General features: G+C 41.7%; 1 protein-coding gene across 1 annotated transcript; it reads right to left on the bottom strand.

Annotated features, from left to right (window-relative positions):
* Nucleotides 1–506: 506 nt before the first annotated feature.
* On the bottom strand, nucleotides 507–53,116 carry TENT4B (terminal nucleotidyltransferase 4B). Its single transcript, XM_060787863.2, has 12 exons — nucleotides 52,196–53,116; nucleotides 28,886–29,009; nucleotides 24,312–24,358; nucleotides 23,420–23,540; nucleotides 17,555–17,662; nucleotides 14,529–14,657; nucleotides 13,678–13,891; nucleotides 9,300–9,426; nucleotides 9,101–9,204; nucleotides 7,185–7,366; nucleotides 4,865–5,023; nucleotides 507–3,620 (listed from the first exon to the last, which is right to left on the bottom strand). Exons 1-12 carry the CDS (start codon nucleotides 52,693–52,695, stop codon nucleotides 3,441–3,443), a joined length of 1,995 nt encoding a protein of 664 aa, XP_060643846.2. The 5' UTR covers nucleotides 52,696–53,116; the 3' UTR covers nucleotides 507–3,440.
* Between the last annotated feature and the right edge of the window lie 1,931 nt (nucleotides 53,117–55,047).

The following is a 55,047-nucleotide window of genomic DNA, read 5'->3' as shown; positions in this document are numbered from 1 at the left end:
ATTGCTGAACAGCTCTTGGGAAGTTCTTCCTCATGTTCAGGTGGAATTTCCTATCTTGTAGTTTGAAGCCATGGTTCCACGTCCTAGTCACCAGGGCAGCAGAAAACAAGCTTGCTCCCTTCTCCCTATAACTTCCTCTCACATCTTGATACATGGCTATCGTGTCTCCTCTTAGCCTTCATGTCTCCTCTAAAGCCTCTCCATACTTCATCCTTCTCAGCCCTTGAAGAGTAGAATAACTCCTACTCAGCTACTGGCTCTCAGGACTGATTTATGTCAGAAATGGGCAACCTGTGGCCTCCAGATGTTTTGGACTTGAGCGACCAAACTGTATACCGAAGGCCAATAACCAGGGATTCTGTTGGGTCTAATCTGTGAAGGTCCAAATGTCAGCTTTGGTGTTTCTGTTATGAGATATGTCTGGAGTTTTTGTAAAATAACTAAAAGGTAGGGTGAGGAATCGCATATGTTCAAACTCAAACAGATTTCACAAAGGATAAACACGCTTGTGTTGAAACATTTATTTTTTTATATATATATTTCACAAAAATTTTCACAAAAAAGTATTGAAACTCAAAAAAAAAAATGACTTCGGTTGAATACAGAGATGAAATGTACAAGATAAATGAGCAGGCAAAACTTAAAAGGTTCTGAAAGTAATTTTTTTACTCTGGATTGAAAAAAAAAAAAAAGAACAGCTCAACTGTTCCGCTTAAATAAAGGTTTTTGCTAGATATACAGTGTTTCATGAATACAATGCTGGTTATTTGAGGTGAAGTAAATACCTCAGTTTGTCCTTCATGCTTTGTCCTCATCTTCTCCTGTTAGAAAGATACCGTTTACAAAATGAAACTCGAGCAGTCCAGGAAAAGCTATTTTTCCATTAAAATTTATGAAAACCATAAATTGAGGCAAACCTAAGATTCCCAATGGAATCAAGATTATCTTCCCGCTACCACCACATTAAAATAATCAGATACTTATTGGAACACCAATCTCTGCATCCTGACAGAACATTCGTTTCCAACAAAGAGGGTGATTTTTCCCCCGAAAATTAAAAAAAAAATCAAATTATTAAATAATAATAGTAACAATAATATAAAAAAAGCCTTCAGTGTGGATAAGTAATACAGATTGGTGTATTACACATTTGTAACAGCATTCAAGAACAGCAGCTAAGTAATACTGGATTAAGATAATTTAGAATTTGTTCCCAAAGCAGTGAAGGTAGTCCTACAGTTACAAAAAATGTATTTAAACTCAAAATAAATATTTCGATATTGCATAATATGACAGTTGAGTTAACGGAAAAACAAAACATGTATCGAAATTGAACACTATTGTCAAGTTAACATTCCTTTCCCCCCCCCTTACTTAAGTTTAGTGTCCTAAAGAATTTATGGTGGCAAAGATTGATTCTTTTTTCCTCCCTTTTTCTCTTTTCAAAAGAAATCAAAATGCTTTCATATATCGAGAGAGCGTTTTATTAAGTTTTCATTCATGACAGTTTTTGGTCGTGTTGCATTATTTTTTTAATTTTACTTTAAAAGCTTCCGCGCACGATCATCGCGCGTGAAAGGTCAAGTTGGTCTGCGATTAAAAAAAATGTCTAAAAGCGATCATCGCTCCTCGAAGAAATGATCGTCGGCGTCGTTCTCCCCCCTCCCCGAAACACACTCATTCGTACGTACGAAGACACGCAATCACGCACACTTTCCGCTTCAAAAGAAAAAGCTTACAGTAACGTCACTGTACATTCTATCCGTTAAAGTGCTCCAAATATATATTTATATATCTATATCTATATATATTTGCAAACAATGCAAGTGACTACAAACTTCTACACATTCCGTTTCGCATTTCGTAGCCGGAGACGTTTGCTTCGGTCGCACAAAGCGTTGGAAATGTTCGAACTCGTCGTTTTTTTCTTGGGATGAGGACTCCAGGAAGAAAGATGTGAATATGAAAAAAAAATTCACTTATATATAAATACAAATTTATGTCCGTTATTTGAAGAAGTCTTCTTTTTTTTTAGGGGTGGCCTTTTATTGGGGGGGGGGGGGGGAGATCCCAAAAAGGGAACGAAATCACACAAAAGTCATCAACCGCCTATTTCTCCTTTTTCAAAAAAGAAGGAAAAAGATAGAAAGTTGTAACAAGAGGAAAGAAAAAAAATAAGACATAAGGATGAAGGCACGCACAAGAAAAAAAGGCATAGGATTGAGAGCGCTTCCGCATTAGCACTAAGGATGATAGGATTTCCTATCCAAATGCATAATATGAATTTCAGAAAAGTCGGTTGAAAGAAAATCCCAAAAAATCCAAACATAACCCAACGTCAGTTGCTTCCCCCTTAAAACACAGCAAAGTGTGTTACAATTTCGGAGGAAACCTGGAATACCGCATGATGGCACTTTAGAAACAAGTGGAAGAATTCATTGTTTCGTTATTGTTTTTTTCCCTCCAAAGAGAAAGAGTTGACACAGGATGCATTTCGACATTTGAAAAACGAGACTTTACCCCTATCTTTCTTTTCCTATATATTTTTTTTCCTCCCTCATTCGAAAGGACAACTTGTGCAGACGCAGAGATGTGCTATTCAATCATTATTCCAAGGCTAAAAGGAGAAGGGGAAAAAACCCACCACAAATCCTAGCCTATTAGGTTTGTCTGATTTTTCACCTGACAAATTAAAAAAATATATGAATAAATAACAAATCTAGAGAGGAAAATAGGGAGGAGGAGTGGGAGGAAAAGGTGTCCTCTACCATTTCAACAGTCATGTTATGTAAAAAGTATTAACAAATCCACTATTACAAATGTTCGATTCTCCTAATATGTATGGTCGCCTATCGATACACGATAAAATGGTAAATATATGCAAAAATAATTTAAAAATTTATCATGCGCACATTTTTCGTCTTCTCTGCTTGGAGATTTGGGTTCCCTTCAAAACGCTACCCCCCACCCTGCTTTTCTTGCCCCCCTCTCCTTTATTTTTAGTTCATTACCAACCCCTTAAACACACTGAGTCCTATCCCTACGTTTTCAGCATAAAAGCTGATAGGAGATATTTATTTTACATTCAAGCTTTTTTTTTTTTTAAATATACCTTTAACAACCCTGTTGTAGTATATGACTTTATCGGATGAGCAGGCTCCTCCTCCCCACCCACCATTCCCCACCCATTTTTAAATTTTTAATTTCTTTTTTGTGTTTTTTTTTTTCCTTTTTTTGCAGTTGTCAGTCTTCATGATCTTTTCCGTGGCGAGCTGGAAAAAAATAAAATAAAAATAAACTAAAATGTGTTGCTAATCAACGTTTTCAACAGTCTTGAGACTCCGGATAAGGTCCGGGGGAGTCAGTGTCCAACTTATCCTTTGTAGCATTGAGATCATTGCACACAGAAGTACAGTCACGTATTTCTTCAGATAGGAAGACTATCTACAAAGGTCTGAAAGGGCAGCGTCCCTCTTGTGTTTCCTCTTTTTGTTGTGGTAAAACTGGTGGGATTTGCTGCCTTGGTGCGGTTTGTTCGTCACCGAAGTGCCATGGCTTGAATTCCCTGGACCTTGGAACCCTTTGTTGGAAGAAGTGCGGAATAACCTCGTTGATCCGTGCTGCAAGGCAGGAAGAGAGAAAGAAAGAAGAAATGGCATTAGCACTTGCAACAACTCCACTAAAAAAACATTATCTATCTATGCATCTCTCTATAATTTATTTATTTATTTAGAGTATTTATATTCCGCCCTTCTCACCCCGCAGGGGTCTCAGGGTGGATTACAATGTACATATATATGCAAACATTCAATGCCATAGACACACAACATATATAGACAGAAATTCAGAGGCTATTTAACATTCCAGCTTTTCATGAGGGTATTCTGGCCACCAGGGGAGCTGTTGCTTAACTGTCCATTTGTGACACTGATGAAGTACTTTCTCATTCTTTGCATGCTTGCTGGAGATGTTAAGGCCTCGTAAATTAGTCAAATTAGTATCCCTGCATAAGTGGTACTTGAATTTCCTACTTGACAGATGCAACTGTCTTTCGGGCTAAAAAGGTCGACAGCAAGCTACACAAATTGGTTGGAAGCTCACTCCGACCCGGGCTGGCTTCAAATTCATGACCTTTTGGTCAGTAGTGATCTTAATGCAGCTGACTCCCAGCCAGTTGTGCCACATTCCCGGTGCTACTGCTTTGCTTTCCTGAAGGAGACTCTTTGACATAGAAAGGGCTAAAGACCTTGTAAAACTACATGTTCCAGGACTCCACTGCACCACACCATGGCAGCTAATGTGGAGTCAAACTGCATTAGTTCTGCACTGTAAATGAAGTCCCATTCATCTGGTTAGTATTATTATAATACTACTAATAATAACATGATATTATAATTATACATTTTATATTACATGTAATATTACTAATAATATTACAATATAATGGTATAGTACAATATAGTAATATATAATAATTATATTGTACTATGCTAATAATATAATATATTGTATGTATATATATCTTGTAAGCTGCTCTGAGTCCCCTTCGGGGTGAGAAGGGCGGCATATAAATGTCGCAAATAAATAAATAAATGGGGAACCTATAAGACACCAAGTGGAAAAACTTAGCACAGACGGAGGGAACATCTACTGTGCACGTATGCCAAGCTATAATATGCTATACACAGGAGTATTTCTTTTTCTTACTGACTCTTTTGCTTTTTAGGGTCTCATAAATTATCTTCTTAATGCTACATAAAAAGAGGGAGTTCAGTAGCACTATTAAACACTTGGAAGGCAAAAAGGGGAAACTCATCTTCAGGCCCTGGAAGGAGGGAGGTGACTAAGCCTCGTGGCTACAAACCTGGGATTTGTTTCCAGTGCTAGACGTATTCATAGCTTGGCTGCTTGGTATTTTCCCACTCATCTGGGTGGATCCCAGTGATATGTCCTGAGTTCTGTTTGCTGTAGTTTGGCGGCAGCCCAGCTGTTTAGATGTTTTGCAGGGTGTTCCATCAGACTCCTGTCAGGGAAACAGGCATTATCAAAACTTATATGATGTATCAGAGCTTGAAAGAGTTATCTCTCTGGATTACAGCTCCCAGAACACTTCAGCAAGTGGACAAATGGTCTCACTGGATGAGGGATGTTGCAAATAATAATAATAATAATAATAATAATAATTATTATTATTATTATTATTATTATTATTATTCCCCACTTTATCTCTCCCAAAGGGATAGTAAAGTGGCTCAAAGAAGAACACCTTCCGAACTCTGGCCCATGCATCCTCCATTCTTTGCAAGATTCACACATATCACATTTCATTACATAATAGTCACCATGGCCGTAATAGTGACACCCTCATTTTTGGGGTTCAAAATTGGTATTGTTGTGTTCCTCGCATAATGGTCGCAGAGCCATGTCAGAAATATTAAAAATGCAATTAGTTATTTTAAATTAAAAAAATGTGAGTCAAGCACTGAAAAAGCTAAATGGATGCAATGACTCACCAAAAACTGCAGTTCAATATAAGTAGGTCTGTGTGTAGCTTAGAAGCCCTCAGTCTGTGAGAGGTCTCTGTGGGAAAAGGGCCTTAGTGTGTTAGATAGGCCTCAGTATGAAAGGCCTCAGTGTTAGTTCACCTTCGTGTGAGAGAGGTATCAGTCTGAGAGAGTCCTCAGTGGGAGAAATTCTTCAGTGTGAGGTAGACCTCAGTGTGAGTTGGCCTAGTGTGCGAGAAGCTTCGGTGAGAGAAGCCCCAGGTTGAAGGCCATATCTGTTTCGACAGGCCTTTGATCTTTGATACTGTTGTTTTTAAATTGTGTTAGATTTTAGCCTGTTCTTGTAAGCGGCTCCAAGCCCCAGGGGAGTGGCGGCATATAAGTTTGAATAATAAATAAATAAATAAAAATGTGTGAAGGCTGCTGTTTGTAAAAAGCTACAGTGTGAAACTCCTGTGTAACTTCGGTGGGAGAAGAGGCTCTGGGAGAGCAAAGCTTTTTATCTGAATGAGAAAGAAGCCCAGCATGGAAGCAAAGAAGAAAGTATAAAGAAATTTATTTGTGTTATGGATGACTTGTTCTTGTAAATAGTTCGACCGTATTATTTTGCTACAAAGAAAAGCCTTCTAAGCAAGAGATAACATTGGTCTGTGTGTTTTTGTTCTTTTTATCACTTTTGGCCACTGGTGCTGGGTTATGCTGTTGCAGCTAAGTTACTCTGTTGTACATTCATGGGGAGGGTCTTATTTTAATAAGCCCACTTGTCCAACAAGCAGTTTGCGGACAATTCTACCTTCCTTCCTTCAAGGCCTTAAGGCAGTTTAAAAACCCTGAAATGGAAGTCTCTGGAACTTCGATCTTCCTTCCTCCAAAGAGCTCCATTTTGTAAACTATCCTGCCTTAAGAGAAAGAAGGAAGGGAGGCACAGGGAATATTTCTTTCTCCTTCCCCCAAGGCAAGGCAGTTATAAGAAAAACAAACAAAAAGTAGCTTAGTTGTTTGAGGCTCCTCCTCCTGTCTCAGAGATAAGGCAATTTCTTACTTTTTAAACAGACACTAGAGAATCAAAGGCCGATTATTTTCATCGTGTAATAGTCGCACCTTCTTTTTTCAATCCAAAAAAGGGATTAAAAGTGTGGCTATTATGTGATAAAATATGGTATAGTTAGGGATTGTCTGTAATCACAATTTACACCCATAATATGCAAAATACCTTCACAAAAATATGCTTCATAAACCACTGAATCAGCTACGAATATCTTAATTATTTTGGAGGCATCACATGAAGTTTGATCCTCTACAAACTGGGGCATGTCAACCATTCAGGAGACATGGGATGGGAGGATCTATCACACTACTCCAGAGCAGCCATAGCATCATCTGGATGTTACAGTTTTGAAATAGGTTGCAAGTAACATCTCAGATGTTGACTATTTGGACCAAGTCCCTTCACAAGGAAAGGTATGAATCCTAAGGTAATAATTACTCCACAAAATTTCAGTTGTTAAAGACTGGGGCCAATATTTGAAGTAAGCCCAGAAATATAAAAAGATAATGCCAACATCAACCAGACTGTATTCTGGCTGCTGCATTTTGGATCCAAATAAGCTTATGGTCCTTGAGAGCTGCTCAAAGTGCAACACAGTAATTCAGTCTAAATACAGTAATCAAAGAACTTACTACATCACTAGAGCTGGAAAGTGTGGAAGACGATGACGATAAAGGACCTGATGAAGAATTCGATGAGTGCTTGCTTGGCGTCTCTGAAGTTTTACTCCTAGGCTTCCCTAGCGACTCACTCTCTTCAGAGAGATTATTGTTGCATTTGTCCAGCTGCTGGTTATCTATCGTCACACCATTGCCTAGAACAACAACAAACAAGAACATGAAGGAGGATAACTTTCACAACAAAGGCATTCATCAATGCTGTGGTTGCATTCAAAGACATGTTAGCTAGATAAAGATTTAAAAGACTTCTGACACTAAATGAGAAAAAGAAGTTTCTGGCAAAAGCTTCCATGGACTCTAGCACATCAGAAGTCCTACAGGATTTCTTTATATCCCCGTTTCTCAACCTGAGGGGATTGCCAGGGGGTTTCAGAGGGGTTGCCAAAGAGCATCAGAAAACATATATTTCTTATGGTCTTGGGAACCCCTTTGGCACAGAAGGATGAAGATCTTTCTGCCTGTCCTACTATTCCTTTTTGGGGAAAAAAGGTGAATCCTGCCACCAAAAGCCCTCCTCTGCTGTGATTGCCCAGCCTCTCAGCTGGCCTTTCAGCCAAGGGGAGGGCTGTTTCTGTGACTCCAAGTGAGAAGGGGAGAGCAGGCGTGCTCGGCGCATGGCAGCGTGGTGCACATGTGCAGGTAAGGGAGAGCATGCGAGCCTGGAGGGTTCTGTGTGGGAAGTTTGGCCCCATTCTAGCATTGGTGGGGTTCAGAATGCTCTTTGATTGTAGGCGAGCTATAAATCCCAGCAACTACAACTCCCAAATGTCAAGGTGTATTTCCCCCCAACTCCACCAGTGTTCACATTTGAGCATATTGAGTATTCATGCCAAGTTCTGTCCAGAACTATCATTTTTTGGGTCCACAGTGCTCTCTGGATGTAGGTAAACTACAACTCCAGAACTCAAGGTCAATGCCCACCAAACCCTTCCCGTCTTTTCTGTTGGTCATGGGAGTTCTGTGTGCCAAGTTTGGTTCAATTCCATCATTGGTGGATTTCAGAATGCTCTTTGATTGTAGGTGAAATATAAATCCCATCAACTACAACTCCCTAATGTCAAGGTCTATTTTCCCCCAAGTCCACCAGTGTTCGCATTTGGGCATATTGAGTATTCATGCCAAGTTTGGTCGAGATCTATCATTGTTTGAGTCCACAATGCTCTCTGGATGTAGGTGAACTACAACTCCCAAACTCAACGTCAATGCCCACCAAACCCTTCCAGTATTTTCTATTGGTCATGGGAGTACTGTGTGCCAAGATTGGTTGAATTCTCTTTGAACTGTAAATCCTAACAACTACAACTCCCAAATGACAAAATCAATCCCTCCCCAACCCCTACCAGTATTCAAATTTGGGCGTATCAGGTATTTGTGCCAAATTTGGTCCAGTTAATAAAAATACATCCTGCACATCAGACATTTACATTACAATTCATAACAGTAGCAAAATTACAGTTATGAAGTAGCAATGAAAATAATTTTATGGTTGGGGGTCACCACAACATGAGGAACTGTATTAAGGAGTCGTGGCATTAGGAAGGTTGAGAATCACTGCTTTATAATTTTGTTAACACAGAAACAGCTCTAATCCTAGGCCAGATTAATTTGTTTTTAAGTGATACATGATAGCAAATTAAGTGATACTCCTGGCAACATTCTGAGAAGAGACAGTAGCTTTAAGTCAAATAACTGCGCCATGTGTAGATCTCAATCAAATTGTGGAACAATTTCAAGAATCATGAATACACTCCAAAAGTTTAATAAAACAGACATTTCATAGGACTATACAGGTGAAGGCTTCTTTTTGGGGGGATCTTTGTATTTTAATAAGAGGCAGCCCTAACTTCATTATTTGCAGCATTACTTACCGTTGCATGAAGTTTCTGTGCTACTTTGACTTCCCCACTGCTTTGATATCCAGTCTCTGTATGTTGCCACTTCTTGCGTTACTCGGATTATTCTTCCCAATATACTGTAAGAGTTTTAAAACAGAGAAACGATCATTGGGATTTAAAAGGAGAAAAAGATGACGCCAGGAATGAGTCAATTGGGAGGATTTGTTTTTACCTTTCACTTTCGTTGTTGGGGTAATATTTCGCTATTGGTGATACTGCATGGCTCAGAACGACATATGCATAATCAAAGGCCTGTTTAACTTGCATGGCACCGTAAGAACTCCTCCCGACATCATTACCTGAAAGAGGGGGGGAAAGCCAAATTGGTCATAAAAGGAAAGCAATGTCTATGAATAAGCATTCCTGCTAAAAACCTCCATCTCTAGCTACAAAAAAATGCAAAGATAACACAATAATGCAAGGATAACACAATAATAATAATAATAATAATAATTATTATTATTATTATTATTTAAACCCCACCATCATCTCCCCAAAGGGGACTCGGGGCGGCTAACATGAGGCCAAGCCCAAAAAATACAGCAAAGTTAGACAAAACAACAGTAAAATTACATCACAGCAACAAAAAAGTAACAAAATAAACTAACACAAGCTTGGTGTATGTGTGTAAAAGTGTATGTGTAACACACACACATACACACAAGATTGGGTACCCAGCATTGCTAAGGTTATTTGAAAAAGTCAGTTTTTAATTGTACAAAATTATTGAAGTTTGTGGGTGAACTACAACTCACATCATGCCAGGTCAACCCATCAGTACTTAAAAGTTTGTGATGTTGGGCAAGTTTGCTCTAGATGCATCATCGGCGGGGTTCAGTGTGCTCTATGACTGTAGGGTAAACTACAACTCCCATTATGGTGAGTCAGTCCACTCAAACCCCTCCAGTAGGTTGAGTTAGTCATGGGGGTCCTGTGTGCCAAGTTTGGTCCAGGTCCATCACTGGTTGGGGTCACTGTTTCTCTGGTTGTAGGTAAACTACAACTCCCAGAAATGAAGGTCAGCCCCCCCCCCCCAAAAAAAACTTCTCCAGTACAGTAATCAAATTTTGGCATATCAGGTATGTGTGCCAAGTTTGGTCCAGATCCATTGTTGTTTGGGCTCACAGTGCTCTCTGGATATAAGTAAACTACAAGTCCCCCAAATCAAGGTGATTTTTTCCAAAGATCTCCAGTATTTTTTGCTGGCCATGGGGGCTCTGTGTGCCCGGTTTGGTCCAATTCCATCTTTGGTGGAGTTCAGAGAGCTCACTGATTTCAGGTGAACTATAAATCCCAGTACCTACAATTCCAAAATGTCCAGTCCAATTTCCCTCAAAACATACAAGTATTCAAATTTAGGCCTATCTGGTATGCATGCCAAGTTTGGACCAGATCCATCATTGTGCGCTCTGCATATAGGTGAACTACAACTCCTATAAATCCCTCCAAAGACCTCCAGTATTTTTTGCTAATCATGGGGGCTCTGTGTGCCAAGTTAGTTCCAGGTCCATTGTTGGTGGGGTTCAGAGTACTCTTAATATTGCAGGTAAACTATACATCCCAGTACCTACAACTTGTATAAATCATGATGTATTCCCCCAAAACCTCTCTGGTATGTTCAGTTGCTGAACAATTCCACTGTTTATTGTGTGCCATAGAAAAGAATAGGAAAGGGCTAAGGGAGAGGCAGTGGGCTCTTGTATATGTTCATGGAACTCATAAACACATGAGTTCATGAGTACCATGTATATGTTAAAGGTACTCATGAACATATACAAGAGGGGTATTGGTGTCTTCTGAGTAGTGGGAGCTATAGTTGTTTGTGGAGGCATAAAGGTGGCGGCTGGAGTGATTCAAGTGATTATTCAATTAATACCAGTATGTATTAATTAAACATTCAGGTAATGTCTGCAAAAAAGAATGAGCAGCCCACAAACCATTGGTTTTAGTGATCCGTAACGACAGAAAGAATGAAGCTATGGCACACTAAACTGTATTGGTAAACAGACACAAGATGCCTTAGTAACGTCACATCTGGGTTGCTGCAGTATGTTCTAGTTGGAGCCGAAGGGAGCTCCAATTAGTCTAAAATGCGGTGGCCAGATTGCTAATTGGAATCATGTTGCGCCCTTTGCTGAAACAGCTGCACCATTTTTTGGTCTTCAATTTGAAATCTGCCAACAATCTTCAAAGTTGAGGAGAAAGAATGAAATTCTTCAGAATGAAACTGACCACCTCAAGAAAGCTATGGACACGTAGGACCACGGAGTGGCCTTCTTAATGCTTATGAATAATACCGAAGTGCTGTGGGTTATATTCTAGAGCAATGTTTTTCAATCTGGGGGTCGGGACCCCCCCCGGGGGGGGGTCACAAGAGAGTTTCAGAGGGGTCGCCAAAGACCATTAGAAAACACATATTTCTGATGGTCTTATGAATCCCTTTGGCATAGTCATTTGGGTTCACAGTGCTCTCTAGATGTAGGTGAACTACATCTCCCCTAAATCACTGTCAGTTCATCCCTAATCCCTCCAGTATTTTCTGTCAGTTATGAGGATACTGTGTGGGAAGCTTGGCCCAATTCTATCATTGATGTGATTCAGAGCACTCTTTGATTGTAGGTGAACTATAAATCCCAGTAACTAGTCAAGGTCTATTTTCCCTAAACTCCACCAGTTTTCACATTTAGGCATACTGGGTATTCGTGCCAAGTTTGGTCCAGATCCATCATTGTTTGAGTCCACAGTGCTCTCTGGATTTAGGCGAACTACAACTCCAAAACTCAAGATCAATACCCACCAAACCCTTCCAGTATTTTCTGTTGGTCATGGGAGTTCTGTGTGCCAAGTTTGGTTCAATTCCATCGTTGGTGGAGTTCAGAATACTCTTTGATTGTAGGTGAACTATAAATCCCAGCAACTACATCCCCCCCCCCCCCAAACCCACCAGCATTCAAATATGGGCTTTCTGGGTATTTGTGCCAAATTTGGTCCAGTGAATGAAAATACATCCTGAATATCAGATATTTCCATCACAATTCATAACACTAGCAAAATTACAGTTATGAAGTAGCGACGAAAGTAATTTTATGTTTGGGGGTCACCACAATATGAGGAACTGTATTAAGAGGTCGCAGCATTAGGAAGGTTGAGAACCACTGTTCTAGAGCAGTGTTTCTCAACCTTCCTAATGCCTCGACCCCTCATGTTGTGTTGACCCCCAACCATAAAATTATTATTGTTGCTAGTTCATAACAGTAATTCATACTGTTATGAATCGTAATGTAAATATCCGACATGCAGGATGTATTTTCATTCACTGGACCAAATTTGGCACAAATACACAATAGGTCCAAATATGAATACTGGTGGGGTTGGGGGAGATTGATTTTGTAATTCTTTTTTGTCATTACTTTTTGTCACACAAAGCCCCCATGTCTTGAAAGGACTTGCTGGAGCAAGCCTCCCTCCAGCCTTGCACACTCTCTCTTGCCTGCACATGCGCACCACGCTGCCATGTGCCGAGCATGCCTGCTCCCCCTCCCCATTTCGGAGTCTCAGAAACAGCCCTCCCCCTTGGCTGAGAGACCAGCTGAAAGGCCAGCCAATCACAGTGGAGAAGGGCTTTTGGTGTGAGGATTCGCCGTCTTTTTCCAAAAAGGAAGAGAAAGACAGACGGAGAGATCTTCAGCCTTCTCTGCCAAAGGGGTTCCTAAGACCATCAGAAATACATGTTTTCTGATGGTCTTTGGCCATCCCTTTGAAACCCCCTCCCGATCCCCAGGTTGAGAAACGCTGGTCTAAAGGAAGACAATGGCAAAACCACCTCTGAAGATTCCTGACTTAAGAAAATCCTATGAAATTCATGGAGTTGCCCCAATATGACAGAAAACGAACAGATAAAAACCTCTTCCTTTTAATGAGAGATTTTGTAGGGAAACTTTGCTCATAATGGGTTGTTGTGTATTTTCCAGGCTGTATGGACATGTTCTAGAAGCATTCTCTCCTGACGTTTTGCCTGCATCTATGGCAGCCATCCTCAGAGGTTGTGAGCCTTCCTGTGGGGTTACTTTACAGGTGATACTTTATCTTCTGCACTATTGTATTCTAAAACAAAACCTTGAATTGTTCTGAGTATTTTGATATTTATGTTGTCGTCTTCTGCTCTGTTCCTTTTATTGTGGTCTGCAGACTAGAATTAAAAGCAGCCAGAGACACGTTTACAAAACAGAATATAACAGCGTAAGTGCCACCTACTCTTAGTCTAGTTTCTTTTTTTTACTTAACATTTCAATTTCTCTTTCTTGTGGTTGTCGCACTTGGAGAGGCAAAGATACACCTTCTTTAAGCTAAACAAGATGGAGATGAGACTGCCACTTTATGGCTGATATAACTATACACCACACACAAGGGGTATTCATTATTCATTAAAAAGGAACTGATTATACAGCATTTTCCAACTACTATTTCCTTAAATGTAACATAATATACAAAGGAAGATATTTAGGAATTTTGACTGCTATTGTGCGTAACATCTTATGACAGTGTAATACCTGGTTGCAATGGGTCTTCAATATACAGCATGGACGGCCTATAACCATCCAGCATGTTTTTCTGCACTTCATCTTTGGCCACATAGGAGCCCCCATCCTTTATTCGAATTCCTGTTTTCAAATAGTTGAAATGACGTCCGTACAACTCGAAAAATTCTATTAAAAGGACACCATAGTTGGCATTGGGGTTGCAAGCATCTTCTCTGGGATGTAGCTGGTGGAAGAAAAACCACAACAAACATTTTAAGAATACTTCTGATTTCTTTACAGTCCCTTTAAAAAGAATTGTGAAGTGGTGAAACGCAGGTGTGCCAGTTTGACAGCTACAAGGTAAAAGTATCAATTGACTCGTTCCCTGTTATCAAACTCTGGAAGATCTTAGAGTTAAAATCAAGCTCACAACAATAAAACGCTGGAGACAAGTAGTTTTTTCCTTCTTTCCACAATCCTAAAAAGACAGTTCTAAAGTTTTCCTGCACAAACCTCCTGTATATATTAGTCCCAATTCCCATCCGCCTCCTAGTGGCCAAACACTGTGGCCGCAGGAATGTTAACTGAAGTTTCAATTTCTCTCACAAAACAGATGTTTTATTCACACTATCTTCTCCAACTGTACCCAGTCTCCCTTTCCCCCGCCTCCCTTCTTTATGGCAGAGAACCGAAGCAGTCAATTTCAGGCTAATACAGAGATCCTGACACCAGTAATGCAGGCAATACAAAATTCTTCAAACCTTTAAACCAACTCTTTCCCAACCCTAGACAAAATTACAGATACAGCATGAGTTTTATCATTTATTGTGCTACTAAAATGAAGTTAAAAAGTCCACTCAGAGGACAATTTCAGAACATACCTGGAGGAAGCTGACAGCCATTAAAAAAAGACTATAAGATCCAATTCCACCTGTGAATACTTCATTGAGGTCCCTCTGTAATAAGAACTGTTTCAGTACTAAAACTAGATATGGCAATACAGGATATTTCTGCAAGAGAAAAAGATGCAAAAATCACAGTTTACAAATTCCACTTCTCACATGAAACATATAGGTGTGTAGTTTCCTATTATTATCGTAATGCTCATCTATTTTGGCTAAATTACCTCCCAAAATTAGGGTTCGCATTAGATTTGCATAACATGGTAATCTTAGTGCTGAGCCAAAGGTATGACTGTGTTTTAGAATTTTTAATTTTTTTAATTTTATCAATTGACATTGTCCATGGTTTGTACTCAAATTGTATATTGTTTTGATGATACAGTGTTCCCTCACTTTTCGCGGGTGTTATGTTCCAGGACAAGTGAAAATCTGCAAAGTAGGGACGCTGTGTATATACAAAACAATGACAATGAAACCAGACAACGTTTTTAACAAGGTGATACTATGAATTTATATTTTATTGATATGTTTAATTTTTATTATATGTTATGTTTTTAATTGTATTTATGATATTGTAAGCATTGAATTTTACCTTCTTAACCGCCTTGAGTTGCCTACGGCTGAGAAAGGCGGTATACAAATACAGTAAGTAAATATATAAATTATACACACACACACACAGTATATATATATATTTACAATTTCAAGCTTGACGTCTCTCCTGCCTTTCTTTCCCTGCACGCTGGTCCCCCCTCTTCCCTCCTGACCCCCGCGCGCTCTCTCCTTCACTCATGGCTTCCTCTTCCAGGCCAGGCTCCTTCAGAGGTGGGGCAGGGCGCAGGGGCAGTGGTAGCAGAGGGGTTGCCAAAACAGGGCCATGGCTGCCTTGCCCTACTCCTCGCTCAGGCCCAGCACCGCTATGGCAGTAACAGTAGAAGGAAAGCTTGCTCGACCCGGATGTGGAAGCCCAGGCCTGGAGTGATACGTGCGAGCCCAGCAGGAAGGCCTCCTTCTCCTCCTGCTCATCCTCCTCCTCTTCTCTGAGGCACCATAGGAAAATATGGGACAAGCAAGGCCTCATCAGGGAAGGAGGAGGAAGAAAAGGAGGAGGAGGAGGCAGCATCTATGCTGTAGGAACAACGGGTATACAGTATTCCCTCACTACTTGTATATTTAAAATTCTTTTTTTTAAAACCTGAAAAACAGTGAGTCCACGGAAAGCGAACCGCGAAGTAGCGAGAGAACACTGTATGTACAGTATATTCTGCCATATAAGACTACTTTTTAACCCAAGAAAATCTTCTCAAAAGTCAGAGGTTGTCTTATATGTGAGAGTCATCTTATGCGTGGGAGTATACGCTGGAGTAACCTTATGCTTGGGAGTTGTTTTATATGCGGGAGTAGTCTTATACGCCGGGAGTCATCTTATAGAGCGGGTGCTGAAACTTCCAATCGGATTGCAGAATCTGTGGTTGCTGCATATTGTGGGGGGAGCTCAAAAATGGCAGTGGCCACGTCCCTGCCATACGCAGCAACTGTATGAAAGCATTAAGGGTGATGCTGTACAAGTAGGGTAGAAGAAAATCCATTCATCAGGATTTGTGGACTTAATGTGTTCCCGATGGTGAGGTGAAGGGGCGCCTCACCGGGAAGGTATAAGTGAAGGGCGGAGCAAGCTGCAGGCGTCTGGGGTGCCCGGGGTATGGAAAAAAGAGATAGAGTGGCTCTGGGCCCAGAAAAATCCAATCTTTTACCTGTCTGGCCCACCCTTGTATCCTATTGCCATACCTCCTCCGCTGCCTCTCAAATCTCGCTCCTGAAGACTTCAGTGAAGGTGCGCATGTGCGAGATCTGAGAGGCAGAGAAGGAGGTACGGTAATAGGAAAATTACCATATTGAAATCAAATCTGATGCTTTTAAAAATTTTATTTGGTGTGTGTTGGAAGAGGGGTAGTCTTATACAACGAGTATATCCCAAACTCTAGATTTTAACTGGAAAAGTTGGGGGTCATCTTATACGCCCAGTCATCTTATATGCCGGAATATACGGTAATTCTCTTTTATGTGTGGCACCCTGTGTGCTTTGCTAGCCACCCCAAGTCCCTTTGGGGAGATGGTGGTGGGGTACAAATAAAGTTTTATTATTATTATATTATGGTCAAGTGGTCTCTGATCAAAGTGGTCCCTGGTCAATAAAAGGTTATGAACTACTGACCTAAACCCTACAAGGGATGCAGAGGGTGTTGCTCTCGTTCTGACTTATGATCTTGAGACAACAGAGGAGCATTATTGGTGGGTACTTCCTACTCTCAATCTGAGGTCCCAGTTTGGCAGCAGAGTCGAGCTGCAGGACATAGTGATTCCTAGAGAGGTATTCTTGAAGATAAAAAAGTAGTATTTTCCCTTATATGTGAGCATCTTGTATCCCTAACTCCCATAAAAGTGGAGAGCCTGCTGTACTGTGTTTCTTGCCTTCATGTATTTTGCAATTTTACCTGCCTGTTTATAACTCCCTTGAAATTTGTGGTACACTAATCGATTGCTAATGTGCAATTATGTGATACACTGAAGGGCAAAGACTGCTTGCATGAACTGGGCAAGGAGACGCCAACTCTGAAAAACGATCACTGTGGAAAACTGCTCAAAAAGCCTCATTTAACACTGCTGAGCGTATGCACAAATGCAGGCATGGCCTCTGGTGCCCTCTACTGGGACCAATTAAAAATAAAGACAATGGGGGAATGGTCCTCATTAGTCTCCGTGGTTTTCCTTACCTATCCAGAGCCCACCACTGACTTGATTATTCTATAATGCACTTCCCTGGCAATTGTCAACAGGTTCGCGTTCTTCTATTCCCAGAAGAGAGAGGTATCTGAGAAGACTTTCCCCACTTCATTTACTCTCAAAGGATCCTATTTCAAAACACTATCTCTCACCAAAGCACAAGCTGCTCTTGGTCTAAAACAAAATTTTCTGTGTTAGGATAAGAAAAGTTTATCACAAACCTTAATAAAATCTCTGATGAGATCAGCAGCTTTTACACCATTCTGTACATTGAAGCTGATATCAACTTTGACTTCAGTAAAGGAATCAGTGAGCTTAATTATAGGAACCTGTGGAAAGAGGGAAAGACACATTGTGTTGTCGAAAGCTTTCATGGCCAGAATCATTGGGTCCCTGTGAGTATTCTGCGTTTTATAGCCATGTTCCAGAAGCATTCTCTCCTGACGTTTCGCCCACATCTATGGCAGCATTCTCAGAGGTTGTGAAGTTTGTTGGAAACTATGCAATGGGATTTATATATCTGTGGAATGTCCAGGGTGGGAAAAAGAACTCTTGTCTGTTTGAGCCAAGTGTGAATGTTGCAATTGATCACCTTGATTAGCACTGGATAGCCTTGCAACTTTAAGGCTTGGCTGCTTCCTGCGTGGGGGAATCCTTTGTTGGGAGGTGATTAGCTGGCCCTGATTGTTTCTTGTCTGGAATTCCCTTGGCTTTTTTTTAGTGTTGTTCTTTACGTACTGTCCTGATTTTAGAGTTTTTAAATATTGGTAGCCAGATTTTGTTCATTTTCATGGTTTCCTCCTTTCTGTTGAAATTGTCTATATCAGTGTTTCTCAACCTGGGGGATCAGGCCCTCTAAGGGGGTCGTGAGGGGGTTGTCAGAGGGGTCGCCAAAGACCAGCAGAAAACATAGTATTTTATGTTGCTCATGGGGGTTCTTTGTGGAAAGTTTGACCCAATTCTATGATGAGTGGGATTCAGAATGCTCTTTAATTGTCGGTGGACTATATATCCAAGCGACTACAACTCCCAAATGTCAAGGTCTATTTTCCCCAAACTCCAGCAGGTTTCACATTTGGGCAAACTGGGTATTCATGCCAAGTTTAGTCCAGATTCATCATTGCTTGAGTCCACAGTGCTCTCTGGATTTAGGCGAACTACAATTCCAAAATTCAAGGTCAACGCCCACCAAACCCTTCCAGTATTTTCTGTTGGTCATGGGAGTTCTGTGTGCCAAGTTTGGTTCAATTCCATCGTTGGTGGAGTTCAGAATGCTCTTTGATTGTAGGTGAACTATAAATCCCAGCAACTACAACTCCCAAATGACAACATCAATCCTCCCAAACCCCACCAGTATTCAAATGTGTGTATATCAAATATTTGTGCCAAATTTGGTCCCGTGAATGAAAATACATCTTTCATATCGAATATTTACAATTCATAACAGTAGCAACGAAAATGTTACGGTTGGGGGTCACCACAACCTGAGGAACTGTATTAAGGGGTCACGGTATTGGGAAGGTTGAGAAACACTGGTCTACATGCTTCTTGTGGATTTCAATGGCTTCTCTGCATAGTCGAACATGGTGGTTGTTAGAGTTGTCCAGGTTTCTGTGTCCTCAAATAATATGCTGTGCCCAGGTTGGTTCCTCATGTGCTCTGCTATGGCTGACTTCTCTGGTTGAGTTAGTCTGAGTTGCCTTTCATGTTCCGTGATTCATGTTTGGGCGCTGATCTCTATGCAGATCGTCCACAGCTGCATGGTATATGGTAAACTCCTGCAAAGGTGAGAGGAATGCTCTTGTCGTTTGCTAAACGCAGCATTTGCTGCATATTCTTAGTGGGTCTGTAGATAGTTTGTAGGTTGTGTTTTTCATCAGCTTCCTGTCAGTCGTTCAAAAAACAGAGGAATTCCAGACAAGAAATAATCACCTCACAACAAAGGATTTCCCCCAAGCAGGAAGCAGCCAAATCTTGAAGATGCAAGGCTACTCAGTGCTAATCAAGGTGATCAACTGCAACATTCACACTTGCCTCAAACAGACAAGAGTTCTTTCTCGCACCCTGGACATCCCATAGATATTGAAACCCCACTTGCCTAGTTTCCAACAAACCTCACAACCTCTTAAGATGCCTGCCATAGATGTGGGTGAAATGTCAGGACAGAATGCTTTTGAACATGGCCAGACAGCCCAGAAAATTCACAGCAACTCAGAAAAACACAATGATTTCAAAGAAATTTGCTTTTTTGTTCTGTATATTCTTAGTCCATTACGGTCCTTACTTAAAATGAAACAAAACTATTTTCACAGAACTCAACCATTTGCTGTTAATAAGAAATTTTACATAGCACTTGATGGGTAATACATACCTAGCATTACAAGCATAAAGCAATTTGTTTTACTCCTGTACCGACAGTAGGGGGAGATAGACGGCCAAAGAATAAAAACTAGTTTTTGGAAAAGGACTTTAATTCTTAAAGAAAATTAGAGATGCACTTCACAAAACTGAAAATGTACTTAGAAATAAAATTCTGTTCTAAGGAACTGAAAAAGGACATGAATATTATAAATGCACAACAACTTGTTTGCAAATCATATTCAGATCTCCGCATTCCAATACATCAAAGATTCAAAACACATTTTTGAACCAAAATAACTTGTATACTACAACCAAGGCCCAAAGAACCCCATAAAACGATCACATATACTTGCATATAAGTGGATATTCTGTATACATTGAGGGCAGGTTAGGGGCCAAATGTATGGATTTCAATATGACTTGTGGATAAATCGAGGGTAATTCCACAAAGAGGGGAAAGCACCAGCTTTCACTGTCATGTTTCTACTCTGGCATTTTAAAAGCCCTTTTGTCACTTAACACAAGTTATGGTACAGAAGTAACTCTTGTGAAAAAGAAACCATTCTCCTCTCTGAGCCAAATGCTGAAAGGTGGGAGTTTAGTCCATCCTGGACGAACCTAAAAGAGCATCAACTTTATCTACTCTTCTCAGTTCTCCTTTGAAGGGAAGCAACAAAGAGCCTTTTCCCACCCAGGCATTCAAAAAAATCAGAGGTGATGCAAAGGTAGAGAGAGGAGAAAGGATTGGTGCTTTGAGACTAAGCGATCACCTTTCACTGCTCTCCTCAAAGAAGAGGATGGATCCTTTCTAGATAAGAGTTAAAGTACAGAACTTACACTAATCTATGGATATGTCAACACAGGTTTTCTGGATCAATTTGTTGACTAAAATTTCTAGATTTATACATAACTGTATATATAATAGATTGCTTTGACAAGACATGTAGAAGGTAGACTTTGAACAGAAACTTACCATCCCCAACCCTGTAACTCAAATTCTCTCTGCTGCGAAGTTATTTGCAAAACAAGGATGATCCCTACACTACGTACAACACCCAGAGCAAATTTGTAAAATATGAGACTAGACAGAAGATCTGAATAGGAAAGATAATAATATTGAGGATTGTTTTGATGGTGTGGTGAGTGAATTAGAACCAGACATCCAGAGGAATGAGGTTGAATGGGCCTTAAGAAGCATTGCTAATATCAAGGCAGCAAGAGACCATGTGATCCCAGCTGAACTGTATAAAATCTTGAAAGAGGATGATGTCAAGGTGATGCATGCCACATGTCAGCAAATATGGAAAACACAAGAATGGCCATCAGATTGAAAAAAAGCACTTATTTCACATGCCAGTAAGGTAATGCTCAAAATCCTGCAAGGTAGGACTCCAGCAATACATGGAGCAAGAGTTGCTAGATGAACAAGTTGGGTTTCAAAAAGGCAGAGACATGAGATGCCAAATTATCTGCTGGATAATAGAGGAAAGCAGAGAGTTTCAGAAAAAACTGTTTTAAAGCCTTTGACAGTGTGGATCATAATAAATGTTGGCAAGTTATTGGTGGTATGGGGATGTCAAGCCACCTTGTCTGTCTCCTGAGGAATCTGTATAAGGACCAAGTAGCAACAGTAAGAACGGACCATGGAACAACAGACTGGTTCAAGATTGGGAAAGAAATAGGACAGGGCTGTCTACTCTCACCCGACCTATTCAACTTGTATGCAGAACACATCATGCAACGTGCAGGGCTTGATGAATCCAAGGCTGAAGTTAAAATTGCTGGAAAAAAATTAACAACCTTAGATATGCAGATGATACCACTTGGATGGCTAAAAGCAAGGAGGGGCTGAAGAGCCTTCTAACCAAGGTGAAAGAAGAAAATGCAAAAGCTGAGTTGCAGCTAAGCATAAAAAAAAAACCCAAGATGACGGCAATCGGACTGACTGATAACTGGAAAATAGGGGGAGAAAACATGGAGGGAGTGACAGACTTCGTATTTCTAGGCACTAAGATGATAGCAGACACAGACTACAGCCAGGAAATCAGAAGACGTTTACTTCTTGGGAGGAGAGCAATTACTAATCTCGATAAAATAGTGAAGAGTTGAGACATCACGCTGGCAACGAAGGTCAGCATAGTCAAAGCAATGGTATTCCCCATAGTAATTTATGGATGCGAGAGCTGGACCATAAGGAAGACTGAGCAAAGGAAGATAGATGTTTTTGAACTGTGGTGTTGGAGGAAAATTCTGAGAGTGCCTTGGACCACAAGAAGATCAACCCAGTCCATACTCAAGGAAATAATGCCTGACTGCTCATTGGAGGGAAGGATATTAGAAGCAAAGATAAAGTACTGTGACCACATAATGAGAAGATAGAAAAACTTGGACAAGGCAATGATGCTGGGAAAAATTGAAGGAAAAAGGAAGAGAGGCTGACCAGGGGCAAGATGGATGGATGTTATCCTTAAATTGACTGGCTTGACCTTGAAGGAGCTGGGAGTGGCCACGGCAGACAGGGAGCTCTGCTGTAGGCTGGTCCATGAGGTCATGAAGAGTTGGAAGTGACTGAACGAATAAACAAAACAACAAGATAAGTCAAGGATGTGTAGTTTGCTGGCTACAAGAAGCACATTGTCTGATGCTCAACTGATTGCAGCGGAAATGGCTACATAAATTATGGAACTTCGCTCCGCAGGTGCAGTGGCATGTTGCCTGGCAGGAGAACACTTCAGTTCTCTGCTTTGTTCGCCCCAAACAAAGCCAAGGACAAACTGGATTGCTTCTTTGGTAACAAGGTATGTTAAATGATTTGCGACAATCGTGTATCTGGAAAGTGGCTCTAGTGGTCCCTCTGGGGAGAGGGGAGGTCTCAATCTTCTTTGTCTCTCCTTCATCAATGTTACTATTGCAAGGATTTGCTGGTGATGTCTTTCAGCAAGCTATTCAACACATTCCTTCTGCTTGGAAAATGGTTTGCTATCAGAGGAAGAATATATAAATCTTCCATGACCATAAATGAGTTGGAGACATGTGTCATTTCACTGTAAGGGCAGAAGGGATCACGAATATTCGCAGAAGCCCAACCCTACTCGGTGCCTCCATTGGAGGCTTCCAATTCATTCATATATCCGTTACTCCTTTCAACATGTATACAGGATCAGAGCAGGAGTGGCAGCCAAAAGATATTGACAGATTTGACAAATACAGGCAGTCCCCAAGTTACAAACATCTCCGACTTGACAAATACAGGCAATCTTCAAGTTACAAATACCTGACTTTCAGATGACTCCTAGTTAAGAACAGGTTGGAGACAACAGGAAGTGAAAGAAAGCAACCCCTTGGAAGGGAAATTCACTCTTGAAAGGGTCATCACGGGGCAAAGTGTCTCAACTGAAGCTTTAGCACCAATCCTGCACCTCTAAACCCTACAAATGTGAAGGTCTGGCTATATTTTTCAAATTCCAATTTCACAGGGACAGAAAGTGAGGTGAGATCTTGGGAACGGGGGGCACAGTCAGCAAAACAAACTCCACAGTGGTGTAACCCCTTCCCGGTGTTTAAAAATACACCTGTTCCAACTTGCATACAAATTCAACTTAATTTCTACAGATCCTATCTTGTTCATGACTTGGGGACAGTCTATAGTGCTTGGTAACAAATATACTTTTCAGGATGTCAAAATCTGGTTCAACAAAGAATAGGAAGAAGAAGAAATAACTTACAGTCGCTTTGTCTAGCACCTTTACCGAACCTTTATCTGCTACATTGTGCTTTCGGAGAGCTTCTTCCAGAGTCCACAGAGGCAACGTCTCCCATTTTCCAAACACAACTAAGTCAATATCACTGAAATTATAAAGCAGTCAATCAAAAAATTGTACTTTTTAAACATGTCACAACGATCATGTTAACATCCTGTTTATTAAAGAGGTGGAAACAAAATGTGTTAATGATAATTTATAGGTCTCTTTGCTTTCTGGATCTCAATCAAGACAACACAAACTTTGAAACTGCTCATTCATTTCACTATTATGCTATTTTTATAGCCAATCCTGATTTTGCAACCACCACTGCAGAAAATTGCAGGCAACACATGTAGACCAGAAAATGTACAGAAAACTAAAAAAATCAGAAAGTCATAAACATATGAAATATATGTACTTGTGCGTGTTAAATCGGATCAACGTATGAAAAATTAGTTCTGGGGGGAAGGAGTTTGCATTTTGCAAGCTCCTGCACCTCTAAACCCTACAAATGTGAAGGTCTGGCTATATTGCATTATTTCTTTGAATAAAATTATGAAAAATAGAAACTTTACTCCTAATCAGAAAGGGATCATAGAACAAGCAACTGAGATCCAAAGATTCTTCTGAGCACATTGGGCCTATTAAGCTTACATTCCTGTGTGAACAGAAGTGTTATTTAGCACTCAAGAATGCATTTTCCCAGTTATTTATTTGTAATACACAGTGGAATTATTTCTGTTCTTAGAATATAAATAAATGAAGTAAAAATTAATGCATAAAGTCAACTTCAACACCAGAAAGGTGGAATAAAATGTATTCAACCTTTAGGCCCAAGAGAAGATAGAAATGTAATAATTAAGTCACTACTCACCTAGTAGGTAAATATAAGCCAGTCTTAAAACTTCCAAATATTTGCACCTGGAAAAAATCCCAAACAGAAAGTGAGGTGAGATCAAACAAGCAGAAAGTTAAAAGCTTTCACCAAAAATACATGGAATAAACATGTAACTGATACTGTTACTGCCCTCAACTGGTAGCATTTGGAAAATATAACACTGTACTGCAATTTGATCATTATTTCACACAATCACCAATTTCAATTCCTAAAAGGTTAATCCTTCCAAAAAGAGTCTTTGACAAAGAGTATCCATCAATTATAATTTTAACCTTCTAAAATGTAAAAATGGTCAAAACTGGATCAGTTTCATCTATGCTGACAATCGTGCCATCACCGCTCAAGAAGGGAGCTTTTAAATGGTTAAACAGAAGCTCTCCAAAGCTTTAGGTATTCTTACTGCATATTACAGGGAAAACCAGCTGATTCCTAATCCTTCTAAAATGCAGACATGTGCTTTCCATCTTAAGAACAGACAACATTCTCGAGCTCTGAGGATTACCTGGGAAGGAATCCCACTGGAGCATTGTAGCACACCCAAATACCTGGGAGCCACTCTGGACCGTGCTTATAAGAAGCACTGCTTGAATATCAAGCAAAAAGTGGATGCTAGAAATAATATTGTATGAAAACTGACTGGCACAACTTGGGGATCACAACCAGACACTGTGAAGATATCTACCCTTGAGCTTTGCTACTCTGCTGCTGCATACGCATGCCCAGTGTGGAAAACATGTCACCGCGTTAAAACAGTGGATGTGTCTCTTAATGAGACATGCCACATTATCACAGGATGTCTACATCCCACACCACTGGAGAAATTAAAACTGTTTAGCACAGTTTTAGTATTGTAGCACCTAACAGCCAATAATGAAAGGACCAAGGCATTGACATCTTCGACCCATCCCCTGTTTGGATATCAACCAGCATACCAATATCTTAAATCAAGAAATAGCTTCTTAAGATTGGCAGAGACACTTGCAGGAACACCTCAGCAAGGGAGAATCCAAACGTGGCAGGCTAAAACCTGAAACCTCAATCTGTAGCTGAGGCCAGATAAATTATAAATTGGAGTCCACGGCATGCGAGTGCAAAGAAGAGAAACCACAGACCACCTACTGCAATGCAACCTGAGCCCTGCCACATGCACAATGGAGGACCTTCTCACAGCAACACCAGAGGCACTCCAAGTGGCCAGACTCTGGTCAAAGGACATTTAGCATAATGCCAAGTTTTAAACTTTATTTGTGTTTTAAATACATTTCAACTGTACCCTCAATGTGCTTCCGACACAATAAATAAATCAATACACCTAAAAGATAACCGAGAAATCAAAATTTCCCATTAAAAACGCATACAGTTTTAGAATTTTTAGGGGGAAAATACCTAAGTGAGAAGAAGAAAAGGTAAGTTACATCTCTTTAGAACTCAAAATTCACTCTTCCTCATGTTACAATGCAGAACTGCTTATGGGACAACAGCTATTTTTTGTGTCATATGTGATGTTATTTTGTGTGATGTGTTTAATAATGTTTAATGTTTTATCAAGGGAGGGTCAATTTTGATGTTTTATACTTTTTTATCCATGGCACTGAGTTGTTGCCAACACTGTGAACCCCTCTGAGTCCCCTTCAGGGTTGAGAAGGGTGGTATACAAATACTGCAAATAAATAAATAAGAAATAAGAAATTCAGATGTATGCTCTCAATTATAGTGGCTTTATCTATTCTTCAGAGCTCGGAAATATTACTTTTTTGGACTGCAACTCCCAGAATCAAATTGGGAGTTTCTGGGAATCATAGCAAAGAAAAATAACATACCCAAGCTCTGTTTTCCAGTTTCGACAAATAGCACAAAAGGATGTAATTCAGATGTAGACCATTTGCTTTGTATCCTGGGCTTATCCCTGACACTTTGTTTAAATGGATGTTAAATCAGGACGTGAGAAGAGAGTCAAAGGAAGCAGAAAAGTGCTTCCAAAGAACAGCCTTCAGCATTTGCAGAATTCCACCTTCAGCTCACATTTCTAGGCAGGCCTTAGATTCGTATTCAAGGAACTGGAAGGCATCTAATGCTCATGGTAACTAACTGTGGGCTCTTGGTTCTGCTCAAGACGATTTACTTTCTTTTACCAACTGAATTTAACACACTTTCATTCCTTCTCAGCCGTAATGTTCCAGCCCCAAGATAATTAAAGCCGCACACAGCCACTCTTATGGTGGAGTCCAGTTGGTGCCAAGAACAGTTCTCACTTACTAGGAATGTTTCCGTCTAAGCACATTCCCTGGAGCCATAGAGCCAATGACACAATTGCTGGCTTCTATAAATAAAATTGTAGTTTAAGAAATGCACTCTTAACACCATTTTTGCTCCATCCTTTCCCTAAATAGGCTGCTTTTGTTTTATTTATACACAAAACTGCAATGGGTTTTCCGAAAGATCCTTCTGCTTAAAAAAAAAATCCAAAATCTTTCTATACAGCATGCAGAATCCAAAAGCTTGTTTACAGAATATGAGGTGGCAGCAATGTTTGAATTGTCAAATTTAGTTGGGATGCTATGAAAAATCGGCATTGGCAACGAGGAAGCGGATTGCTCCGATTCTCCTCCTGTGAGCTAGTCAAAAGGTTTGCTATAATTTTTTAGACCAGCAAGCAATTAGCTGAGTTTTTCAAACAGTTTTTACAGTAGGCAGCAACTGAGCTCAGGCAAAAGCAACTGCTATTCAGTTGCCTAATTTTGCTTACTTAGTTTGTACATTGCCCTTTTTCAAATCCCTACAGTTACAGAACATGGTTCCAAAGCTCGCCGCAGCCAAAACCCACCCTCACGTTTGCTTTAATGTTATTCTGGGGAGTTTCCAAGTCTCTCCCCTCTCAGAGGGGCAGTCAAGAGGACTGTAAACTACAAGGAGTGAAGGAAAATTCAAGAACTGTTATGGAACAGGTGTAAAATAAAAGCCCACCGAGCTTTTATTTCTTCATCTCGTTATTTTGCATCTGTTTATTGCATTTTCTGTTATTTTATGTATTTTGTTTTGATGTTATTATTTGCTGTTTGTATTTTATTTTATTGTACTGTGTTGTAATTCTGGGCTTGGCCTCATGTTAGCCACCCCAAGTCCCCTTTGGGGAGATGGTAGCAGGGTATAAATAAAGTTTATTATTATTATTATAGACCTACATCCTCCTTTCATTCTTACAACATTTTAGTCTTGAGAAGTGATCGACATCCTTCCATTCATCAGTGGTTTTAGTTATTCTCAAGCAGTTACCACTATTCCCAATATTATTGGAAATTCCATAACCTATTGGAAATAACTGCACCATAACCTTATTGAAAAGATAAAAATGGATGTAACATCCGTTTGGCAAATGAACATGTGGAGACCACTTTTTGAATACCACTTGTCAAGAAAAGAATGATCTTGTTAGAAGTCAACTCTTTGAACAAGTGATATTCATAAACATTAATTTAATGGCACACAGGTAACTCAGCTGTTAGACTTAAGAACCATGTCTTTAAACTGCCAAGGACAAAGACATGCCACTACATAAATATATTTGGTTAGCAGAGGATGGTTGCTTCTTTGAAGTTGAAATTGCAGTTGCCCAAAAGATATACACTCCCTTGAAACCTCTTAGTTTAAAATATGCACTCAGAGATAAAAACAGTCTTCTTTGAAAAATAACACATCTTGTTTACTCACAAACCTCTTATATTAATTCACCATACAGACACATTTCTTGTTAAAGTTGTTAGACAGGATGTAGTTCTCTGTATTGAGTACACAGGGTACAATTCTTAATAGTCCATAGTCTTTAAGTATAGCTGTACTCACTGAAGTCCGTAATTCATACTTCTGTACTAAAGTCCAAACAGCAACATGCATCCACCTCCACTGAGGTCTAACCCTCGTATGTACAGGTGACACATTCCTGAACTTACTGTGGAAACAGCGCATAATAATGAACCCTACTGAACTGAACAACTTGCACAGGAAGTTACCATAGGGATATCCTGGAGGACCTAGAAATCCTACAAAGGTATCTCCTCTAGGAATTTTCGAGATCCTCGAGAGAACCTCTATGGTAGTTTCCAGTGAAATCTATCAGATTGCTAGAGAGGACATATTTTCTAGAGAGAACACAGGATGTGGAATAGATAATACTGTGGGTATTGGGTTGTACTGTATTTACTTTAAAGGGTAAATGTGCAAGCAGTGAAAATAAGTACTAAAATTATAAAATGTAATGCAAATAGAACATACATTTCAAGATTTCAATGTTTTACACACAGATCTGATTACTTTTAACTAATCATGCACATACCCTGTATACTCATGTATAAGTCTAGATATTTTAGGGAAAAAAATCTACCCCAAACCCCTGGGTTGACCTATCTAGGGATCAATGTGAGCACTGATCCATAATTCTGGCCCCATAGCTTGCCCTAACTCATACACACATATATGATACATCTGAAGCCATACAGTCCCATAACATCATTCACCCACCCTAACCCCAATTCCCAAAGTGTGTTTAATCTTACATCTGCATTAGGCCAGAGCTCCTTTATGACATTTTCTATCCTATTCACCACCTCCATTCGCATCCGCTCCTCTTCGGGTCTGGGAGACATGTACTTGTAGAAGTCATTGATCTCTTCATGGAGACTGAAAAAAAAGGAGAGTGATGAGTTAGACAAGCTGTGTAACAATATGAGAAAAAGGCTTTGAACACTGTGGTATTATGCAGAAAGACGTCCAACCGAACTTCACAGTATTCACACAAATCAGTCATGAAAACATCCATTTTCAATATATGATTTCCTAGCAGCAAGTCAAACATTGGCTGTGTTCCACATAATTATAACACTAATGGTGGAGATATAGAAATATTCCTTTATGGCACAAACAGTAGCTTGGAAAAGTACCAAGTTCAATAAAGTATTATGGCTGCTGCACAATTATTGGGACCTTCCCACTCTATGGGTATGAAAGAAGTGTTGAAGAAGGTATACCTTTGATTTTGTATTGTTTCCTTAACTTAAAAAATTACTAGCCTTAATAACACTTTAGTGTTATCTATTCCTCCAAATTAATAACACTTTAATGTAAATCTATTCCTCCAAACCAAGGTAAAGACTCCCTAAATCAGCAGTTCTCAAAGTGTGAGGCTTTGCAGTTCCCTTTTCCCTCTCCAAGCTTCCCCTCATCTTTCCTGTTCCTCCCTTTCCCCGACCTTCCTCGCCCCCAAAATACCTTTTACCTCAACTCTTACCTCAACCCTTCCCACCCCCCTTGCTGCCCAGATCCTTCTCATTTTGCTTGATTCCAAAACCCTTTTTCCCTCCTACCACTCAGAGGATACTTTCAGTGTGCTTTTGCTGCATGGCAAAAAAGGGTTGGACTGGATGGCCCCTGGGGTTTCTCCTTCTTCTATTATTATTATTATTATTATTATTACTACTACTACTACTACTACTAAACAGGCTGGGTGGTCATCTGTTGAGGGTGCTTTGATTGTACACTGATCGCCTAAGATCCCATTGTATGAATACACCTGATCTATATTGAACTATACTGAAATTGCATGTTGGTGAGTGCAAGAAATTCCAGAAAGGGAACTGAAAAACCTTCCACAAGAGTCCTCAGCACACAAACCAAAGTGATTTGCCAGCAAGAAAGATCTTTTTCCATATCTATATTTATTTATTTATTATTTACCGTATTTATATACTGCTTTTCTCATCCCTAGGGGGACTCAAAGTGGTTTACACATAGATAATGGCAAAAATTCAATGCCTTACAACTACAATAGTAAAATCACACTTTAAACATAAATCATATTAAAAACAGTACATCATCAAATATCAAAACAGTTATTAAAACCATAAAACAATCTCATCAGTTGAGTCGCCATTCCAGTCCTTGTCCCACTAAAAGCTGCATACCTCTATTGTTAGAAGGCCTGGTCCCAGAACCATGATTACAATATAAAATTATATAGAATTATATAAAATTATAAATTATAAAATTATTTTAAAATGCTCTGTTCGCTTTCAGTGACATCCTAACTCAAAAATCGCTGGACTAATTGCCACCAAATTTGGCCATGAGACACCTAATAACCCAAGGAGTAACCATCATTCAAAAAATGATTTTGTCATTTGGGAGTTGTAGTTGCTAGGATTTATAGTTCACCTACAATCAAAGAGCATTCTGAACTCCATCAACGAGGGAATTGAACCAAACTTGGCACACAGAACTCCCATGACCAACAGACAGCACTAGAAGGGTTTGGTGGGCATTGTCCTTGAGTTTGGGCGTTGTAGTTCACCTACATCCAGAGAGCACTGTGGACTCAAACAATGATGGATCTGGACCAAACTTGGCACAAGCACTCAATACGCCCAAATATGAACACAGATGGCGGTTGGGGGAAATAGACCTTGACATTTGGGAGTTGTAGTCACTGGGATTCACAGTTCATCTACAATCAAAGAGCATTCTGAGCCCCATGAACGACAGAATCTGGGCAAACTTCCCACACAGAACCCCCATGACCAACAGAAAATACTTAAGGCCATCCAATCCAACTCCCTTCACTGGGGCAAGAAAACGTAATCAAAGCCCTCCTGACAAAGAGCCAGCCAGCCATAGATATAGATAGATATGATTCACACACACAACACACACACAGATATAGTATCATAGATTTGAAAGGGACCCCTAAAGAAGGACAATTATATGTTTGCATGTTCCAGAGTAGGCAAACCAGACAATCTCCAAATCAACACTGACATAGAAACAACAAGGAATACTGTTTATCCACAAGCATAAAGGAATTACATATATTAGAAACCATTACTTTATTTTCCAGATCACCAGACTGGGCCACAGCAATGAGTGGCAGGGGACAGCTAGTGTGTGTGTGTGTGTGTGTGTGTGTGTGTGTGTATGCTCTGTTCATTTTCAGTGACATCATAACTCAAAAATCGCTGGACTAATTGCCACCAACACTAAAAGGGTTTGGTGGGAATTGACCTTGAGTTTGGGGGAAACAGACCTTGACATTTGGGAGTTGTAGTTAGTGGGATTTATAGTTCACCAGCAATCAAACTTCTCACTCAGTACCCCCATGATCAACAGAAAATACTGTGTTTTCTGGTGGTCTTTGGCAACCATTCTGACACCTCCTCACAACCCCCCCCCCCCCACAGGTCCTAACCACTAGTTTGCAAAATGCTGCCGAACCCAAGGTTGAGAAACACTGGTTTAACCCACTGCAACAACATGAAAAAGAATGTGTGGAGATGAGGAGCTAAATCCTCTTCTTCCACTCCTTTGCCATCTTCTGCAGTTTAGCATCCTCAAAACATGGATGGCCTCAGAAATGCAGGAAAGGCTCCATGAAAGCAGATAAACCAGCAAGAGAATGTAAGGAGCCATTGCTTCAAAATCCCAATTTCTGACAGCTACCATAGATAAACACTTGTGTATGTATATATTTGTTCTCAAAGGCTTTCATGGCCAGAATCACCAGGTTGCTGTGAGTTTTCCAGGCTGTCTGGCCATGTTCCAGAAGCATTCACTCTGACATTTCACCCACATCTATGGTAGGCATCCTCAACCTCTGAGGATGCCTGCCACATACGTGGGCAAAACGTCAAGAGAGAATGCTTCTGGAACATGGCCAGACAGTTCGGAAAACTCACAGCAACCCATTTATTTGTTTGTTTTTGCACCAACCTCAACCAATTTCCCTGGCTCATCCAATCCTGACTAAAGAAAAAAACACAATAGCAATTTTAGACTATGTACACAAGTAAGATTTTAGAAATTCAACAATTATTAAAAACCCCTCTTTTGATATAATTCCATAAAGTTTCTCACCCTGTCTTTAGTACAATGTGATCTCTTTTAGAGTGAATCAGTTTACTACATTTTACCACATCCATTAAAATACATGCTGGGGAGGGGAGGGGCGGAAGGAGCCTGCAAGAAAATGTCAATCCAATATGGCGCCTGAAGAATACTGAACAGGAATTACAGAGTATCTCAACGGTTCCTTACAAACTCCTTATAAAGCCATTATCTCTTATTCTATAGCCCCTTAATTAGGACCAAGCACTTTCCTTTCCTTACAAGCATCACTTTCCTGTGAATTAGGGGTTTAGTAGCCCATGAAAATGCTAATTATTTTTCACGCTGCTGATTTCAAAAGGCTTTCTGAAGGCCAAGGGGTCTGGTAATAAAAAAACAATGACCCCCCACCCTTTTAAGAAGACACAAGTGGGATTGTGAAAGGAAGGGTGTTCTTCTGGAAGCAGTTTCAAATACACGCAATGCAAATGTACCAATATCCTTCCAAGGCCAGGCTCTTGTGCTGCCATTGTGATTCAGAGATTTACTATGTAGTACAGACTGAAGGCTGACCTCTCCAGATGTTACATGGAAGATCTTGTCCCTCCTTTAACAACACTTAAATCAGCATTGTATTTTTTTTTAAAAAAAACAAGCCACCCCCTGCCACATGTTGTTGTGGCTCAGTTGTATATATGTGTTTTGCATGTGTATATATGTGTGTGGATATTTGTGTATATGTGCATATATGTGGTTTTGCGCATGCTTTGTTATGTATTTTGGGGGGCTTTTTAAGTCCCTTCCACTGTGTTTTTCAGTGTTTTTATGAGTGATGGTCACTCGTTGGCCTGAGAGGTGTCTTGTGTCCAAATTTGGTGTCAATTCGCCCAGTGGTTTTTGAGTTATGTTAATCCCACAAACACAGCCCCCGGTGGCGCAGTGGGTTAAACCCCTGTGCTGGCAGGACTGAAGATCGACAGTTTGCAGGTTCGAATCTGGGGAAAGGCGGATGAGCTCCCTCTTAACTCCAGCTCCTCATGCAGAGACATGGGAGAAGCCTCCCAGAAGGATGATAAAAACATCAAATCATCCGGGCGTCCCCTGGCCAATTCTCTCATACCAGAAGCGACTTGCAGTTTCTCAAGTTGCTCCTGATACGACAAAATAAAAAATCCCACAAATGATCATTACATTTTTATTTATATAGATGGATAGCTCACATAAAGCATATGGGGGAGTGATGCAGCCGGGGCAGAACTGAACATACTAATAGTATTCATGATTGGGAAGGAAGTCAGACTCGTGCTGTAGGTTGAGACTATAGGGTGAGCTCTTTTTTTTGATATTATGCCTTTCACTCTCAAGATCAATTTTCCATAGACTTTGAACTTCCAAGATCCCGAATGAATTAAATTGAGCTGGGATTGGATCCTACTTAAAGCAACCAGACTTAGGTTAGATACAAATAACTTCTTTTCAGTGGGGCATAGGGAAAATCAGGAAATAGTGAGTCAGTCTTTTAAATATTACCCAGAGATGTACTTTCACCCATACAGAAAGCAAAGAATTCTGCGTGTCATAGGAGGAAACATCCAAGACGACAATTTCAGCTTCTGTTCTTGAGTAAAGCCAGAAATAACTGTTGGGCAAGTGGGCTTATTAACAAAAGACCCTCCTCATAAACGTATAGCAGCGTAACTTATTAGCAGCAGCAGTGTGACCCAGCCTCAGTAGCCAAAAGTGATAAAAAGAACAAAAACAAACAGACCAATGTTATTTCTTCCTTAGGAGACTTTTCTTTATAGCAAAATAATTTGGTTGCACTATTTACAAGAACAAGGTTTCCATGACACAAATGAAGTTCTTTAGACTTCCTTCTTTGCTTCCATGCTGGGCTTCTTTCTCATACAAATAAAAAGCTTCGCTCTCACAGAGTCTCTTCTCACACTAAACTTACACAGGAGCTTCACATAGTAGCCTTTTACACATAGCAGCCTTCACATTGGAGCTTTACATACGAGGCCTTCAACCTGGGGCTTCTCTCACTGAAGCTTTCTCACACCAGGTCTCTCTCACACCAAGCCTCTAACACACTGAGGCCTACTAAATCTGAGGCCTATGGCACACTGAGGCCTATTAACACTGAGGCGTTCTCATACTGAGGCAAATTAACACTGAGGCCTCTCTCAGACTGAAGTCTTTTCATACTGAGGACAACTGAGGCGTACTAAGCTATAAGCACACCTATTTATATTGAACTACAGCATTTGCTGAGTCATAGCATCCATTTAACCCTTTCAGTGCTTAACTCACATTTTTGTAATTAAAAATACCTAGTTAAGCACATCTTTCACTACTCTACTCAAGAAAGGGGTTTGTTTACTTTTCAAATAGGATTTGAAGTATAGTTTGCAGGTGGACCTGCCCATGTTTGATATCACCTGGAGAGGCCCTGATCTTTCTCCCACCAAATATACCTACCTGTAAGGATGATAGAACAAAGATCAGGGCCTCTCCAGAAGATCTCAAACCATGGGCAGGTGGATAAGAAAATTTATGTTCCTTCAAATAACCTGGATAACATGCAAAACCATATAAAACTACATATAGGAGAATGGAAAATGTTTATCAATTACGTGAAAAAAACACATTAAAAAGATCAGATCAGAGTTGTATTTTTTGAGCTATTTGTCTATGCCATAGCCATATCACAACACCATTAAAGTGGACAAAAATCGCTGTCAAAATATATCGTATTTTCCAGCATAAAAGACGGCTGGGTGTATAAGACCACCCCCAACTTTTCAAGATAAAATACAGAGTTAGGGATATACTTGCCATTTAAGACTACCCCTCTTCCAACACTATTCTCATCTTGTAACAAGAAATCCCAAGTGCACACCTTTTCAATGCAAGGCAAGAGAGGGAGGAGGAGGAGGAGGGCGGAGAGAGGAAGGGCATGGGGAAGATGAGCGGCAGATCGCATTGCCACAGAGACTGGCTGGGGGTGATGGCCCGCTGGGCTTTCCCTGCAGCCCCCCGCTCTCCCCACTCTACTTTCAAGGCCCTCCCCCACCCCCAACACTTACCTTCTCCGAAAGCCACTGGGCTCGCCTAGGTCCAAGGGAGTGCCTCCAGACAACGAGTCCCTGCAGCCCTGGGCAGCGGTGAGCCTTGGATGTCCTCACTGAGGCATTCTGGGAGCCATAGGAGTCAGGGAACTACGACTCCCAGAATGCCTCAGCGAGCACATCCAAAGTACGCTGCCGCCCGGCGCTGCTGCGTGTCGTTGTCTGAAGGCGCTTCCGTGCACCTAGCTGAGCCCAGTGGCCTTTGGAGGAGGTGAGCGTCGGGGGGCGGAGGAGGGCCCTGAAAATAGATCAGGAAGAGTGGCGGGGGGGGGGGGGGGCAGGGAAAACCCAGCGGGCCATCACCCCTGGCCAGTCTCCGTGGCAATGTGGTGTGCTGCTCCTCCTCCCTGTGCCCTCCTCCGCCCTCCTCCTCAGGCCATGCCACTAAGGGAGTTAGATTTTATTCTTTTATTTTTATTATTATTATTTTAATTTTATACCCGGCGCATTATATCCCCGACTTTTCATAAAAATTTCCAGGGTTAAAAAGTTGTGTAATACACTAGAAAATATGGTAATCATTATTTGATATTTATTCTATAACCGTATATAGTGATACTGTGGTATAAGGCTTTCATTCTGCCTCACTGGAATATCCACTGTAAGGAACAAATGTCAACTTTAACAATAAACAAAAATTGAATGGCGATGTGTCAATGTGACTAGACAGAAACTGTGTGAGTATCTGAATTGGCAGATTCCTAATATGTGGCACACCTGCGCATTAGGAAAATTGCTAGCTATCAATTCACCATCTATAAAACGGAACTAGTATTCTCCTTTTATAGTGAAACTGCAAGGATTGTAAAGCACAATGGAAATTAGAAGGTTGTCCTTATAAAAGCAAATAAATTAGGGGGTGCTCCAAGACAGCAAGAAATCTGGGTCAGGCGCAGGCTTTTGTGCTTTGCTGTGTTTCCATAATTCATGGCAGCTGCTCTTTCACCTTCTCCAAGTTAGGGCTAGAGACTCAGAAAGTAAACCCTTTGTGTTGTGTAACTTTCAGAGCAGCACTTTGGAGAAAAGAGGCAAGAAGCTGACTATCTGTGTCCCTCTGGACTTAAGAGCTGTAACAGAGAGGCAGTGTATCTTAGTATTTGCCCAGCTGGACAAACAGACTTTGCTGTTAATAGAGAGAGAAAGGGTGAAAGGAGAGACAAGAACAACAACCGGTAGATAGCATTTTTATGTCAGGTGAACATCCGGAAGGAAGTGTAGTCCCAGGCTGAGGATTCCGGATATTAGGATAGTTGTCTTTGCACAGTTAGTTGTCATAAACATCAAGTCCACTGCTTTAATTTAGCTTACGAAAAAAACAAATCACAAACGTTTTAGTACCTATAAGTATGCAATATTATGTGTATTGTAGTAATTATAAAGATACTCTATGTAACTAAGATAGTGTACTCTGTAACTTTGGACTTGCCTGGGTGAGTCCGATGGCAGACAAAAAACAAATGATGGCAACATAATATTTTGAATGATGACATTCTACAACAGTGATATTAAGAAATAACCTCAGACTGATAAGGGAAGAAACAAAGAAAACACAAGAAGAAAAAGCCAAAGCACTTTTTTCCTAATATGTCAGCCTCTCAATGGAAGTACAGCAGAGTCTTGCTTATCTGACATTTGCTTATCTGACATTCCCTCTTATCCGACACCCTCCTTTTCAAGACAAGGAGGAGGGAGGAAAGGGAGAAAAGAGGCAGGACCGGAAATGGAAGCGTCCTCCCTCCTTCCTTCTATGATTTCCTTGCTCCTCTTCCACATTCAGGCACTTCCTGTTGGGCCGCTCTAGCCCCAAGGCATTGCCTTGCCTTAACCTTTTGAGTCCCTGTTGTTAGTATTCTAGGTGTCTAGCGCCGCGTCAGACGGGTAACAATATGAAACTCCCTATTATCCGACATTTTTGTTTATCCGGCGTTAGGTTTATGTCGGATAATTGAGACTCTACTGTATCCCAAAGCATTCCAGCTATAAGCAGGATATATTCTGGAGCTGACTCATTATCACTTATTATGATATTGGAATACACCGGCCAGCTTCCAAGTATCCCATCACTTTCCAAGGATCAGGATTCAAACAGGTAAGCCAAAGTTCTCCATTTTAAAAATGTTGGGCACCTGCTTCCAAAAGGTTGAATAGTTTCCTGCTACCAACTGGCCATAGACATGCCCTTCAGAAACAGATATGGCAAATTTCTTCATACCGAGAAGGTCAAGTAATGCGTAACTTAAGACCAGCAACTGGAGAACTCCCATTCAGTTCGGAGCAGGAAGCCCATAAAATCCAGAGCGGATTTACCTCCTCTGCTTGGATATGATATACAAGTATTGACTTGCATATTTAAAAACCCAAACATGGAAAAAAACTTGGAATACAAGGGCAGAGAAAGACTGCCCCTCAACACATCTGTAACTTCAGCTCCCAAAGCTCTCCCTTATTCTTGAGACAGACAAAAGCAGGTCAGTAGGTCTGATTTTAATTGGTTTTGTAAACGCTCGACTATAGTGAACAGGGAAGAGCAATAATGTACAGAACATGAAACAAAATTTCAAAGACCCAAAGAATGAAGAATTAGCAATAATTGTCATTCAACATGAATGGACACAGCATATTATTTGAGAACACAGAAATGCTGGACCACTCTAACAACTGCTATGTCAGGCTACACAGAGAAGCCACTGAAACCCACAAGCATGTGGACAATTTCAACAGAAAGGAGAAAATCATGAAAATGAACAAAATGTGGCTACCAATATTCAAAAAACTCTAAAATCAGGACAGTAAATAAAGATAACACTATGAAAACAGGGGAATTCCAGACAAAAAACATCAAGGCCAGCTAATACCTCCCAACAAAAGATTCCCCCAGGCAGCAACCAGACAGACTTTGAAGCTGCAAGGCCATTAAATGCTAGTCAAGGTGGTCAATTGCAACATTCACACTTGCCTCAAGCAGACAAGCGTGCTTTCTCCCACCCTGGACATTCCACATATATAAACCCCACTTGCCCAGTTTCCAACAGACCTCACAACCTCTGAGGATGCCTGCCATAGATGTGGGTGAAACATCAGGAGAGAATGCTTCTGCAACATGGCCATACAGCCCGGAAAACTCACAGCAACCCAGTGATTGCAGCCATGAAAGCCTTTGACAACAGATTGAACATAAATTCACTTGTTCAACTCAAATCCACTCTTCTAAAGTTGACATTGCATAATTAAAAAGAAGTGGTTCCTTTGCTATTATACTGAACATAACACAAACAGTATTTCACTCCTTTCATGTACATACATAAAGGAATCAAGGTTATGATAAATATTCCCTTATCAGCAAAGCAATAGAGTCAAATGAGGACTCACACAGCCTAGAATAACCAACTCTCTCAACCACATCTATTAGAGCATGATGCAATATTAATTTCATTCCTTCAGTGCTGTGATGATCTCCTGAATCGCAACGTTAAGGAATAATAACAATGCAATGGTACTCATCACTTCGGTCATACATGTATTTTAACACACCTCTACAAAGAATTCCTATTTTAGAGGGGCAAGGAAGGCAGTTCCATCTTGCCTCCAGTGTCATCAGTTGGGAGCCCCCCACCCACACCCCCGCCCCCGCCTTCAGCACCAACCGCTGCTCTGAGATCAGAGTGAAGAGGGGGCCAGGAAGGCAGTTCCATGTAGTCTCCTGCACCGTGAATATAATATAATATAATATAATATAATATAATATAATATAATATAATATAATGTATATACATATAACATTAATATTATAATGTAATACAATATAATACTACTACTAATATGATATTATATATTTTATATTACATATAATATTGCTAATAATATTACGGTATAATGTTATATAGTACAATATAGTAATATACGATATTAATATTGTGCTATGGTAATAATATAATATATTGTATTTACATTTTACTTGTAAGTTGCTCTGAGTCCTCTTCGGGGTGAGAAGGGCAGCATATAAATGTCGTAAATAAATAAATAAATACTTTGCAAGGAGCAATAGCACAGACAACTTTTATTATCACATTTGGGCATATTAAGTATTCGTGCCAAGTTTGGTCCAGATCCATCATTGTTTGAGTTCACAGTGCTCTCTGGATGTAGGTGAAATACAATTCCAAAACTCAAGGTCAATGACTACCAAACTCCCAAATGACAAAATCAACCCCACCCCAACCCACCAGTATTGAAATTTGGGAATATTGAGTATTTGTGCCAAATATGGTCCAGTGAATGAAAATACATTCTGTATTTCAGATATTTACATTACGATTCATAACAGTAGCAAAGTTAGTTATGAAGTAGCAACTAAAATAATGTTATGGCTGGAGGTTACAACAACATGAGGATCTGTATTCAGGGGTTGTGACATTAGGAAGATTGAGAAAAACTGGGCTAACTGAAAATGGCAGTCTACAAATCCTTTTGGGGCCCAACAGTAAGAATGGATTAGCTAGAAATCCAGGCACATATAAAAGGATTAGAAAATGACCAAATTAATGACAGGTCAGGTAATCTAGAATCCCCTTGACACTAAGGACATACATGACAAGCACACAGAAAACACATCATTCCTTCTAATGGTGAAATGGCTACCACATCTCCCAATACAGCAGCTAAACCCAGTTACCCAAAAGAAAAATATTGCTTTGGGTTAGGTGTATTAGAAGAAACACTGTACACATAAAAAAATAATTTGTATTTGTGTTCTATTCTTAACAATGCAATTGGGGGGGGGGGGGTACTATGTTATTAACTTCCGCTAAGCTCCGTTCTACCCTTTTGAAATGTTAAAAGATCATTTGAAGGAGGAATTAATACAGGAAGATTTTTTTTCTGTCATCCCAAACAAATAACTATTTAAGCTGCGAAGGAATCGGACCAGTAGTATCTTTAAGGGTCAGGAATTAGGATCCGAGACACTGCAATTGAAGGGTGGGGTACATGGTCTTCAGGCAGAATATCTCGGGTTTAATTGCAAAATAAGCAGAGAGGAAATAAGAAAGATCTCTGCCTAAATTCTTGGAGAACCACTGCCCACCAACACATAGAGTTGCAGTTAGATGTGCCAACAGTACAATCAATAATTTAATCTTGTATATGCCTGTTTTTATTTCCTAATGATAATTTCCCCCAGTGCTCCCAAGCTATACAATGAACAGGAATAAACAATCCACTTTTCACACATCCTGTTCTATAATGAAGAGCTCAGAGATAGTTGCCTGAGAGTCACACTGGAGGACCCAGAGAATCCTAGCAAGAACATATTAATCAAATCCACAAAAGTGAAGTCTGCAAATACGGAGGGCTAGCTAGCTGTATATGTGTAATTATATTTATTATGAAGGCAAAAGGGCTTCTTTCACAAGCCAAGGTTTCTCTAGATCCCTTATCTAGAGAAGTTATTAGTGTTGGAATTCGACCCCACACTGCCCAAGTCTCAAGTCCTCAATGAGGAGCAGTTCGCAATAGACTAAGAGTCTCCCTTAGTCTATTGCCATGTCTCCTGATGGACAGTTGGGAATGGATCTGTTTCTTCTCTCTTCTCTGTTTCTGCTCTCATTCTGATTGGTTGCTTAAAATGGGTTATTTTCTACTGCAAACGTTTTGAATCTGCCTTCTTTCACTTCAGTATGGAGAGTATGTGCTGTGTGCTTTGAGATCTCTCTCTGATTCTGTGTCAGAAGAGATGTAGTGATTGGGTTTTCCCCTCTCTTGAAGCCTTAGAAGATATGGGCGTTAGAGTAGCTCAGACCCAGTTCTTGATTCTTAAGAAATGAAGTTATTGTTTCTTATTATCTATATAAATAAAAAATGTAATGTTTGTTTGTGGGATTAACATAACTCAAAAACCAATGGACAAAGTGACACCAAATTTGGATACAATACACCTATCAGGCAAACAAGTGATCATCTATATAAATAAAAATGTAATGTTCGTTTGTTGGATTAACATAACTCAAAAACCACTGGACAAATTGACACCAAATTTGGACACTAGACACCTACTAACCCAAGGAGTGACCATTAATCAAAAAAATTGATTTTGTCATTTGGAAGTTGTAGTTGCTGGGACTTATAGTTCACCTACAATCAGAGTATTCTGAATTCCACCAATGGTGGAACTGAACCAAACATGGCACACAGGACTCCCATGATCAACATGGGCATTGACCTTGAGTTTGGGAGTTGTAGTTCTCCTACATCCAGAGAGCGCTGTGGACTCAAACAATCATGGATCTGGACCAAACTTGGCACAAATTTTCCATATGCCCAAATATGGGAGAAATAGACCTTGACATTTGGAAGTTGTAGCTACTGGGATTTATAGTTAACCTACAATTAAAGAGCGTTCTGAACACCACCAATGACAGAATTGGGGCAAACTTCCCACACAGAACCCCCCTGACCAACGGAAAATACTTAAGGCCATCCAGTCCAACTCTCTTCACAAGAGCAAGAAAACGTAATCAAAACCCTCCTGACAAAGAGCCATCCAGCCATAGATACAGATAGATATGTATGATTCACGCACACACATATATAGTATCAATGGTTTGGAAGGGACCCCTAATGAAGGGCAATTCTATATCGCATGTTCCAGAGTAGGCAAACCAGACAAGCTGCACATTAACACTGACAAAGAAACAGCAAGAAATACCATTTACCCACAAGCATAAAGAAATTACATGTATTAGAAACCAACACTTTCTCATTACTTCATTTTCCAGATCACTAGGTTGGGCCACAGCAATGTGTGGCAGGGGACGGCTAGTCACTCATAAAAACACTGAAAAACACAGCAGAAGAGACTTAAAAAGCCAAAAAACCCACTAAAAAATACATTATAACGCATGCGCGAAATCACATATATACACAAACACACATATATACACAAATATATATACACAGAGATACACATACATATATATACACACAAAACACATATACACAGACTGGGCCACAGCAACGCATGGCAGGGGACAGCTAGTTGTAAATAAACCTTTTGGGATTTTTTAAGATTGGACTCTGCATGTTTGCCTCCTAAGCTCTACATTCTTTACAGTCACATCATACGGCACTTCACGCTTTGTTAGCTGTGAGCGGAATGCTCAACTTTTGTATCCTGTTTGTTTTTGGATGCTCTGCTGTATATTTTAGGGTACTTTTCCTTAACAATTAGAACAGGACATTCAGGTTGACTAAAGAGTAAACGGCGGGGGAGGGAGGGGTGTCTGTTTATCTGTTGTCCTGGTGACTTCTGCAGAGATCTAATTAACAAAATATTTAAGGGCCATACCGTGAAAGGTACACGTAAGAATTGAATCTGTAAAAACACAGAACTGGGCGTTACTGTTGCCTGGCCATGTTCTGTATTCAAAGATATGTCTACCAAGGGCAAAAGCGTTCAGGGATGGCAGAAGTCAGTTCACCAGCAATAAACCAGATTTAATAGAAGTACTATCTCAAAATATACATTAGCATTCATATGACATGCAATAGTTCATGGACTATGGCTCTTTTTTCTCTGTGTGTAATTTTATTCTTTCAATGTACAATCCAACTAGGTCACTCTGAGGATCATGACACAGGCCTGTGGACAAAGTTGGCTGTTCAGCTGAAGCTAAATTTGCCGGGATGCTATTCATAAAAACAAGTTTTAGGTAAAATTTCCTGGAAAATATAAGTGTACAGACATTACACTATATAACAGTATTTTTTGTTATAAATGTCATTTCCTAATTGGTTGTATCATAAAAACATGGGAAAAACCAAGAACATCCTGCAGCACATTTTGGTATAGTTTTTATATGAATATATCATAGAGTCTCTACCAATTTAGCATAGTTCTGGCAGCCACAAAAACGAAGTTTCTGGAGTAGAACAACTACTTTCAAAGTAAGTACCGCACGATTGTAGAGGAAATAACACTTTCAAACCAAACAGATTTTTTTTTCAAATTATGTTACATAATGTTATTATAGAACCGATCAAGGAATTATACGAATAAGAATTCTATTGAAGGTGTCAACTGGAGAAGTCCAATTTAAAATCACTGAATATTGTACTGACAAATTTTGCATTACTGCAAAAGTACCCCAAAGGACAACAAACTGCTACAATTCAAAAAATATTATCCAAGCATTAGGATGCTTAACCACTTCCCAGTGGAGTCCCCAGTGGCTCAATGGGTTAAATCCTTGTGATGGCAGGACTGCTGACCGATAGGTCAGTGGTTCGAATCTGGGGAGAGTGGGTTGAGCTCCCTCTGTCAGCTTCAGCTCCCCATGCAGGAACATGAGAGAAGCCTCCCACAAGGATGGCAAAACATCAAACAACTGGGCTTTCCATGGGCAATGTCCTTGCAGACAGCTAATTCTCTTACACCAGAAGCAACTTGCAGTTTCTTAAGTCGCTCCTGACACAGGAAAAAAACACTTCCCAATGGACTTTTAATTTAAATAATAGAGAAAAGATAAACAAAATCAACACTGGGGATTTGATGGAAGAACAATATCAGAGCAGGTGCAGCAAGGTATATGGGTGGGACATTTGAAGAGATCTTCAAATATGTTACAAATGTTTATTAATTTAAGTTTCACATGCCAAGGAGAAGCTGTGCATCAACTGCAGAGAAAACTTCCCTCCACGCCCTCCTTGCTCCGCACACAAGCACATTTGTATTCAGAAAGGCACCTACCTCTGGGGATCCCGCATAATGAAACAGCACCAGAGACAGAGATCCTCCTCAAAAAAAGTGGACCTTTCACATTTAAAAAATGAGGTTTTGAAAGCGCCAAATGGAGGTGATTTCTATATAAGAGTCTCTGCTTCACTGAACACACCAAGTGTGTATAATATGCGTTTTATGAGGCACCGTCTGTGCAGTGTGCTTCCTGCTCCACGTGTTGGAGCACATGCTGCGACATCACAAGGATCAGAAGGTTCAAACCTGAACGTATCCTTTTGTGCAGCATGCGTCCCGGTTACACATTGCACATTTACTCATTCTTGCCTTCTCTGCAAACATGTGCATATTGAGGCAGGTCCCCACCCTTTTCCATGCCAAAAAAAGCAATGATAGGTGGAAACACTGAGAGCAGAGGGCACACTTCTTTTTAAAAAAAACTACAATCTGCAGGTACAGAAGATGGAAAGGGTCTGTGCAGACACACAACAAATGCACCTACATTACAAAGAAGAACATAGACCAATATATCTATATAAATAAAAATGTAATGTTTGTTTGTGGGATTAACATAACTCAAAAACCACTGGACGAATTGACACCAAATTTGGACACAATACACCTATCAGGCCAACGAGTGACAATCACTCATAAAAACACAGAAAAACACAGCAGAAGAGACTTAAAAAAACCTAAAAATACATTACAACGCATGCACAAAACCATATATATACACGCAAACACACATATACAAATATATATATACACACATACACAAAGCACATATACACAGACTGGGCCACAGCAACGCATGGCAGGGGACGGCTAATAAGATATAAGGATTCCTCTCCAGCTCGTTCATCACCTAAACCAAGGTAATTCTCTTTAAATGCTATCTGCCCATTTTGGCCCAGAAACATGTGTTGTCGGAAACAAGGGCATGCCCCCATTTGAAAGACAAACCTCGTTCTATGCCTTGAGAAAATATTGTGAACCCTCCCTCCAAAAAACCAGCGAGAGAAGTCTGTCTTTCAGATGAGAATTGGGAACATGTTCTTGCTTCCCACGCCATGTGCTTCTGGGCCAAGACTGCCAGATAGCATTTTAAAGAGACCATCTCTTATTCAAATGTATCACTACACTGCAGGGAAGAGCCAACGCCACAACGTTCCCTCGTGGACAAGCACCTCTAAAGTTTCGTTTTCCTCTTTCAAGCCGTCAGCACTCAGCCACTCCCATCAGCTATCAGTAAAAACTTTCCACTGCAAATTTGAGTAAAGATCAATCTTTAGCAAGTGACAAATCTGACTCAACACACAACCAAACCCTGTACATTCAAAGTACACAGCAAATCTTGCACATCTCTGCAGCATGAAGGCTGTTCACGATGTAAAGAATTAAGACCAGGCACTACTCACTGTTTTGTGCAGCAATCCATGTGTTACACTGAAACCTCAAATTAATATTTCAGGGAAAGTCTCACAATGTATTTCTATCCCAGCCTAATTCCACTCATATAAACATCTCTTTACATTACCTGAATAGAAAGTGCCATTGCTGTTACTTCTGCAACCTAAATTTCCATGCCTTTCCAATATTTCTTGATGCACATTATTCAAATCTGGAAATACTCTATACTCTGGGTCTCAAGATACCAACCCTATATGTATAAATAGAGACAGTATAGGGAAGCACCTAGAATCATAGAATCAAAGAGTTGGAAGGGACCTCATGGGCCATCCAGTCCAGCCCATTCTGCCAAAAAGCAGGAAAATTGCATTCAAAGCACCCCTGACAGATGGCTATCCAGCCTCTGCTTAAAAGCCTCCAAAGAAAGAGCCCCCACCACACTCCGGGGAAGAGAGTTCCATATACACACAAAAACTTGCATGTTCCTGAACAGAACTGCCTGGCCACTAAACATGTGTGGTAATGAAACTCATTAAGACCTCTAGGTCCAAAGGTACCAAACCAGGTCAAGAGTGGGAACTATCTATATAAGGGGAGGCCACCTATATATATATATCCACACAGACACACACACACTACAGATAACATTCTTGCATGTGTCTGAACAGAACTGCCTCAACACTGAACAGCATTGAACATCCTCAGCACATGGGATGAAATCCATAGACATCTAGGTCCATGAAAATGGGGATAGGGCACGAAGCCACCTTTATAAATGGGGGAAAGGTTCAAAACAAGACATATTCATATGAATGGGCACAATACATGTCTGAATGCATCTGTCCTCCTCACGTGAGAAAAAACCCTGGGTCCAAAGTTATAAATACAGGTAAAGGGTATGGCATCACCCATACATGAAGACACATGAGCATACACATACATGTACCTGACTATCTGCCCTGGTCTTCTGGGACATAACCCCTGGGACCCCTAGGTCCAAAGGTATGGAAATGGGGACAGAGTAAGAAACCACCAGTCTGAATGGGGGGAAAGTGCTGAACCGTCCATCTATACATGTGCACATGAATGCTGATAACATGTCTTAGCACTCGGAACCAGACATCTGAAGCATCTGGGATGAAACCCACAGGACCTCAAGCTCCAAAGATACAAATAAAGAGTGAGAAACCACCCATGTATATCTACACATGTGTACTAATACAGGCAGTCCCCTAGTTACGAACAAGATAGGTTCTGTAGGTTTGTTCTTAAGTTGAATTTGTTTGTAAGCTGGAACAGGTACATTTTTAAGTGTAACTCCAGCCTATCTATCTATCTGTCTGTCTATAAGCTTTGGATAGAATAGGGGTGAACACTCTTATGGTATTTCCTTTGCTGTCTGTGCCCCTGTTCAGAAGATCTCACTTCACTTCCTGTTTCTGTGATCACTGGATTTTGAAAATTTTGGCTTGTTGTAGAAACAAGGACTGGAGATAAGGCTTCAGTGGAGACACCTTTTCCCCACGACAATAACTCTTTCAGGAGTAGATTTCCCTTCCTGGAGGTAGATTTCTCTTACTTCCTGTTGTCTCAGCCCCATTCTTAACTCGGAGTCATTTGTACGTCGGACATTTGGTACTCAGGGAATGCCTTCATTGAGCCTCAATGGATCCGCCTCCTGCAGCATCTGGGATGAAACCCATGGGACCTCTGGTTCCAAATACAGGTCAAAGGGTGCGAAGCCACCCACGCAGACACACACCTGTGCGCACACAGACATGGTTACATGGGCCCCAATAGATTTGCCTTCCTCTGTAACTGGGATGAAAGCCATGGGATCCCTGAGTCCAAAGGTGTTCCTCCCACACCGGAAACCCATCCGCCTTGGCCTACAGCCCTTGCTCTCGAGGATCAATGAAGTACAGGCTGTCCCAGAGTTGCAAACATTCGACTTACAAATGATTCCTAGTTAAGAACGGGGGTGAGATGACACAAATTGAGAGAAATCTACCCTTAAGAAGGGAAAATCATTCATGAAAGTTATTATTATGGGGAAAAGGTGTCTCAATTGAAGTCCAATCTCCCTGCTGAAGCAGCTTTACTGGGTTTTTTTGTCATGTTAGGAGTGACTTGAGAAACTGCAAGTCGCTTCTGGTGTGAGAGAATTGGCCATCTGCAAGGACGTTGCCCAGGGGACGCCAGGATGATTTGATATTTTTATCATCCTTGTGGGAGGCTTCTCTCATGTCCCCGTATGAGGAGCTGGAGCTGATAGAGGGAGCCCATTCACCTCTCCCCGGATTTGAACCTGCGACTTGTCGGTCTTCAGTCCTGCCGGCACATGGGTTTAACCCAATGCGCCACCAGGGGCTCCTTACTGGGTGCCAGTCTGTCACTGGGCATAATTCAAAGTGCCGGTGATGACCTTTAAAGCCCTAGACCTGTGATGGTGAACCTATGACACACGTGTCAGCATTGACACGCATGGCTATTTTTGATGACACGCGGCCACATGCAGCCACATACAGAGAAGTACACCTTATAAGAGCCAAACTAATTCCATCCTTAAATTTGTAAAAGGCTCTACAAATTTAACATCTGCACATTTGAGCATTGTTCACTCCATAACTCAGTATGTATTACACATTTTTCTTATTTGAACTATAAATATTGCAAAATTATGTTGTTGTTTTTCTCGAAGTGACACCCCACCCAAGTTTTGCTCAGGTTTTTGGCGACTTTTGACACACCAACCGGAAAAGGTTGCCCATCCCTGCCCTAGACGGTTCAGGTCCAGGTTATTTGGCCAACTGCATCCCTTTGTATGAACTTGCCATGGTCCTGAGATCCCATTCAGGAGAGGCCCTTCTCTCAGTTCCACCTCCATCTCAAGCTCGGTTGGTGGGAATGAGAAAGCGGGCCTTTCCGGTGGCGGCCCCTCAACTCTGGAACTTCCTGCCCATGGAAGTCAGAATGGCTCCCTCCCTACTGTCCTTCTGGTGGCAGGCTAATACTTTTTAAAGAAAAAAGAAAAAAAGCTTTTAAAGAAGAAGGTATCCTCACTATCTCTGTGGATGGTTGCCATAGATTCAGGTGAAACGTCAGGAGAGAATGCCTCTAGAACATGACCATATAGCCCGAAAAAACCTACAACAACCCAGAAGGCATTTACGATTGTCATGAGCTGCTGTGATTTTATATGTGTATCATATATTTTAAGTTTCATTGTAATGCACTCATGTACATGCTTGCATGTGCCTCAACTAATCTGTCTCCCTCACCTTCTGATACAAAACCCCTGGGTCCAAATGCATAAATACAGGCAACGAGTGTGGAACCATCCATACATGCAGACGCATGATCACACATATCCATGTAGCTGTTCTGAACTCCTGCTGTCCTGGGCTTCTGGTATGTAACCCTGGGACTCCTAAGTCCAAAGGTATAGAAATGGGGAAAGGGTAGGAAGCCACCTGTCTGAATGAGGGAAAAGTGCTGAACTGCCCATCTATACATGTGCACATGCCTGCTGAGAACATGCCTCAGCACTCAGAACCAGACATCTGAAGTATCTGGGGATGAAGTATCTGGGATGAAACCCAAGGGACCTTGAGTTGCAAAGAAACCACCCATATATACCTACAATGTGAACTAATACAGGCAGTCCCCTAGTATATGAACAAAATGTTCTGTAGGTTTGTTCTTAAGTTGAGTATGTTTATAAGACGGAACAGGTACATTTTTAAATTTATTGTAATGCTTTCAGATATGAGTTGCTTTCAGTTTCCGCATGGAGAGAAAATGCAGGATATAAATATAAATAAAAATAATAATCCTTGTTTCTACAACAAGTCACATTTGTCAAAATCTAATTCTCACAGAGACAGAAAGTGAGGTGGGATATATGTGTGTGTGTGTGTGTGTGCGGCTGGAGTTACACTTTAAAAAATGTCCCTGTTCCGACTTACATACAAATTCAACTTAAGAACAAACCTAAAGAACCGTCCCCTTTGGGAAGATAAAGCGGGGCATAAATAAATATAATAATAATAACCAATCTTGTTTGTAACTTGGGGACTGCCTGTAATCTGAAATGTGAATTTATTCTGTGTGTTGTCGAAGGCTTTCCAGGCCGGAATCACTGGGTTGCTGTGATGTCAGCCCGAGGGCAATGAGTTGCCCTCGGGCTGAGAATTGCGGTATATAAGAGTTGTAAATAAATAAATAAATAAATAAATTTTCTGGGCTGTATGGCCATGTTCCAGAAGTATTCTCTCCTGACATTTCACCCACATTTATGGCAGGCATCCTCAGAGGTTGAGGGGTCTGTTGGAAACTAGGCAAGTGAGGTTTGTGTGTGTATCTATCTATCCATATGGAATGTCCAGGGTGGAAGAAAGAACTCTTGTCTGCTTGAGGTAAGTGTCAGTGCTGCAAATGGCCAAGTTGATTAGCATTTAATGGCCTTGTATTAACCTGGTGAATTTATTCTTAAGTGTTTTCCAGTCAATCAGGAAACCAACATTCTTTCAAATGGATTCTTTCAAATGGATCTGGTTCAAAACAGGGGAATTCCAGACAAGAAACAATCAGGGCCAGCTAACACCTCCCAACAAAGGATTTCCCTGAGGGTGCCTGCCATAGATGTGGGGAAACACATCTATGTACATAAACCCCACTTGCCTAGTTTCCAACAGACCTCAAAACCTGAGGATGCCTGCCAGAGATGTGGGTGAAAAGTCAAGAGAGAATGCTTCTGGGAAAGGATGGGGCCTGGGGCAGTTAGGATTTGTGGGAGTCCAAAACACCTGGAGGGAGGGCCCAAGTTAGCCCATGCTTGATCTAGCCTCATTATTACCCCTTAGGAATGGCTCTGGTTTATAACTCAGGGACTGCCTGTCGGGGGCCCATGCTTGATCTAGCCTCATTATTCTTTCAAATGCATCTGATTCAAAACAGGGGAATTCCAGACAAGAAACAATCAAGGCCAGCTAACACCTCCCAACAAATAATGACCTAGCCTCATTATTCCACCCTCTGGAATGGATCTGGTTCAAAACAGGGGAATTCCAGACAAGACACAATCAGGGCCAGCTAACACCTTCCAACAAATAATGATCTAGCCTCATTATTCCACTCTCTGGAATGGATCTGGTTCGTAACTCGGGGGAGTGACTGTTGAGGGCCCATGCTTGATGTAGCCTCATTATTCCACCCTCTGGAATGGATCTGGTTCGTAACTCGGGGGACTGCCTGTTGAGGAGCCATGCTTGATCTAGCCTCATTATTCCACCCTCTGGAATGGATCTGGTTCGTAACTCGGGGGAGTGACTGTTGAGGGCCCATGCTTGATCTAGCCTCATTATTCCACCCTCTGGAATGGCTCTGGTTCGTAACTCGGGGACTGCCTGTTGACAGCCCTCTGCCCCATAACATGACCTGCCTGGGGGGCCAAAGAAGCCTAGGACCAAAACACTGGGAGGGAGGGCCCAAGTTGGCCCGTGCTTGATCTAGCCTCACTATTCTTTCAAATGGATCTGGTTCAAAACAAGGGAATTCCAGACAAGAAACAATCAGGGCCAGCCAACACATCCCAACAATGGATGCCTGCCATAGATGTGGGCAAAACGTCAGGAGATAATGCTTCTGGGAAAGAACGGGGCCTGGGGCAGTTAGGATTTGTGGGAGTCCAAAACACCTGGAGGGAGGGCCCAAGTTAGCCCATGCTTGATCTAGCCTCATTATTCCACCCTCTAGAATGGATCTGGTTCAAAATATGGGAATTCCAGACAAGAAACAATCAGGGCCAGCTAACACCTCCCAACAAATAATGATCTAGCCTCATTATTTCACCCTCTGGAATGGCTCTGGTTCGTAACTCGGGGACTGACTGTTGAGGGCCCATGCTTGATCTAGCCTCATTATTTTTTCAAATGCATCTGATTCAAAACAAGGGAATTCCAGACAAGAAACAATCAAGGCCTGCTAACACCTCCCAACAAATAATGATCTAGCCTCATTATTCCACCCTCTGGAATGGATCTGGTTCAAAGCAGGGGAATTCCAGACAAGAAACAATCAGGGCCAGCTAACACCTCCCAACAAATAATGATCTAGCCTCATTATTCCACCCTCTGGAATGGATCTGGTTCAAAGCAGGGGAATTCCAGACATGAAACAATCAGGGCCAGCTAACAACTCCCAACAAATAATGATCTAGCCCAGTGGTTCTCAGCCTGGGGTCCCCAGATGTTTTTGGCCTACAACTCCCAGAAATCCCAGCCAGTTTACCAGCTGTGAAGATTTCTGGGAGTTGAAGGCCAAAAACATCTGGGGACCCCAGGTTGAGAACCACTGCTCTAGCCTCATTATTCCACCCTCTGGAATGGCTCTGGTTCGTAACTCGGGGGAGTGACTGTTGAGGGCCCATGCTTAATCTAGCCTCATTATTCCACCCCCTGGAATGGCTCTGGTTCGTAACTCGGGGGAGTGACTGTTGAGGGCCTATGCTTGATCTAGCCTCATTATTCCACCCTCTGGAATGGCTCTGGTTCGTAACTCGGGGGAGTGACTGTTGAGGGCCCATGCTTAATCTAGCCTCATTCCACCCTCTGGAATGGATCTGGTTCGTAACTCGGGGACTGCCTGTTGACAGCCCTTTGCCCCATAACATGACCTGCCTGGAGGGCCAAAGAAGCCTAGGACAGAAGGAAGAGCCTCACCCGACCACGCCGGGCCCGTAGCCGCCCTTGGCCTCGTCCTTCTTCCAGGGCGTGCCGGTATATCCCAGGCCGGCTGGAGGCTCCTCTTCTCGGGGCTCTTCCCCGGGCAACTTGGGGTTGCTGCTGCTGCTCCCTCCTCCTCCGCTTTCCCCTGCTCCTCCTCCTCCCAAGAGAAGCGCGAAATTGAGCCCGAAGGTGCTGGCCTTGTTGACGCGCTTCCTCTTGTTGCTGGCCGCGGCCGAGGCCGGGGAAGGCGCGCCAATCGAGGCCGAGGATGAGGCCGGGCCTAGCTTGTAGTGGTGGTTGTTGTTCTCCAGGGGCAAGAAGTTCATGCCGACGATGGCGGGGGGCTGAGGCGAGGAGGGAGGCTGCTCTTGCTGCTGCTGCTGCTGCTGGAAGTAGAGGTTGCGCACCCCTTGCGTGGTCTCCCAGATCTGCATCCACAGGCGGTTGGAGGGGCCGAGCTGCTCTGGCTGGAACCAGGCGATCCGGGGATCCATCAAACGCGGAGCCCGGCCTGGAGAGCGCCTGGCCGCCGCCTCCCTTCTCTCCTCCCTCCCTTCCCTCAAGAGATGGAAGGAAGAGAAGGCCGCTCCGAGACTCCCAAGACAGGCCGCGCCGAGACTGACTGCCTTGCCTGGGGTTCCTCGCCTTGCCTTGCCTCGCCTTCTCCGCCCTCCCTCAGCGAGGCGGGGCCTAGCCGGAGAAGAGGCGGCCGGGGCCTCGCGTAATAAAGGCGTGGGAGGGAGGGAGGGAGGCGGAGGGAGGGAGGAGCAAGGCCCGACTAGGCCCGACTAGGCCCGAGCGGCCCTCCCCTCAGGAAAGGAAGGAAGGCCCGGCCTCAGCAAACCCTCTCTCGCCTCGGAATGCAGAGGTCGCCCTAACTAACGGCCCGCTTCACTATTGGGTCATTGCGGCCTGCCTACAACTCCCAGAAGCCCTCGCCCTCCCAGCCAACGGCCAGGCATTCTGGGAGTTGGAGGCCCAAGCCGCGTGGTGAGCAGGCCTAGAGAAGGCCCTCACTCCCTTAACTCGACCTGTGGCCATTTGGGACTCAGTTTCCCAGAATCCCCGGCCCTAGACAAAGCTGGCCAAGGCTTCTGAGAGTTGGAGTCCCAAACTCCATAGGCTGTGAACAGTCTCTCTGGCCTCAGCAAATCCTATGCAATCCAAAAGGGAGAAGGGTTATGACCATTTGGGACTCCGTTTCCCAGAATTCCCGGCCCTTGACAAAGCTGGCCAAGGCTTCTGGGAGTTGGAGTCCCAAAGCCATAGGCTGTGAAGAGTCTCTCTGGCCTCAGCAAATCCTGTGCAATCCAAAGGGTTGCTATCAGTCTTCTCAGACAGGGCCTTCTCAGTGGTGCCCCTTGGCTGTGGAACTACCTTCCCAGGGACATTAGATCAGCCTTTTAAAACTTTTTAAACAGAGAAGTTGGAGTCCCAAACGCCATAGGCTGTGAAGAGTCTCTCTGGCCTCAGCAAATCCTATGCAATCCAAAAGGGAGAAGGCCCTCACTCCTTTAACGCGCCCTATAACCATTTGGGACTCACTTTCCCAGAATTCCCGGCCCTACACAAAGCTGGCCAAGGCTTCTGGGAGTTGGAGTCCCAAAAGCCATAGGCTGTGCACAGTCTCTCTGGCCTCAGCAAATCCTATGCAATCCAAAAAGTTTAATTAATTGTATTAATTGTGTCCAATTGAAGAGAGATATTGACCTTTGAAGAGAGATATTGACAAGCTGGAATGTGTCCACAGGAGGGCGACTAAAATGATCAAGGGTCTGGAGAACAAGCCCTATGAGGAGCGGCTTAAAGAGCTGGGCATGTTTCGCCTGAAGAAAAGAAGATATGATAGCCATGTGAGAGGAAGCCACAGGGAGGAGGGAGCAAACTTTTTTGCTGGTGAGCAGGCCTAGAGAAGTCCCTCACTCCCTTAACTCGACCTGTGGCCATTTGGGACTCAGTTTCCCAGAATCCCCGGCCCTTGACAAAGCTGGCCAAGGCTTCTGGGAGTTGGAGTCCCAAATGCCATAGGCTGTGAAGAGTCTCTCTGGCCTCAGCAAATCCTGTGCAATCCAAAGGGTTGCTATCAGTCCAGGGGCCTTCTCAGTGGTGGCCCCTCAGCAGTGGAACTACCCAGGGACATTAGATCAGCCTTTTTAAACTTAGGGCCACGTCACAGTCCCTCCAACTGTTGGGGGGGGGGGGGGGCAGATTATAATTAGAAAAAAACATGAATAAATTCCTATGCACAGAGCACATATCTTATTTGTAGTGCAAAAAACACTTATAAACAATACAATTGCGGCCTGCCTACAACTCCCAGAAGCCCTTGCCCTCTCAACCAACGGCCAGGCATTCTGGGAGTTGGAGGCCCAAGCCGCCTGGTGAGGAGGCCTAGAGATGGCCCTCACTCCCTTAACGCGCCCTATGACCATGTGGGACTCAGTTTCCCAGAATCCTCGGGCTTAGACAAAGCTGGCCAAGGCTTCTGGGAGTTGGAGTCCCAAACGCCATAGGCTGTGAAGAGTCTCTCTGGCCTCAGCAAATCCTGTGCAATCTGCATCTCTGCCCACCAGGACTTTGAGATGTTCCAGGGAGGCCCTGCTTTTGATCCCGCCTGCTTCTCAAGCACGGCTGGCGGGGACGAGGGATAGGGCCTTCTCGGTGGTGGCTCCTCGGCTGTGGAACGCCCTTCCTACAGACATTAGACTAGCACCATCTCTAATGGTATTCCGCAAAAAAGTGAAGACCTGGCTGTTTGAGCAGGCATTCGAATAATTAGTGCAATGATTGGTTAATGAACACTGGAATGGAACAATGGATGACGAATCTGGAACATGTTTTTGATG

The sequence above is a fragment of the Anolis sagrei genome, chromosome 8 (assembly GCF_037176765.1).
Source record: "Anolis sagrei isolate rAnoSag1 chromosome 8, rAnoSag1.mat, whole genome shotgun sequence".
In the NCBI taxonomy this organism is placed as follows: domain Eukaryota; kingdom Metazoa; phylum Chordata; class Lepidosauria; order Squamata; family Dactyloidae; genus Anolis; species Anolis sagrei.
Note: the sequence above shows the minus strand (reverse complement) of the source record. Positions and strands in the feature narration are given on the sequence as shown.

Excerpts from the sequence above, each read along its gene's own strand:
- TENT4B (XM_060787863.2), bottom strand. The coding sequence starts at position 52,695 with ATGGATCCCCGGATCGCCTGGTTCCAGCCAGAGCAGCTCGGCCCCTCC. Across the intron at positions 29,010-52,195 it reads TACGGGCCCGGCGTGGTCGG|TCTCCATGAAGAGATCAATG; the intron begins GTGAGGCTCTTC and ends CTTTTTTTTCAG. Across the intron at positions 5,024-7,184 it reads TTTCCAGCTCTAGTGATGTA|GAGTCTGATGGAACACCCTG; the intron begins GTAAGTTCTTTG and ends TTTCCCTGACAG.